Source organism: Nicotiana sylvestris, chromosome 2, assembly GCF_000393655.2.
Source record: "Nicotiana sylvestris chromosome 2, ASM39365v2, whole genome shotgun sequence".
NCBI classification, from domain to species: domain Eukaryota; kingdom Viridiplantae; phylum Streptophyta; class Magnoliopsida; order Solanales; family Solanaceae; genus Nicotiana; species Nicotiana sylvestris.
Genome location: NC_091058.1, coordinates 9,988,145 through 10,060,233, shown reverse-complemented (window position 1 = coordinate 10,060,233; position 72,089 = coordinate 9,988,145). Strand labels below are relative to the sequence as shown.

Sequence of the window (72,089 nt, the reverse complement as noted above, 5' to 3'; positions counted from 1 at the left end):
AAACTCACCCAAGGCCTTCAAGACCTCAACCAAACATGTCAACATATCCCATAACATCATTAAAACTTTTTCCAACCTTTGGAACGTCCAAAACAACATCAAAACATCAAATCATCATCGGATTCAAGCCTAAGAAATTCCAAAACTTCCAAATTTCGCTTTCGATCAAAAAGTCTATCAATCCTCGTCCGAATGACCTGAAATTTTGAACACACGTCACAAATGACACAATGGACCTACTCCAATTTTCGAAGTTCCAGTCCGACCTCGATATCAAAATCTCCCCTACCAACCAGAAAACGCCAAAATTCCAATTTTGCCAATTCAAGCTTAAATCTACCCCGGACATCCAAAATGCATTCCGATCACGCTCCTAAGTTCCAAATCACCTAACGAAGCTATCCGAACTATAAAAACCAAGTTCTGAGATCATTTACTCGCAAATCAACTTCCGCTTGACTTTTCCAATCTTATAATCAACTTAAGAGACTAAGTGTCTCTTTTCTCTTTACAATCATTCCGAACCCGAACCAACCAACCCAACACAACATAAAAGAGATGAACCACATAAAATGAAGCAGAAATAGGGGAAACAGTGCTAAAACTCTCGGAACAACTGATCGGGTCGTTACATTCTCCCCCAATTAAATATACGTTCGTCCTCGACCGTGCCCAGAGTTGTTCCAAAAGCCAACAAATCGTTGTATAACCTTACCATGCACATACTCGGGGGTGATCCCATGTCACCCTATCCCATATAGGTCCGATAACACAACATAACTAAAATTTCACAATCCAACCTTGCCCATTAACCTTAGAACCAAATTTCCACTTCCGAAATTATCTATAAGATCAGAATAAGTCCGAACAAATTATATCAACCATATCCGTACCCAAGATGCAATTACATGATATACCACATAACTCATACACTCGTAGCGATAACTTCTAATCAGAGCAATTGCTCAAAACAACCGAATACCGATAATAAACCTCTTATAAATCAAAGCCTCACTCCAACACTTTTGTATACTGCCAGTGATAAAAGAAACACACAAAAATCATAACCATTCTTCAGATCAACCCGTCATGGAGTTCCCTGTCCTCCGGCAAGGACCACAGAAAATTTCTAAGCCGAAACCCGATATTATCCTTCCAATCTACGGAAATCGAATCTGATAGTATTCACCCTAGGTCCAATGACCTCATCTCATCCAACACGACTACTCTACTGACATGACACATCAACGCAATCTGAAGCCATAACTCGTACAATCCGCGCACCAATAAGCAACAATCCGATCGTACTCAGGTCATGAAAAATGACTCAAATGAGAGAGTTGTACCGCAAGCTCACAAGTACCACCACAACACAATATTGAGAACCCATCACACATCGTAAAACTAGAACACACGAATCTATCCCGAAGGATCATACCTCCACATAACTTCGCTCCAATGTGTGACTTCATCCGAACACTGGTCCACATGACACACCCCAAGTCACTATGCTCAAAATTGCCAACCACACGCAATTTGATGTCTAGAACCAAAAGCAAATCATCATAACCACGACGAAGCAATGCCATAACACCACACGAACCTAATAGGACACAATCGATACGCCATCCACCGAGCAATACCCAATACTCTTCCCACTCAAATCCCACAATTAGACCCCAATAGAACTGCACCATATGCGCCTATAAACAATAAATCATAATGCCTCGCAACACAGAAACGTAACTCATAGATCACCCAAGAACACCAATAAGCTCAATAACAATCGAATCAGCACATCCCTCAACAATAGCAACTTGCTGCAGAACCCACATCCATATAGGCCTACAAATGAACCCCTTATCAAGGAGTTCCTGAAGTTGCTCCTTCAACTCCCTTAATTCTGACGGTGCCATAAGATATGGTGCCCGACACCAAATCAATACTAAAATCAACAACCCTGTCCGACGATATGCCCTGCAGCAGGATACACATTCGGAGAATCCCTCACCGCCAGAACTGAATCAATGGTAGGAGTCACTACACTGACATCCCTCACGAAGGCCAAATAAGAAAGACAACCCATTCCCGACCATCAGCTGGGCCTTCAAAAAAATGAAATCACCCTACTGGGAACATAACCCGTTGAACCTCGCAGCTCAATCCGTGGCATCCTTGGCATAGCCAACACCGCCGACTTAGCGCAATAGTCCAGAATAACACGATGCGGAGACAACCAGTCCATACCCAACACCAAACCAAAATCTAACATACTAAGCAACAAGGGATCCACTCGGATCTCCAAACCCCGATAGTTACCACACATGGCCGATACGTGGGACCCACAACCACAACATAACCTATTTATGAATACTCCCAGTCTCCAAATCCATATAGCACACGAATCACCATATCCGACCCCAATTCCACCGTCTGAATACATACCACACCTCTAATACCCAATCATTCCATGAGGGATACTCCTAAAATTCTTTTATGCCATTAAGCAAACTCGGATATCAGCAGTCGATCAAACAACAGAGTGTTGCAATACTAATGAAGTATCCATAACTCAAACACATCGCCCTTTTTGAAATTTATACCCTCATCAAGCCACACCAATCAGTACTATCATTTCCCTATTCTTCTGAAACTGCCCATGTTTTCTGAGAATTTATGACCCTTCCTTTCAGAACTGAACCGTGACCTTCACATGCAAATTTTGACCCTACACAACATATCATATGTATCATGCCATCATATGATAAATATGAGAACTTCATAACCCCTTCCGAGCCACAAGCAGCTACGTACTCAACTAGCCAAGAACATTTCATTTGATCCCATCTAGAAGAAACTCATTATACATCACATGCTCCTCACGCCCGTAGAAAATATACATCTTTAACCGTGATAGAAACAATCAAGAACTCTCTGAATCCCATTTGCACAAACCCAAACCGTCAGGACTAAATCCTTTTAACTCAACCAAGCTACGCATGTCACTAAAACCCAAGAGAACTATTGCGAAACACCTAAAAAAACTCATTACCTCATAAGCACCCAAAGAACTAATCATATCTTTTGCCATGCCGATCCGACCTACTACCAAGCTACTCCCTCTATCCAAGTTCCTTCTGATTTACCTTCAACTTGATACTTCTTCTCGGTATAACACCACAATCCTCGACCTAGACTCACCACACGAGACCCAAGCATAAAACCATACCGTCTTAAGGTTCATAAGTCGTTGACTACTCTCTCAAACATCCCTAAAAGAACCACATTCGAAATACTTACTCCGAAAAGACTTCCCGCAAATCTAAAGCCATTACCTTCACCTTCCTGATACTGATGTGTAGAATCCATAATGATATAGAAATGAGTCTTGACACCCTCCAATGCAAACCCCCGTTCCTAGCCAAATATACATCCTGAAGATTCCCAATTACTACATGTAGATCTTGAATCTTTCAAAACCATTCCCGGGAGTCATCCACTCTACTTAGGTTTCAATTAGAATAGCAACACCTGTGGAAGTTACCCCACCTTAATGCAACCAAATAGATTCTTGCTCTGTGCACCATACATCCTTTACCAATAACAACTCAAGTCATTCAGTGATTCTCATACACCCATAAAGCATAACATAGCCTTTATTAAAATTTCCTTTACTCGAACCATTCTCGATCTCAACCCCTGCAAGCCACAACTGATTCACTAGCATACCTCAAACTGAAACCAATACAACACATAACCATACCATCAACAAATCAATAGCGGACTCCCCCGCTTGGCTCAAAGCCATAGGTCAAAACACACTGAAATCACAATGCCCATACTCTACTACTGCCATAATACCGTGGTGTGATTAAACTAAATCCTTCATAAGCTTGTGCAACACGAACCCTCTAGTACTTCAAATCATCTACAAATCTCGTATTCATCCTCGTAACAGACAAGCCCACTCTCAAGCGATCCAAATTCAAATTGCAACACATATATTTCCCTGGTAATAAAGATCCTGCTACAAAACAACATAGGGATCACACAACTTTAGAACACTCCGCAGGAGATAACCCACTTGTTTTGCCTCAAACTAACATCTCTTTATACCCTTCCACCATCATAAACATCACGTAATCACTTAATGTTCCTGAGTCTGAACTCATATCGTAACATGAAATCTACTCTACTCCCCAACTAGACAACATGAAAAGATCCTTCAACACGCACACAACTCGGGCTATACATCAAGTCACGATGGAAATCACGCACCAGATAGTTCCTTCTACCTTCAAGTGGCCCCTTCTCACCACATTCAAATCATATGGACACATCTCGCAGTCACGTCATACTCATCACATAGCCATCCAGTCATCACTCCCACTAATAGGGACATTATCGAACATATAAATCCAAAAGCACGCGCTCACATAATCAACACCTATGTGCTCAAGCTACATGCACAACCAGGCCTCAAGTCCTCCAGACTGGCCCAACATCAGTACACAGAGATCACATCTCGCCCCTCGATCAGGGAATCGCAAGCCATCAATGCACATCTGATACTGAGCGTTCATGCGCGCATACGAACGTGTGGAAGGAATTTCAAGAGTTATATTTCAAGTTGAATCAATGACGCACAATAAGAATTCAAGAATGTGGGATTTCCTAAAGGTTCTACAGCCTCCCGAGGATAAGTACAGACGTTTCGTACCAATCCGCGAGATTCTAGTAAACATGATCATGACTCGTGAGACCTATGTAACCTAGGATCTGATACCAACTTGTCACGATCCTAAAACTGATCCGGTCGTGATGGTGCCTATAGTGAAACTAGACCAGCCGACGCAATTCCCGAATCAACCATTATTTAATAAAAGTCATTTTTAAGCCATTAATTAATCAATAATCTCATAATGTAAGTCTAAATAAACAGTGCGGAATAAATACACAAGCCTGACATCGGGGTATCACAAGTCACGAGCATCTACTAAGGTCTGAATATAACGAAAAGTCTGAAAATATACTAAAATTAGTCTAAGGAAGACGAGAAGGAGAAGAGAAGGTCTGCGAACGTCGGGCAGATGCCTTGCTAACTCCGATGACTCTACCACTGAGCAATCAACACCCGCTACCCGGTTCAGAAATACCTAAATCTGCACACAAGGTGCATGGAGTAATGTGAGTACGTCAACTCAGTAAGTAATAAAAGTAAATGAAAGCTGAGCAGTATGAAAACACATAATTCCATGTCATAACATTACAACAATTACAATACACTGCTCAATACAGTACATAAACCATTTTTCTCGTAAAACATCTCAGTTTCAGTAAAACCTTTTCTTTTAAAACATCTTCCAATAGTTCAGACAAGTGATGAAAACATCTTTCCATAGTTTCAAATGAGTGATGAAAACAATGAGAAAAAGGGTAGAAACATAAACAGCCCCTCGGGCAAAACATGTACTATAACCTGCCCCTCGGTCATAAAGTCAACAGAACCAGCCCCTCGGGCTACCTCACAATCACTCGTAATCAGCCCTTCGGGCATCACATGAATCAAGAACCACCCCTCGGGCAAAACATGGATCAAGAACAGCCCCTCGGGCAACAACATGAATCAACAACAGCCCTTCGGGCTATATCACATCACTCACACTGGGTACCCCCGCTCACTGGGGTATTCAGACTCCGGAGGGGCTCCTACAGCCCAAGCGCTATAACAAGCCATCTCGTGGCATAATAAATCAGGCCCTCGGTCTCATAACAACAAGCTACCTCGTGGCATAAATCAATCAGGCACTCAGCCTCACAATATCATGAATCAGTACAACCTGTTGCGGCCTGCAGCCCGATCCCATAATATCCTCACAACACAGTCCCTCAGCCTCACTCAGTCAGAAATCTCTCGAGCCACTCGGGCAACAGTAAAACAGGAAACTCAGCCCAAAATATCATTTAAAGTATCAAAAACGGAGTAAATACGACCGAGTTATGAAATTAGTAAAATACAACATGATTGAGTACAGATAATAAGTCAAAATAGTGAGGAATAATAGTAAAAATCCCCTAAGGGTCCAAAATAGTTAGCACGAGGCCCAAATTGGCATTCAGCCCAAAACATAGTAATAATTTCCAAAACACAATAATATCAAACAGGTTTTAATCAAATACGCGACTTAATAGTCGTACGGGACGGACCAAGTCATAATCCCCCAAGGTGCATGACCCCACGCTCGTCATCTAGCGTGTGCGTCACCTCAAAGTAGCATAACAATGTGAAATCTTGGGTTTTATACCCTCAGGACAACATTTACAATCGTTACTTACCTCAATCCGATCCACACTCTAGCCCGTGATGTCGTTGCCTCTCGAATCGGCCTCCGAATGCTCCATATCTAACAAAAACCATATTTATACCATCAAAATATGCTAAGAGAACAAAGCCCACTCGAAAATAACCAATTTACATCAAAAATCCCGAAATTGGCCAAACTCGACCCCCGGGCCCACGTCTCGAATTTTGAAAAAAATTACAAAATTAGAATCCGTACACTCTCACGAGTTCATATATATCAAATACATCAAAATCCGACCATAAACGACCCCTCAAATCCCAAAATCAAAGTCTTCAATTCCAAGCCCTAATTCCCCAATTTTAGGCTTTAAATCCCATAAATTTCATGTCTAATTAGGTAGAAATCACAATGGAATCGAGTATTGAATCAAAAATCTTACCTCCAAATGTTTCATTCGATTCCCTCTTTAGTCCCTCTCAAAAAACTTCAAATCCGGCCAACAATGGTGGAAATAGACCAAAAATCGCGAAGGCCACTATTTAAACATTCTACCCAGGCAAAAATTCCTTCTTCGCGAACGCGGTCAAAGCTTCGTGTTCGCAAAGCACAAAGTTTCATTGACCAATTAATCCTCTTACGCGAACACGACTTCCATCTCGCGAATGCGAAGCTTCAGCTTCCCAGGCCTTCACGAACGCGAACACGAAGAACAAGCTACCAGGGCCCCAGCTGCTCCAATTACTTTACGCGAACGCGGGACCTATATCGCGTTCGCGATGCACACTCAGCCTTACCCTTCGCGAACGTGGGACCAACATCACGAACGCTAAAGACAATTCTCCTGCCTCACACAATATCTCTTCGCTAACATGTGGACCCTCTCGCGAACGCGAAGAGCAAAACTCTACAACACAGAACACAAGAAATTTGCAACTTTTAAAAAAACAATTTGATTCGTTTAACCACCCGAAACTCACCCGAGGCCCTCGGGACCTCAACCTAACATGCTAACACATCCCATAACATCATTTAAACTTGTTCCAACCTTCGGAACGTCCAAAAAACATCAAAACATCAAATCATCATCGGATTCAATCCTAAGAAATTCCAAAACTTCCAAATTGCTCTTTCCATCAAAAAGTCTATCAAACCTCGTCTGAATGACCCGAAATTGCATACACGTTACTAATGACACAACAGACCTACTCCAAATTCCGAAATTCCATTCCGACCCCGATATCAAAATCTTCCCTACCAACCGGGAAACGCCAAAATTCCAATTTCGCAAATTCAAACCTAAATCTACCCCGGACCTCCATAATACATTCTGATAACGCTCCTAAGTTCCAAAACACCTAACAAATCTATCCGAACCATAAAAACCAAGTTCCGAAATCATTTACTCAGAAGTTAACTTCCGGTTGACTTTTCCAACCTTATAATCAACTTAAAAGACTAAGTGTCTCTTTTATCTCTATAATCATTCCGAACCTGAGCCAACCAACCTAACACAACATAAAAGAGCTGAACCACACAAAATGAAGCAGAAATGGGGAAAACGGAGCTAAAACTCTCGGAACGACCGATCGGATGGTTACAACATGATGAAAATTGCATCAAGAATTGCCTCAATCCGAGCTCCATAGCTCCCAAAATGTAAAATGGCTGAAACCCCCGAAATAGAGTATTTTATAATTTGCCTAGGTATTCCTCATACGCGAACATGGGAAGTCCATCGCGTTCGCGATGAACAAAATATACTGCCACCAGAATTACTCTTCGTGTTTGCGGTACACTCCTTGTGAACGCGACTTAAAGTTGCTCTCAGAACTTCGCGAACGCGGCTTTAACTACGAGAACGCGATGAAGAAGGCCTCCAGCTCGAGCTCCCAGCTCAACCCTAGGCGTCCGCGATCCCTCAAAACACGAATAACACGTTCGACTTGTCGCGAACGCGTTGAAGAAAGTCCCCCATTTCTATAAATCACTACGCAACCGTGGCCATTTCTTCTCGATTGCGAAGAACAACAGAGACATCAAAAACCAGCAACTCCAAGCCAACCCCGAATGATCCGAAACCACCCCGAAACTCACCCGAGCTCCTTGGGACCCCGTCCGAACATACCAACAAGCCTCATAATATAAAAAGGACCTACTTGAGGCCTCAAATAACACATAACAGCATCAAAATGACGAATCACATCTCAAATCGAAATCAATGAACTTTAAACTTTCAATTTCAAAAACTCGCACTGAAACATATCAAATCAACCCGGAATGAACCCAAATTTTGCACACAAGTCTCGAATAACATAACAAAGCTATTCCAATTCTTGGAACCAAAATACGAATCTGATATCCTCAAATTCAACTTCTGGTCAAACTTATGAACTTTCCAAACCTTCAAATTTTTAACTTTCGCTAATTTGTGCCGAAACCTTCTAGAAACATCCAATTGCAAAATCTGGGCATACGTCCGAGTCCAAAATTACCATTCAGGCCTAACGGAACCATCAAAACTCCGCTCTAGGGTCAAATTCACAAAAAGTCAAACTTGGTCAACTCTTCCAACTTAAAGCTTTCAAAGTAAAATTCATTCTTCCAAATCGATTCCGAATAACCAGAAAAAATTAAAATCGATGATTCACATAAGTCATAATACATCATACGATGTTGTTCAAGACTTCAAATAGCTGAACGATATGCAAATACTCAAAACAACCGTTCAGGTCGTTACAATAGACTTCCTCTCAAATGATTTTGCGATGGTTTCCTTAGCTTTATCCATAGCTTCATAAATATATCCCATAGCTGGCTTTTTCTCATTGTCAACTAATCGGCCATTATCTTCAGTAGATAAACAAATTGATTCCAAAATGCAGGCATCAATATAGTATGAGTTGTAACTTTTCCCTGTGGTTTTTTGACCATTTACTATTTGTCACACCTCTTTTTTCCCAAGGGATATGGAGTTTTTCCAATTAAGGTGACATTATTCAAAATGGGATTATTTATTTAATTAGAATCTCCACTTGGAATAATTTTATGGTGTCCCAAGTCACCAGTTTATTTTAAATCCCAAATCGAGGAAATTTGACTCTATTTTAAAGTCTGCGAACACAGAAGACCATGTAAGAAATTCTGTTAACTTGGGAGAAGGTGTTAGGCACTTCCGAGTTTCGTGGTTTTAGCACACTCACTTTAATCATACTTGGCTTAATTAAATTATTTAATTACGTATTTTAGAACCTATGTACATTTTACCTTTTACCGCTTTTAAGGCGTTATGGATTTATCTTTGAAATGAGTCACATGAGTGTAAACCCATTTTATTCGGTGCGTTAAAAATTATGTCACACGTACATGTACATAATTAATAATACTTTATCATTTAAGATTTATTTCGTCCAAAGCTGCACGAACGCATACCTTGATTTATTTTTGGGAACTCGTAATTATGTCACACGAACGTATACATAATCACGATAATTTTATTAATTAAAATCGTGCCTAAAGCATACTACCGTGTTCATGAGTTATTTTCTTTAACTACCTTGACATTAGTGTAAGGTTATGAATTATGAAACTATTTGTTGTGAAAAGGGGTGTAAATTAGTTGTAAAGGTGGGCTAGCTTGTAACTTTGGAGAAGAATGGGTCAGTATGTTATTTACCTTTGGTCTATTTGTTTAGAGGAGAAAAACAAGATCATCACAAATGATATTTTTTATGAAGTGGACCTGACATAATTTCAGCATATTAGGACCCAAAATTATTCAAAAAAGGTCCAAACCAATCCTTATTGTGAAGAACTAATTCTAGTAGCCCATTAAACACTCTAAAACATTCCACTGATTTGCCGATTTAAATCATCTAACAATTTAAAGTATTCATTCAAGAACAGAGGCTACATATATTACAAAATTGATAAACCAATTAAAATAACTTAAATGAAAGCTAAAACATGCTACTCAAATAAATAAAAATCACAAATCATTCAAAAGTCTCACCAAGTTATTATAACAAAGTGAAATAAGAATGAAAAATTGAGAAGCGGACCTTTTATTGATGAACAAAGTCAAAATTTGCAACTCAATCGGACTAAACAGAGCAAAGACCGTCGGACTGGAAAGCTGAAACTACGAATTAGAACCTCGACATAGAAGCCTTACTGGATCTTTGACGGAGTTTGGTCACTCGAATGTTTTTCGCCGGAATGGATGGGTGTTTTACAACTGATTTCAAGACTGTTTAGCATCAGTTTTGGCTGGTTTTTGTGATGTTTATTGTAAAGACCCGTAAAATTCTTAACCAAAACTTGGAATTTCGTGGTGCTGAGTTGGATTCCTGCGTTATTATAGTTCGGTCCTTTTGGATTAAACAATACCTTAAGGACTTAGACGAAAATGTTTCTCAAAAAGAACGCGTTCCTGCGGCCCATTATGCTGCCGCATAATCACTCCACGCACCGCATAATGGCCGCAGAGTGAAACAGAAAGTTGGCCAATTTTAAGGCCAGTTATGCAGCCCAATTGTGCGATCGCACAATTGCTATGCGGGCTGTATGTTGATCGCATATCTTCCTTGAATTTTTGTGAAGGGAAGTTTTGCGGTGCATTATGCGATTGCAGAACAGATATGCGGACCACATATCGGTCGCATAATCAGTTAGAAAACTTAACTTCCTGAGGCTCTTTCTGCGGTCACTTTGCGGACTGCATAACCATTATGTGGTCGCATATGCGACCGTAAACCTATGTCGGGGCACCCACTTTCTTAATTTAAAACTTGACCCCCATTCCGTTAAAACGCCTCCCCTTAGGCCATTTTCGGCATATTTTCTCTGATAATTAGAATAAGAGAGGAGGATCAAAGAGAGGGGAAGGGGTCTCCATCAATTGTTCATCAAATCCTAGCCTAAACATCTTGAATATTAACAAACAAGGCACATAAGTCTCCTTTCCAAGAGGTAAGCTTTTATCACCCAAGCTCTCAATTCTATATTGTAGCTAAAATAGACCATTGGTAAGGTAATTCATGGGGATTAGAGTGGTTACCTTGCATGCATGTGATCCTAATATATGTGGGGGAGTGCTAAAACAAAGATAGGAAAGAATGGGGAATGGGTTGTGGGAATCTTCCACTAAAAAGGGCCATGAGACCCTAACAAACACATAATGTTTGATATAATGCTCAAGTGAGCTAGGGCTATGATCAATTTCCTAATAATGAGTTCAATTGTGCTACATTGTTAAATAGATTGAAGGTGCTAAAGGTTCCGGAACTTGTCGTAAGAATTAGGGAAAGACTCAATTAAGGTATGTATGGCTAACCCTCTTCTTCTTAGAATTGAATTCTTGGTGTCCGAATAATTGGCATAAGTTTCGAGTTGATCATACTAGGTTGATTGCCTTAATATGTTGGGTTGAAAGATTTATGCTCCATAATTGTTCTAAGTGTTTACCCTGAAAGCATGCTATTTGAAAATGTGATTATGTTCTCCAAGCTTTTTCTTTCCTTATGTGCGCATGCCTTATATGATAGCATTTATTGACATGGATGATGACGTTATTTGAACAAATAAAAAAAGGAAGACTTGAATTATAAAATGTGAGTGCGAAGAACTACTTAATAAATGGGGTTGTATGTGCCATGTAATGGAAGATGGAAAGAAATGTGAATTAAATGAATATTTGAATGGCTTAGCCGATCGGGCCGAGATCGGACACCATGTTGTACACATGGTTGCATTTATGTTTAGATTTATGAATATCAACGTGAATTTGGTTATGTCTCACTTGGGATGGCTTAGCCGGTTGGGCCAAGACTGGACTCCGTGTAAAAATACGGTGGCATTATAGATTGTGGCACTTGGCACTAAAGATTATTAACCTAAAGAGATGGAAAAAATGAATCGGAATATGTGATCCTTATTTGGTGTTTCTTTGTAATCATGTGAAGTACTTATTGATTATTATAACTGCCTTCTATTTGTCTCACTGTTCATCCTACTAAGAATTGTGTTTGCCTTACATACTAGTACTATTCGACAGTACTAACGCCCCTTTTGTCGGGGGCGCTACATCTTTGAATGGATGTAGGTGGTTCCATCGCATATAGCGCCGATCGCAGATAGTGGTGCTCTCTTTCTCTCCTCGCAGCAGTCTTGGTGAACCCCCATTTCTTCTGGGGGTTATGTAGTTCTTCTTTTGTATAAATTTTCATATTTTGAGGTATAGCCGAGGCCGGCATTGTCATGTTGGTCTTTTGTATCCTTAGAGGCTCCGTAGACGTTTATGTGGGTCATGTATAGGTGTCGGGGTGGTCATTGGATCATGTTGTATTTTGAAACTCTTCTCCACTAGATTGTCAACTGTATATAATTTTGGGAACTTAACCATGGCATATTGTGTTTAAGTAAAAATGAACTAGCAACGTTTACATATTTGTATAACTGATCTCTCCCTTGTTTAACAAATGGTGATGCATTTCCTTTTCAGATTATGAATTAGTCGGGTAGGAAAGGCTGGATAGGCTTACTCGACCGGGTTCATTCGGTTGTACTCCGATCGCGCTCCCCGAGGTTGGGGCGTGACATTTATGAAGTGTTTTGGAACAAGTTTGAGCTGGAGTATTCGGCTGGGATTTTGGTGGTCTTGTAGAGGTGTTTCCATGTGGTTTATAAACTATTTTTTAAGCTGAATTTGGGACTGTTTGGTACTGTTTTTCAGCGGAGTTTTAGCTAGGTTTGAGAGCTATTTTGCTGCATTTTTAACAGCTGTTCAGCTGTGTTTTGAGGTCGAATTTGAGGTGAAAATGGTTGGTCTTTTAGAACTCTTACATGGCTGGAAATAGAGGAAAAAATATGGTATTTGGAGTGATGTTTTATTGGTTTTATGACTGAGTTTTCATGGTTAGCTTTAGAGCTCTTTAATGGAGGTTTAAAAAAGAAGGTGCGATCGCGTTTTTCCTTCGCTGCTCTTTGTTCTAATGGTGTTAATAGTGAGAAAATCAATGGAATCTTCTGTTTTCTTCTCGTCTGAAACTCCTCCTCCTCTCTCTCTCTCTCTATTTTTGCTCGTCTGTTTCTCTCTGTGTATTTGTGAGTGTGTGTGTTTTAATTGTGTAAGTGAGTGGAAGATATATAGGTGTATGTATAAGGATTAATTGGTGGCCTAGAAAATAAGAGTGTGTATATGCATGTGAGTTTTGAATGAGAGCATGTGAGTTTGTTTGGGAGTGGATAATGGCGAATCTTTGCCACGTGGCCAAATGTGATTGACTCTTTTTTTGTCTTTTTTTTTTTAAAATAATCTAAAATTAAAAATACTACACTAATATTTTAAACTATAAAAAATATAAGAAACTACTAAGAAAAGTTATAAAATTGTCAGTCTTACAAAAATTAGAAGAAAAACATATTTTTTTGTGAATTTTCTTTTCTTTTGCAAATAAAACACAACTATTATCTAAAATATGAATGTGATTTTTAATTTTATCAAATAAACCTACTAAAAAGTGAAATAAAGGCTAAAATATCAAGATTAAACGTAGCAAATATTTACATACTAAAAAGTGATAAAAAATTCAAATATAGTAAAAAATTAGGTGATCACACTATTCACCCAACGCTTAGATGTAATCATGCTTTGCAAGTCAGTCTTTTGATTATACAACCTCTGCAAAGTTAGAAAACTCGTAGCAAATCGAGTACTTTTACATTTCACCAATTCTTTTTTTTTTGTGAAGTCTCTCATCATATTAGTGACTCTTGTATGACCATAGATGAAACCAACAATTGCAATTGCTCTTTTGAGGGTTCTCGTAATGGTTGGAACCTTGCTTATGTCTTCTAGAAAAAGATATATACAATGAGCTGCACAAGGCATTCAGTATATGTGTTTTCTCTTTGTTTGTAGGAGTTGGCCTAAAATTTAAAAAATACTTAAATATATTATATACTATAATATATGAGAGATCAAAACTTGAGCATTCCTAAGTAAATACTTACCAGCCAATATAAAGTTGTTGTCATTATCACTTACAATTTGAGTTATGTTTTGATCTCCAACACGCTCCACATATCTATCAAGTAACGCACATAGTTTCTCTCCATTTTTGACAAATGAGGATGCATCAATGGACTCCATAAATATTGTACCATATGGAGAATTCACCAAAAAATTTATTAATGTTCTTTGCTTCCTATATGTCCATCCATCTGCCACAATGGAACATCCATGTTTTACCCATTCTTCTGTATGTCTATTTAAAAGTTCATTAGTCAAGTATATCTCCTTATTTAGTAATGGAACCCTTAATTCATGATAACTTGGAGGCTTCAAATTGGTTCATACCTTCCAATAGCATCAACTGCCTCCTTAAAGCTTTTCAGACGAGCAACATTGAATAGTATGCCATCATCGTAAAGAAACGAGTAACTTTTTGAATATTCATTGCTCTTGCTTCTTTGTCATATGAATCTTTGATACCTGCCTACCTAAATTGTCCTTGACTTTGCAAATATACATCCACGGGGCCTTTTCCTTTACCCTAACCTAATTTCTTATTAAGACCACCAGAAGGCTTACCCCACTACCTTTTCTTTTAGGAATGATTTCCTGAATTTCATCCTCTTCACCAACATCTTGATAATCAAACTCATCATGTTCAACATAATCTCTAGCATAAATATCTTCCTTACTTTCTTTTCCTTCATGTAAGCTTTCAATTCTTCTCGAACTTCATGAGGGCATTTCATACACTTTGTTGTATTTCTGAAATTCCCAACTAGATGTTGTTTTGCCCCGATTTATTCTACCTGTAGTTGTTTTACAGTAAATATTACAAGTAACTCTCGTGGTATTATTGGGATTGATCAAGTGATTATATTTCCAACTGGGGTCCTTTCGATTACCATGGGGTAAACCTCTGGCATTTTGTTTCTAATATAAATCAAAGATATAAAGTTAAGTTAATTGTTATAGCATAATCAACTTTGGAAGTATGCTAATTATATTTTCTCTGTAAATAGTAAACAATTATTTCAATCTATAATTCTGTAAATTGTAATCTATAATTTGAACTTTGTAGTTTTGTTTTAAATATGTATGTTACCTTAAAATGTTCTTTAATGTACTATTCGTATATTCCCAAAGCAAAAGAAAAAGAAACTTTAATGTAACTCAAGATAATAAGCAGTAAAGTAGATAGCCATGCAAGTATTCAAGTATACTTATTACTCTCTCACAACTTTTTATTTTTCCAATATTGTCTCCCACTAAGTCATTAAGTTGAATATTTTAAAGAGAAGATGACATATACACTACATTATTAATTATGACAAAAGCACAAGTGGGCCATGTAATCATTACAAAATCTTTGCCAATACTATTAAAATAAAACGGATCTATTTAAAGAATAATAAATATTACATGCTTCGGAATTCAGATAAAGAGTACTTCTATCTCTTAAACAGAGACAGAAATATAGAGCACCAATATTTCAAGCAAAGTTTCTGAGTTTAGCTAAGATTTTTTGATTTGCAAAAAAAAAAAAGGAAAGCAGAGTAAGAAGAAGAAGAAGAAAGAAGCAGAAAGAAGAAGATAAGAAACAACGTACCAATAAAACTTGAATATAGATTCCTTCTCACTTCTTGCGTCTTTTTCTAGTGGATTGCATCTCCATTTATAAGACATTGGTGTTTCCTTTTCTTTGGGGATTGGGTTTTGATTTCTGATTTTTTTTAAAGATTCTGATTTTCCTCTTTCTATTTCTAATCTTTTTGGGTTGGGTTTTGATTTTATTTCCTTTTTAAATTAGAATTCTGATTCTCTATTCTGAAAAAGTTACCAATTTTTAAATGTTTTTAAAATCTCGGAAAAAGCCCATGCTTCAAGAGCTTTGCACTTTTCCTGAAACTGTGCTTAAGCGGCGCTTCACTACTTGGGCTTCGCTTGAGATGTGGCGAAGCGGCAAACTGATTTGGAGCCTCACTTGTGGGTTTAAGCGTGCCCGAGGCGCGTCTTTGACAACATTGGTGTTGCCTGTGACACGATTGATGGTGCGTGAATGTGATTTCTTAGGAAAGGTGACAGTTTTCCATTCCGTTTCTAGTGAAAGTCGAGTTGTTGTTGTTTTTAGAGGAATAGGGCAGGGATTTCGTATCAAGAGTAAAAGGTGAGGGTTGTGTAACAAAGTAGCAGTTCTAGGTAGCATGACCAAAACGATCGCATTTGGTGCAAAGTAGGTTGAGGCCTTCATAAAGTAATGTTTGCTTATGGTGGCCTATATGTATATGAGGTTTTCAATGGTTTTCCTAGTGGGACCTCAATACCAATACGTGAGTACCGTCCCCTTGTAGTTGTGAGGTGCAAGTATCTACTTTTAATAGTTGTCCCAATTTTGAGCCTACCCTTTGTAAGATTTCTAAATCGTAGAACTCAGTAGGAAGTTCAGGTAGGCTTACCCATATACTTGAGCAGGTGAGTTGTGTATTGGAGGCAATAAACTTGGGCTCCCACTTGCGTACAGATAGAAAGTGATTTAGTACAAACCGAGGGCCTCCATGAAGAGTTGTATGCGTGTTTTCTTCTCTTTGTAGTTAATGGTATGAAAATGTCTTCATCTTTATCAATAGTAGTACTTTCATCAGAAAGAACAAGGGTAGTGTGGATAGAATGTTGAGCAACAGGGATGGGTGAAAAGGATTTGTTTGAGATCAGAGTCTATAGGAATGTCGCAGGTAGTGCAGACGGGGAAGGGTTGTCTATTTGCATGGTACCAATGTTAGGTGGTTCATTAGAAGAGTTGTGTGAGACATGATCAAAAATTTTAATATATATTTTTATTTTATATTTTAATTAAATAAAAATAAAATATTAATTAAATTCTTTTGTAATAAATATTTGTATTTATTTTTCTCTTTTAAATAATATTGACTCAAAAGTAATTTTTGAAAAGATTGGCCAAACATCATTTGCTTATCAAAAATTTTAAAAAAACACTTTTCAAATGAATTTGTCAAATACAAATTACAACTTTCCAAAAGTATTTTTGAGAAAAACACTTTTCAAAGTTAGCAAATTTTGATAGTTTGGCCAAATGTGCTCTTAATTTTGATAGCAAACACGCTTGTCTCTCTCTTCGATAACGCATGCCTGTCTCTCTAACGGTAACACTGCCATTTCCACCGGCAAATCTCAGCGCCGGCGATTCATCCAGGTGAACCAGGCAAGTTCGACCCTCTCTTTCTCTCTCCCGGGTCTCTCTCTTCCTTTCCCTTTCTTTTAACCCTAGCAGCAGCTAGGCCGGTGACCCACCGACGCAAGCTATCTTCTGCTTTTCCGGCCCAGCCACACCACTCTCCCCTGTGTTTCCCCTTTCTTCAAACCTTGCCTCGGCGTACCTCTAGTTCTCGGACAAGCACTGTTTTCCGGCGACCGTTCCGGTGACAGTCCTTCCCCTTTTCTTGGCCTCGGGGTTTGCTGTGTGTGTTGTAGGTAGCGCTTTTGGTGGCTGTTTGGTGACGGGTGGGAGGTGCACGGACAAGCATAGCGGAGCAGGCCATTTGACAGTCACAAAGGGCTGGACGTCGGGTTCCAAAGCACCCAGGTTATATTTGCGGGAATTGTTGCAGCTACTGTGAGCACGTGCTTTTTGCTTCCACGACAATTATTCCAAAAGAAATCGAAAAATAAAACAAATTGTCTTTGTGTATAATTTTGAGAATTTGCGTGGAATTTTTTGATAGTTATTTGTAGTTTTTGTCTTTGATTGTTTATTTTTATTAATTAAAAATACAAAAAATATGTTGCGTGTAAATTTAGGATCTTATTCTATTATTAGGAATTAATTAAATCGTATTTGGTTTCTAAATGAATGAAAATCACAAAAATATTATTTTTGGTAATTTTGTCATTTTGTTGTTTAAATGGTGTGATTTTGTTTAATTAATGTTTGATCTTGTGTGAGTCAATTAATGTCTTTTTGATATGATTGTAGTTTTACAACTTATTTTAGGATTTTTGGTAGATTAGTATTTAGAAAAGGAATTAAAAGAAGAAAAGAAATGAGTTAAAATTGGACAAATCGGAATCAGACCAGGCCCAAAAAATCAGGCCCAAATCTCACCCCCACCCGATCCAGTCTAGCCGGCCTCGAAGACATGCGAAACGACGTAGGGTAATATTGAAACTGCGTCATTTCTCCATCAAAGATCACAGCCACTCGACCTGGATCAATCCAACTGCTCTCGTATCACAATCGTAACCCACCTCAGCCAATCCGACCCATCACCATCCTCGACCCAGTCCCCACTGAGACCAAAATAACCTCGTTTTATATAAGTGAAGTGATCCAAACCGTTGAACTCATTAGATCTAACGGCGCGGATTCATTCACCCATCACATATATATACTCTCCAACGCACCCCACACCCCCTAAGCTGCCCCCCTCTCTTCGTCTCTCTCAACAAACCAGATGACCCCCAAGAACCCTAGCGCTGCCACCTTACCCCATCGCTTGAAACCCGGCGGCATCGACGCCGTCGGTCACCAGATTAACACCCCTAAACCATCTGACCACCCCCGTTCCAAATATGTTACTCCCTTGTCTCAAATCTTCCCCCATCGTCTCGAATCTTCATTTGAAGATTCGAGCCAAACCTCAACCTATGCCAAACCACCCCAAATCCATACCAGTTACTCCCCTGGCCTCCCTCGTGACCAAACCAAACTTGGTTTGGTTCGAATCTAACCAGAAAACTCCAAGTCCCAAATCAACTGCATGAACACTAGAAATCCAGAACCTGAGGGTTTTGTCCAATTAAACGAAAGGGTTGGGGTCTAATAGACCTTAATCGAGGTATTCTCAGTTAAGAACACTTCGATTAAGTCCGTTCGACCCCAAAAAGAGGTCCGAGTCAGAGTCCAAGATGGGGTCGTCTAACCTTCAATTTCTTAAGGTATTTTCTTTTCCTTGTCAGTTCCATGTTGTTGTTTGTTGATGTTTGTTTATGTGTTTAAATGTCAGTTTGAGTTGTTTTCAATTGTGTCGACTATTCTGTCCATCTTGCCCGGACCTTTTTATTTGGTCGAATTTGCTTCTGCGTGTTTTATTGCGTGTAATTATTGTTTGTGCAATCGAGTCGAATAGGCTCCGTCGATTAGTTAAGTTTTTCGTAAAATCATTGTGTCTATCAGTATGAAATCACCCCCGCGCCTGTTCGAGTTTGATTATTTGTTATCGATTGTATACGTTGTAATATATAGTCTGTTAAATAAGTGTCGTCGAATAGTTTCGCAGTCTTGAATGTTAAAATAACCTGATGACAATTTGATTCATATTGCTTCAATTATGATTGAGTCAATTTGTACCATTTATCTATTAGTCTAGGAACTGTTTTAACTAATGAATTGGATTTAATTCGCTGCTTTAAACTGTTAGTGGAAGTCATGTGTGGACAGATGCTTTTGAATTAATCAATTCATTTAACCATACTTAATTAGAATTAAATATTATTTGAAAATCCACTAATGGCCTGCAGAGAATAACAGACCTTTCAGACTTTAAAAAACTGAAAAGAGTTACATCCGAAAAGGGGTATAAAATGAGTGCTTTTTAAAAATTTAGAATAAGGAAGCATGGGGGGTCAGTTTTTAATTGGTTTTAACAGGCTGGAATGGAGGTCAGTTTGGGTTATAAAAGGGGAAGGGTTCGGGACATTCGAGGGAGGAGAAAAAAAAACTGGAAGTGAATGGAGCTTTTGGAGAGCAAAAGAAAAATACTGCTTGATTGCTTTCTTTTCTTTGAATTTGTTTTCAATCTCCCATTGGAAGTTTAGCTCCTATATCTCTTTTAAAAGACCAGAACATAGTTTCTTTTGTTTTCGAAGGAGAAACCCTATCCAGTACTAGAAGTTTGGAGTCATTGGACTCATTCAAACCTTAGTAGCGAGTCATTCTATTTGTTTCTGTTTCATTTGGGTTTGGCTTGTGGGTGCTGGATTCATTTTGTTGAGCATATTGGTTTGTTTGGAGTCATCTCTGCAACCTTATTTGGTTCTCGAAACCATTCTGAAATTTGGTTTGGCTCGCCTTTGCTGCTTGGAATTTCTGTCACTAATCTCGATTGATTCAGAGTATTATTTTGGGGTCATACTTCGATTTCCTAGGATTTCATTGTGTTGCTGAACCTGTTGTCGCTATACTACCGCTGCTTCTACTGATCTTCATCTTCTTTCCTTGCTTTCCAATATCAGGTACACAACTGATCCACTGGTTCAATGTAAGCTGAAATTTGAAGCATGAATGAAAATGAAGAGTTGAAGTTGTTTTGAATATCTTTTAGTTGTATATTGAACACTAAGCGGTATACATATAATAGTTCATGTCTTCTACTAGAATCATGTAGGTATGGGCCATGTATGACTGAACAATGTTTTGTAGTAGTTTAGTTGTAAACTTCCTCCGTTGTGCGCTTAGTTAAAAATGGATTGATGTTGTAGAAAACAAGTTCTGTTGTTTCAGTATTATTTGTTAAATAGTATATCTAAAAAAAAAGCCTGTTAGGCCTCTTAGACTATTTCTAAAATACTTAATAGTTACCTCATGTAACAAAAAGGTTTGTTTTGAAACTTATAGGAACATTGCTTAATTAGATAGCACGAGTTCACATTTCAGCCCCCTTGTAAATGTCAAACATATATAAAATAAGTCAACTAGGCCCAATTGGAATAAGGATGGCCCAAGCCCAGTTTCATGCCATGCACATTAGGCCTGAGCCCATAACTATCAAACGGACTGCTCTTACTACGTTCATTTTAGTTTTAACGAATCATGTTCGAAACTTAACTATAATAACTCGTAAGTATGTAAATAAAGTAGGACATTTTCTTCATTTATTTTAGAGACAAACAAAAATAGAAAACATAGTCATTATAGGACGACCTTTAAAATAAAATGAGGTGCGCCTCGCCAAATAAATTACAAATCGCGGGGCTCCCAATAAACGTATACAATAATTGATTAGACTTCGGAGTTGGCCGTTTAGCGAATTTTCACGGCCTCTTCCTAAAATAACAATACGTTAGTCTCTTTAGGACGTGCCTTAATTTATCTTACCTTCTTAAATACGGGTGTGCATTTATGTGACCCAAATCTAAATCTCAACGGAGTCGGAACGTATTAATAACCACGGGTGCATTGATTGTGACGTGGTTCGAGATGCGTTTTCACGACGTTGCAATTCCATAAAAAATAAATAATAATAAAAGCGGTTTAAACCTAATAAAAGCACACAGTTATAACATGTATTAAAATCAGATATTTATCCATTACAACAATTTAAGCGACCTGCTAGAACCACAGGATTCGGGGGTGCCTAACACCTTCCCTCGGGTCAACAGAATTCCTTACTTAGAATTTCTGGTTCGCAGACTTCATTTGGAAAGTCGAATATTTTCTTCGAATTGGGATTCAAGATAAACCGGTGACATGGGACACCAAAAGCCAAACCTTTCCCAAGTGGTGACTCTGAATTAAATAAATAATCTCATTTCGAATATTGTCACTTAAATTGGAAAAACTCCCTCACGCATTTATCCTTCGGGGTTGGCACGCAAAAAGGAGGTGTGATAGCTCTGGCGACCCTGCTGTGGAAAGAACCCAGAATCTCTGGTTCAGGGTTCAAGAATGCGAGCTTAGAATAATTGTTATATTTGGCTTTATTATCTGATCTTTATTACATGTTTGGGCATAACGTGCTAAATGTTGCCTTTTACCGCTTTGATATTATCTGAACTGTATATAAACTATGTCGAAACCCTCCTCTTCTCATCTTCGGGGATGTGCTTGCTGGTCGAGACTCCCTAATAACAACTAGGTCGGGAATCCAAATTAGAGTAAGAATTTGAGAAGTAAATGCGGAAGTAATAACAACAAGGAATTGAACAACTAGAATTAAAGAGATGAAAATAAAGGATATGGGAAGAATTCAAGGAAAGAATTCCAAGAACTTCCAAGAACGCAAGTTCTATAGCCTTGACAAGATCAAAGTAACAACGTCTTGATTTATGGAAGAAATCAAACGCCTTTACTTAAAAAGCAAATCAAAACAATAGATTCGGATCTTGACCACTTTACGAGTAACTTGAGACAACAATTAATAACTAGTATTAATCGCCTTCTAAGAATACCACAAAGGAATCAAAGATATCATAAAAGAGAAGTAATCTTACTACCTTGAACTAAGAACTAGTAAAGGTTGAAAGATAAATCTCAAAGCACAAGTAACAAAGGTTCAAAAGAACTCTCAAAGTATGATATACTTAATCAATAAATGTTGTGTCTTATGAATGAGAAGAACTCCTTATTTATAGGAGTTAAAAGCACTTAAAATAATGTAGGGGGTTGCTAAAAAGTCATCTAAATTAGGTAGGGGGCTGCTAGGGGTCACAATAGCCATCAAACTTAGGTAGGTGGCTCCTAAGGGGTAACAAAAGCCATCAAAATTAAGTGGGGGGTGGCCAAATCCTTTTGGGGCAGATTTGGGCCTTAAAACTATTAGTTTGGGCCATTGGTTTGGACTCCAATTGGGCTCCTTTTGAAACACCCCCTTTTGGACCTCTTTTAAGGTCATTTTGAGCCCTATTGATGGACTTCAAGGGCTAATTTGGTGACCCAATCTTCCTCCTCTTGGACTTCAATTTGGACCACCATATAATTGTAAAATTTGGACAATTTATTTCCTTTGGTCTTGAGCTCTTCCTCTACAATTGAAAGCTTCTTTATTTGCCATTGAAGTCTAGCAACCTTAGTTTGCAACTCTTTAGCTTGAGATCTTGTATATGGCCTTGGAGCTTCCAAAACTCTATCCTTGTCCTTGATGCTATCACCTAGCCAATTCACATCCTTTATCCTTGAGCTCTTCCTCCCAATTAATAACTTCTTCATTTGCACTTGAAGTCTAATGATCTTGTTTTGTAATTCTTTAGCTTGAACTCTTATTAAAGGCCATCTTTGAGATTCAAAAGCTTCATCCATGTCCTTGAATAGAGTTGAGCTTCCTAGGATGCTATCATTCCCCTCTTCTTGAAGAAAATTCGTCCTCGAATTTTGACCTTGCAAGAAAAAGAAAACACGCACTAGTAAATGGTATCCACTAATCTGAAAAATGGTAGGAATAAAATAAGATAGTGACAATGTGTCCATTTAACCCAATCAATCCTAATAGGTATAAATACTCCCTTATAAAGCATATGGACATCATCATCCCAATAAAATTTATGTCTACCTAGATTAATACAATAAAAACCTCTCTTAGATGCACCATGCAATGGAACTTGCAATTCGATCTTGTCGGTACGGCAGTCCATGAGTATACATGACAAAGAAATTATAAAAGAGTGACTACACATCCATTTAATATAAGTACCTTTACCACATTTATCAAACAAGATACATTCATGATATAGACTACTAACTACAATTACAAATCTCATGGATTCCTCTACATGAAAGAGTATTTGATCACCAGTATTACAACAATCATGCATATCCTCTTTACTAGAAACAAATACTTTTACAATCTTACAATGAACATGACTTGAAGAATGACTCCCCATCACATAACAAAGATCACATTCTTTAGCACATGAAAACTCATTAGCCACTTGAATAAGATAAGAAGAAATATTTAACTCATTTGCAAGCCTCTTCACAGAAATTCCATGCCTCTTTCCACCAAGTTGGAATAAGTAATCATCTATGTCATACACAATTTCAAAAGGAAGCGAATTACTCTTACACATTAACTTAGATATTATAGTTAATGACTTGATGTGCATCAAAATATCATCATCTACAAAAATTATAAAGTCACCAATATAAGAAATAAGAGTGTAATTCATTACCTCCAAAAATACCTTAGGTGTTCTAGAAAGACCAAGAATGCAAATAAACCAATTATACATACCATACTTGGACTTATTTACCAATGGAACATCATCACCTTGTATTCTTTTATGCAATGGCTCCACCTTAGCAATGCTTTTAGGCAACTCCATGTCATAACCCTGTAAATAAGAATCGAAATAGTCAAAAGGTTTAATAACAAAGAATTTAATCAAGCTTTTGTCTTCCACCATCCAACAAGAATTGATATTGCCGAATTTATGTTGGAATCCAATTGGATCTTTTGCCACCATCTCTTGCGCCTCACCACTCCTTTCAAAAGGTATTTCATCACGTGGCTGCACAAAATCACAAGAACTAAAACAAGAAAGAGTTAATGGGTTAGGAAGTAAAGAAACTTTTTTCTTGCTTACACTCTCTTTGGCTTTTATCGCAAGACTAATGTTTTCCTCACCCTTAGCCTCTTTTCTCTCACTAAAGAGTTCTTTTCCTTCACTCAATCTCTCTTGTTTTTCTCTCTCTACCTCACAGACTTTGTTTCTCTTATTGCTTTCTCTCTTTTCTTTTTTCTCAAGATCATTGTTTACCTCACTTGACATCCCACTCTTTTTACTCAAGACAACCTCTCCTTTTTCCTCTCTTGGAATGTCAACATGCACTCCCTTACTCCTCTCATTCTTTTCTCTCTCGTATTTTTCCATATTCTTTTTAACAATCTTTTCATCTGCACAAATTTGTGAGGGAGTCAAAGGTCCAAGACTGAGTTTCTTCCCATTAACCTCAAAAGAGTATCTATTTTTTTCGATACTATATGAAGCACTTCTATAGATATTCCATGGCCTTCCCAACAAGATATGAAAACGATTCATGGGAATGACATCACACCAAATCACATCCTCATACCTTCCAATAGAGAATGGTAATAACACTCTTTTATCTACCTTTACTCCTTTCAACATGTAGGGATCAATATGTTCAACACAAGGCAAGTTCAATTTCTCAACCATATAAGTGCTAATTAAGTTATAGTTAAATGCTTTGTCAATTCTAAGGGTATAAATTGTAGACATCACTTTAGCTCTTGTTTGAAAAATAACTTTACCATTGTCTTCTTTCCATTCGATATATTGTAATATCGACCTTTCAAGTTGTTGAGTCATAGATCTACTCCTTCCACTGCAACTACCTATTTGAGATATCTTGACATAGATTAAAGGAAATATGTATCTCTCAAATTTGGCTTCTTTGTTTTTTTTTTTCCAAATGTTCTCTCACACACTTTACCCTCTTTTTTTTCTCGAAATGACCTTTGAACAAAATACTTTGTAGATTTATAGTTAAACCAACTCGTATGAAGTTCTTAGTAGTAAAATTCAGATTTTTGGGGAATTAATGAAAGAAAAACCAAATCTTAGAACTATTAGGCTCGGTTGAAACATGACGCGAACAAAAACGAAAGGATTATATGTTTAGATTAGAAAGAGTAAGAAAATCTAGGATCCCCTCTTCTTGTTTCCTTTGTTAATTTTTGGTAACAAATTAGATACAAAAGAAATATCCCGGAGAGCACGCAATTCTATTTTTTTGTTCTAAAAACTAATTTTCGTTTTTTTTTAATTTTTTTTCTTTTCTTTTCTTTGCTCTTAGTATTCAAGAAATCTCAAGACTTACCAAGAACGAAATCTTGATAAAACCGCTCTGATACCACTTGATAACAACTAGGTCGGGAATCCAAATTAGAGTAAGAATTTGAGAAGTAAATGCGGAAGCAATAACAACAAGGAATTGAACAACTAGAATTAAAGAGATGAAAATAAAGGATATGGGAAGAATTCAAGGAAAGAATTCCAAGAACTTCCAAGAACGCAAGTTCTATAGCCTTGACAAGATCAAAGTAACAACGTCTTGATTTATGGAAGAAATCAAACGCCTTTACTTAAAAAGCAAATCAAAACAATAGATTCGGATCTTGACCACTTTACGAGTAACTTGAGACAACAATTAATAACTAGTATTAATCGCCTTCTAAGAATACCACAAAGGAATCAAAGATATCATAAAAGAGAAGTAATCTTACTACCTTGAACTAAGAACTAGTAAAGGTTGAAAGATAAATCTCAAAGCACAAGTAACAAAGGTTCAAAAGAACTCTCAAAGTATGATATACTTAATCAATAAATGTTGTGTCTTATGAATGAGAAGAACTCCTTATTTATAGGAGTTAAAAGCACTTAAAATAATGTAGGGGGTTGCTAAAAAGTCATCTAAATTAGGTAGGGGGCTGCTAGGGGTCACAATAGCCATCAAACTTAGGTAGGTGGCTCCTAAGGGGTAACAAAAGCCATCAAAATTAAGTGGGGGGCGGCCAAATCCTTTTGGGGCAGATTTGGGCCTTAAAACTATTAGTTTGGGCCATTGGTTTGGACTCCAATTGGGCTCCTTTTGAAACACCCCCTTTTGGACCTCTTTTAAGGTCATTTTGAGCCCTATTGGTGGACTTCAAGGGCTGATTTGGTAACCCAATCTTCCTCCTCTTGGACTTCAATTTGGACTACCAAATAATTGTAAAACTTGGACAATTCATCTCCTTTGGGCTTGAGCTCTTCCTCTACAATTAAAAGCTTCTTTATTTGCCATTGAAGTCTAGCAACCTTAGTTTGCAACTCTTTAGCTTGAGATCTTGTATATGGCCTTGGAGCTTCCAAAACTCTATCCTTGTCCTTGATGCTATCACCTAGCCAATTCACATCCTTTATCCTTGAGCTCTTCCTCCCAATTAATAACTTCTTCATTTGCACTTGAAGTCTAATGATCTTGTTTTGTAATTCTTTAGCTTGAACTCTTATTAAAGGCCATCTTTGAGATTCAAAAGCTTCATCCATGTCCTTGAATAGAGTTGAGCTTCCTAGGATGCTGTTAGTGTCAATACCTGAAATAAGAAAGAGGCCGGACAAGTTACAAAGCCGGACGATCTCGCGGGTCCCCGGTACGTAGCCCCCTCCTCGACTCGAGTTGTCCGCTCGGGTACACAGTCTAGAACAAATACCCAGGATAAACCTAGTATAACAAAACCTCATGCCGGATCTCTAGTAGGAACGCTTATTTGCATCATGTTGCATTTGACATAGGGGACTCAACATAGGGGTTGAGTCCGTCTAGGAAAGCAACCTGAAATGAAAAAAGATCATCCTGCTGCATCCTGTTTGTTTTGCACATTTATTTGTTGCAGACTTGCATGTTGACCGGTTTCGGAAAATACTTATTGAACAAAAAATAAATAAAAAAGTAGTTTTAAAACTAAAAAAAAAGGGTTTCCTCCTTTCTAATATCTTTCATACAAAAAAAAAGAAGAAAAAAAATCAATAAAAATCAAAATTTAAAATACAGGTTTCCTTTATTTTGAAGTATTTTCCCCAAAAAATAAAAATAAAAACAGAAAAAAAGAATCAATATATATATATATTCGTTCTTTTAAAGACTTTCTTTCTTTAGAAGACTTTCTTTCGTAAATCTCATAGAATTAAAAATTAAAATCCAAAAATATTTTTATTTTTCTTTAGAAGTACTTTTGTAAATTTAAAAACAAAAAAAGGAAAAAAAAAACTCGAAAATCCAAAATATTTTCTTAAAAGTACCTCTTTCGAAAATTAAGAGGCGACAGCCAAAATCCAAAGCAAATATTTTCTTTCTTATTTAGAAAAGAGAAACAAATGAAAATTCAAACAAAAATATTTTTTTTTTCAAAAAGAAAAAAAAGAGTTAGCTTACTTACTCTATTCACGGTCGCCCGAACTACGCCGGTTTGATTCTCACAGGGTGTGAGATACGTAGGCAACCCTCATCGGGTCCAACCTCCCCTTTTTCAGAAATAGCCAAAATGTCAGAATTTTAATTTCATCATAAATGAGTCGGGGATGCCACTTTTGTCAAAAGTAGCCGACGGTTCTCGAAAGGGACGCGCCGGAAGGCTGACTTTGCATAAACAGCCGCTTTTGGTCATTTTCTGAATTTTGACCAATTTGCCCAACAACCTTAGAATCCTCGTCCTCGAGGCTCTGTGAGGCCGTGCTCCCAATGTCGGGATACTATTTAAAAAAAAGTCATAAATAAATCAAGTGATATTGCTTTGTCAAAAATAGCCAAATGTTCCCGAAAGAGACGGCGGAAGGCTGACTTTGCATAAACGCCCACTTTCGATCATCCTTTAGAGTTTTTGATCAGTTGACCCTCATAGCCTTAAAATCTTCATCCCCGAAGTGCTGAAAGGCCGTGTTTGAAAATCGGATCTTTCTTTCTAAAACATAGTCAAATCATCTTTGAGTCAAATAATCTTTTACTTAAATCACCTTAATAAATGTGCAGGATGAGCACAATGCAAAATAAACACTTTTCGATAATGGCTAAAGTCCCTGTCAAGTTGCGGCTATGATGGATGATCTAGGTAGTGAAGGGCAAGATGAGGTCAAGAAATATCTGAAAAGTCTCACGGGTTTATTGGAAATCCAGCCTCGGGGAGATATCATAAGAGCTTTGGTCACCTACTAGGACCCGGCACACAATGTCTTCCACTTCTCCGATTTTGAACTCACCCCAACTCTGGAGGAAATAGTCGGGTACATCGGAAATGCTGAAGTTCCATTAAGGCAAAAATACCTGGTTGCCCCACGAGCTGTCACTGTGCATCGGTTTCTAGATTCATTAAAGATACCCAGGACGGTCCATAACCGAGATTTGGTCGCAGGTTTTTGTAGTCCGCGCTTCATATACGACAGATACGGTCATGTAGGAGGATTCAACAATCCGGTTAACAAGCTATGCAGCAAAGGTAACCGTCAGAAGTGGGATGAGCATAGACGAGTGGCTTTCATGATAACATTTTTGGGCCTTTTGGTGTTTCCGAGGAAAGACGGAAACATTGATCTGAAAATATCCGGGGTCGTCAGTACTTTGCTCACTTAGAATGAAAGCACTCTCGCGCCTATGGTAGTATCTGATATCTTTCGAGCTCTCACAGCCTGCAAAGCCAGAGGGAATTTTTTCGAGGGGTGTAATTTGCTGCTACAAATATGGATGACTGAACATCTCTGCCACCGTTCCGAGCTTTTGAGTTATGGTTCCTCGAAGAAGACTTGCATAGAAGAGTTTTACACGAGAATCAAGGAGGTCAGTCTACCTGAGGGAGTTACGGCATGGACGTCATTCTTTCGAACCCTCACCACCAGCCAAATACAATGGACACTGGGATGGTTGCCTGTTGATGAGGTCATATATATGCCAACCGCTAGGACCCACTTTCTATTGATGGGGCTTAAGAGCATTCAGCCTTACGCGCCCTATCGAGTTTTGAGACAACTCGGGAGATGCCAGATAGTGCCACACGAGGAAGATATTAGTGCTCAAGCAATTGAGATTAGCCCTGACGGACAATTTCCTGAAGCAAAAGTCCGCCAGATCTGGAATGAATGCCAATGTTTAAAAGCAGACACTTGCGTGCAGGATCGGGCCAAAGGTGAAGTAGCACCAAGGTACCTTGTGTGGTACAGAAGAGAACTTGAGCACAAAAGGCAGGCTAAAAGACCCCATATCCTAAATTTTGCCGAGTCATCACAGGAGCAATGGGATTGGTTAGCAAAAGAAAAAGGCTATCGGTTTGAAATCAGCAAGCTGAAACAACAAATTGAAGGTCTAAAATTTGAGCACAACGTGCAAGTTGCTACTGATCTAGGAGAAAAGAATAGGTTGACCCAGGAAAACGAGACGCTTAGGGCCCAAATCCAGCAGATAAGGATAGCCGCTGATAACCAACAAAGGAGCCGGTCGGATGAGCGACTGATAAAAGGTTTAAAAATGGAAATTGGTGAGTGTCGGATTGAGTCGGAGAATCTTGAGAATACCATAGCAGGACTCGAGACACGCTGGGCAAAATGAACAGAAGAGCGCAAACGGTACCTGCAGCAGTTGAAAAGGGATCATAAGCAAACCATTGCCAATTTGAAGAGAAAGGTGGCCGCTCTTAAGGGCAGAGCGGTTGAGCAAGCCCGAACCTTTGAAGTTGAAAATAGACATTGCTATGATTTACTGGCCCAAATGGAAGTAGAAATTCAGCAGTGGCAGAATCAACATCTCCAGGATTGTCGGGTTTTAAAGGCCCGTAATGATCAAATAGAGCGCCTACTCATAGAAAAGAGGCAAACCAGGGATAAGATTAAGACCATTGATCATGCCATCATTAGGAGGTGTCTACGATGCGAAGATATGACCCGCATTACCTTTGTCTCGGCAGTGATGATTTATGTCAAGAAGACCATGTATGAGCTGGAAAAACTTGAAAGGGACCTCGCACCTAAGCCCGCGGTGAGGCCGAACGATGCCCCGCGGGCACCAATTCTTAAAACATTAATGTATTAATAGGTCGAGTCTGTATTTCCCGTCTTGGCGTCTTTTGTTTGTCTTTTCACATCAAGGTGTATCAGTAGTTGTTGAGTTTGTATTTATTTCAAGTCTGTTATTCTCCCTTTTTCAAAAAAAATATTAGTTTGTAATAGATTGTTTTAGTATTAATAAAAATGTTTCTTTATTTTTACACTTGTTTGTCTTGAACTACGTAATGATCTAATTTGCGCGGCGTCGTGATACGTAGGCAATCCTTATCGGATCCGGTCACGTTTTTTTTCTTCAAATAAAAAAAATATAATAAAAAATAAATAAAGGGGAGCATAAAGAGAAGTCGGAATGACGCATGCCATCGATGCAAACATGTAGAAATTCACTTAACTGTATAGGTGCATCACACCCCAACGTGAGATTACATGTCTGTTATTTGTTTCAAACTAACCATTTACTTGCTGCTAAGTCCAGGTTTTTAGAAAGGTGGTTTGGTTTTGGTGGAGGTCTGGTCTCACATTCATACTTTACGAGGTCGAAAGGGAGTGTTCAGCTGCCGGTCACTAAGTCGAGAGGAAGTATTCACACTTAGTTCACGAGATCAAAGGGAAGTGTAGAGATGTCTTCAGAAATTCCTTTGCCAACAATTCCTGTCTCCGAAGAGAGTTCAATCTCGGCCATCCCAACTTCCGAATCAGCAACTGCTGAAGAAAACAGAATCTTGCGGCTTTGCATGTTGGAAATGTTGGATGACTGGAACAATGGAAAAGAGTCGCCGAGTGTAATCCCTGGATTCCCCGAGCTGTTCTCTAGGACAAGTGGGACTTCCAACGTCCCCATAAGTTATCCAACTACCCCATTCGGGTACCCTACCATTCTGGCCCACTCCGCTGGATCACCCTCTGATTCTTATCCCCGGATGTCAATGACAGATGTGGCTACAAACATATTCACTACATCGCCATGTTCAATCGCGGCACAACCCGCTACACACAGGCCTAATTTTGACTCTTCCTCATTCACATTTCAAGCACCATCCTTCTCGCTGGAACCAACTTGGTTTACCACCAGCACTCACCCTCAGCAGCCTCAATACGAGCTTAGGCCTGGGCAAGACCAAAATCCCAAAGCTCTTGAACAAGATGAAATGGCAAAAAGAATGAGGAGCCTCGAGCAGAGTTTAAAAAATATGCAACGTTTAAGCGGGCAGAAGAGTGTTTCCTATACTGATCTGTGCATGTTCCCTCACGTGCACCTGCCCGTAGGGTTCAAAACACCGAAGCTTGAGAAATATGATGGCATGGAGACCCCATTGCTCACCTCAAAAGGTATTGCAACCAATTGCGTGGGGCTGGCGGCAAATAAAAATTGTTGATGGCATACTTCGGAGAAAGCTTGGTGGGCATAGCCTCGGAGTGGTATATGGATCAGGACATATCTCAATGGCACATTTGGGACGATCTTGCCAGAGATTTTGTAAGGCAGTTTCAGTATAATATTGACATCGCGCCAGACAGGAATTCTTTGTCAAACTTGAAGAAGAAACCCTCAGAAAGCTTCAGAGAATACGCTATTAAATGGCGCGAGCAAGCATCAAGGGTAAAACCTCCCATGGATGAAATAGAAATGGTCACTACTTTCCTCCAGGCTCAAGAATCAGATTACTTCCAAAACATGATGTCGGCCACGGGAAAACCTTTCGTAGAAGTAATTAAGATCGGAGAAATGGTAGAAAATGGGCTAAAACGGATTGAATTCTAATCCAATCTGCTATCAGAGCTACCTCCCAAGCCATTCAGGGTGGGTCTGGAGGAATAGCAAAGGGAAAGAAAAGGGAAGAAACGTTCATGGCATCGTCGGGTACAAGGAGAAACTATACTCCCGGACTCCTTTTCTCAGAGAGGACCCCGCAACACTATTACCCTCACCAACATTTGGCCTATACTCCTCAGCCATACTCGGTCATGAATACTCAGCCTTATGTTCGACCACCGCAATAAGTCAATCGGAGCCAACCTCCACCTCCCAAAAATCAGCCTCCTTACCGAAACCACTATAATCCACAACTACCCCAAAATAGTTTCCGTCCTCAAGAACCACCCAGAAGACAAACTTTTACACCCATTGGTGAACCGTATTCTACCCTATTCCCAAAACTAGTCCAGATGGGTTTCCTGCAACCAGTCCCTCAAACAAGGCACAATCCAGCATCACCTGCTTACAAAGCCGATGTCAGGTGTGCTTATCATTCGGGAGCAGAAGGGCATGATACCAATGATTGTTGGACTTTAAGAAGGGCGGTAGAGAGCTTAATAGAACAAGGAAAGATAGTATTAAGGGACGAGGAGGTCCCAAATGTGACCAACAATCTGTTGCCTGCTCACAATAATGGGCCGTTGATTGGGATGATCTGTGAGGACAAGGAGTTTGATCCTGCCCTAAAAGCTATAATCGCCATTGTCGATGCAGAGAGAAAGCCTAAAGCAGCCCCGAAGCAAGAGAAAGGGGAAAAGAAGATTAATACTGTCAAGGCTGAGCTCGAAAAGAAGGCTGAGACAAAGACAGAGAAGATGGTGCCTTCGAAGAATGAGGTTCTCTATATTCCACGGGGTCGATCAGAGAAGCCACAGAGATTCGAAATAAAAAGGGCAATACCGATGTACGTGTCAAAAGGGGCCTATGTGATCCGGAGGATAATTAAACCACCTCGGCTGAATGAGCCAGTGGTTATCGGACGCGTACCACAGAAGCCAATGACAGACCCGTCTACGGTACTATGGAATTACCAACAAACATTGGTTACATACAAAGGCAAAGAAATCACGGTAGAACTGCCAGAAAATACTTCTGCTGGAAAATATTCAGACACTCAAGAAGTGAACAACGCCACACGGAAGCGCTTCCCACCCAAGAAGCCTGTAAGCGCTGAAGAAGCAGAGGATTTCTTCCAGAAGATGAATATGCCTGACTATGAAGTGGTGGATCAGTTGCGTAAATACCCTGAACAAGTGTCTATGCTATCTTTGCTAATGAGGTCCGTCGAACATCAGAAGATCCTGCTCAAAACCTTGAACGAAGCGTATGTACCGGCTGAGACTTCACTTGAACAACTTGAAAGAATGATGAAAAGGTTCTTTGCGGTTAATCAAGTTTCTTTTAGCAAGAACGATTTGCCTCCGGAGGGAGCAGCTCACAACAAGGCTTTACATCTAACAGTCAAGTGTGAAGACTACTACGTCAAGCGAGTAATGTTGGAAGGGGGTTCGGGTGTTGACATTTGCCCGCTCTCCATGCTGCAAAGAATGGAAATTGGGACCGGAAGGATTCGCCCCAATAATGTTTGTGTAAGAGTTTTTGATGGTATCAATAGGTACACCCTCGGAGAAATAGACCTGATATTGACTATCGGGCCGGTGGAGTTCAAAGTAACCTTCCAGGTACTGGATATGGACACATCTTACAATTTTCTCCTCGGAAGACCTTGGATTCATGCTGCGGGGGTTGTACCCTCCACTCTCCACCAAATGGTGAAGTTTGAAGATGAAGATCGGGAAATTTTGGTCCACGGAGAAGACGAACAGTCTATTTATCGGGACCTATCCACCCCATGTCTTGAAGCAAGAGAAGAGAGTGAGCACACAATTTATCAGGTTTTTGAAGTTGTGTTGGCGGAGCAGTATGAAGAAGGAGCCCTTGTCCCCAACCTTTCTTGTCCAACGCTTCAATCATGGTTGCTAAAGAAATGGTCCGACAGGGATTCAAACCGGGAAAAGGGCTTGGAAAATTGCTGCAAGGAATAACGGAACCTATCACCTTACCTTCCACTAAGAAACTCTTTATGATAGGTTTCCAACCTACTCCAAAAGATGAAGATTGGGCGAAGAAGAGAAAAAATGAGGGATGGAAGTTGCCTCGACCATTTCCATATTTGTACGAAACTTTCGTCAGACCAAGGTACATCGAAAAAGAAGATGACGAGGCCTTTACGGCCGAAGAGATTGAAGAAATATGTGGGCCAATGAGAGAAATGTTTTACGAAACTCATGGTTCAGCTGGGAGAAGGCACAAGCACCGCTGAGGTGCTATACATGGGGCCAAATGCTAAGCTTCAAAATTGGGAGGCCACACCGTTCCCAGTTAGGCAGGTGTCCGGGTAGACCTGTCCTGCCACCTTTCCTGCATCACGAGTTTTCCCAGAGTGTAACTCGGATGTTTTTCTTTAGTTTCCTGTTTTAATTTCCTGAGATATAAACCCTGTTATCTTCCCAATTCCAAGGAATAAAATCAGTATTTCATCATTTTTTCTTTATTCTTTCTGATTTTGCTATTTTTCTTTTATCTTTTCCTTTCAGTTATAATAATGCGGCTTTAAATAATATGACATGCTTGCGGACTTCATGCCCAGATCCAAACGAGCTGTCTAATTGTGAAATAATGAACCAAGAACCGTAATATGACGAAGAAGAGGCTTTTAGGGAAATAAATCGAGAATTGGAACACTTTGAGAATAAACCTAAGCCGAATTTGAATGACACCGAACTGGTTAATTTGGGAACTCCTGAAGAAATCCGAGAAACCAAAATAAGCATTCACACAGATGAGAAAACGCGAGATGCAATAATTCAACTCCTCTTTGAATTTAAAGATGTGTTTGCTTGGTCATACGATGACATGCCAGGATTAGGTGTTGATCTAGTGGTGCAGTTGAAGCAGAGGAAGTTCAAGACTGATATCAGTGATAAGATCAAAGAAGAAATCACAAAGCAGTTGAAAACAGGAGTAATTCGGGTAGTCCAGTATACTACGTGGTTGGCTAATATAGTTTCGGTACCGAAGAAAGATGGGAAAACTCGGGTGTATGTGGATTATCGAAATTTGAATAGGGCAAGTCCCAAAAACAATTTCCCGTTGCCCAACATCCACATCCTTGTTGATAACTGTGCCAAACATGAGATACAGTTTTTCATAGATTGTTACGCTGGATATCATCAGGTGTTGATGGATGAAGAAGATGCCGAGAAAACCGCCTTCACTACACCTTGGGGTACTTACTATTATCGGGTTATGCCATTCGGTTTAAAGAATGTCGGGGCAACTTACATGAGAGCCATGACTGCCATTTTTCATGATATGATGCATCAAGAGATAGAGGTGTATGTAGACGACGTGATAGTCAAGTCCAGGACTCAGGACGATCATGTCCGAGACTTGAGGAAATTCATTAAGAGGCTGAGAAAGTACGACCTGAAGCTGAATCTAGCTAAGTGCGCCTTCGGAGTCCCATCGGGCAAGCTTCTGGGTTTCATAGTAAGCAGGAGAGGTATAGAGTTAGATCCAACAAAGATAAAGTCTATCCGAGATCTACCTCCTCCAAGAATGAAGAAAGACGTGATGAGTCTATTGGGTAGGTTAAACTATATCAGTCAATTCATTGCCCAACTGACTAGAACATGTGAGCCCATATTCAAGCTATTGAGGAAGGATGCAGCAATCAAATGGACGACTGAGTCTCAAGAAGCTTTTGACAAGATCAAATAATATCTTTCAAATCCTCCAGTTTTGGTCCCGCCAGAGCCAGAGAGACCCTTGTTCTTGTATCTGACGGTCTTGGAAAATTCCTTCGGTTGTGTCCTTGAACAACATGACATAACTGGAAAGAAAGAGCAGGCGATCTATTACTTAAGCAAGAAGTTCACCGGTTATGAGGTCAAATACACTTTGTTGGAAAGAACGTGTTGTGCTTTGACATGGGTCGCTCAGAAATTGAGACATTATCTCCAAGCTCATACTACTTACCTCATAACCAGGTTGGATCCTTTGAAGTACATATTCCAGAAACCGATGCCTACTGGGAGATTAGCAAAGTGGCAGATCTTGCTTACTGAATTTGACATAGTCTATGTCACTCGCACGGCGATGAAAGCCCTGGCATTGGCAGATCACTTGGCTGAGAACCCAGTTGATGAGGAATACCAACCATTGAGTACTTATTTTCCATATGAAGAAATAAACACCATAGAAGTAGTCTCGGAAAACGCTCATGCTTGGAAGATGTTCTTTGATGGGGCCGTAAATGCCAAAGGTGTAGGAATTGGGGCAATCTTGATCTCCCCCACTGGTCAACACTATCCGGCTACAGCTAGGCTTCGTTTCTTTTGCACGAACAATACATCTGAATATGAAGCCTGCATCATGGGCATGAATATGGCGATCGATCAAGATGTTGAAGATTTGTTGATTATGGGGGATTCTGATTTGATTATCCGACAAGCCCAGGGTGAATAGGAAACTCGAGATTCAAGTTTATTCCTTACCGGCAGCACGTGGAGGATCTCAGCAAGCGATTCAAATCAATAGAGTTGAGGTATATCCTGCGGTGTCACAATGAACTAGCTGATGCACTTGCCACCTTAGCTTCAATGTTACCTTACCCAGGCAATGCCCACATCGATCCCTTGGAAATCCAAATTAGGGAAAGACATGGTTACTGTAATGTAATCGAGGCAGGACCAAGTACCCAGCCATGGTACCATAATGTTAAGAGGTTCTTGAAGACACAAGAATACCCCGAACATGCTACTGGAGATCAAAAGAGAACTATTAGGCGGCATGCGAGTGGATTCTTTTTGAGCGAAAAGGTATTGTATAAAAGAACCCCGGATCTCAACTTGTTAAGATGTGTTGACGCCGAAGAAGCAGGAAAAATCATGCATGAAGTACACGCTGGAGTGTGTGGACCTCATATGAATGGGTATGTCCTGGCGAAGAAAATCCTTCGAGCTGGGTATTATTGGATAACCATGGAGAAAGACTGTTTCAGTTTCGTCCGGAAATATCATCAGTGCCAGGTACATGGAGATCTGATTCATGCACCTCCAACAGAGCTGCATCCCATGTCTGCACCTTGGCCATTTGTTGCTTGGGGCATGGACATCATTGGGCCAATCGAGCCAAAAGCCTCAAATGGACACAGATTCATATTGGTCGCTATTGATTACTTCACAAAATGGGTCGAAGCTGTCACTCTCAAATCAGTCACTAAGAAAGCCGTGGTGGATTTTGTACATTCAAATCTTATCTGTCGTTTCGGTATTCCTACAACTATCATCACAGATAATGCGGCAAACCTGAATAGTCACTTGATGGAGGATGTATGCGAACATTTCAAAATAACGCATAGGAACTCCACTCCTTATCGGTCCAAAGCCAATGGCGCTGTTGAAGCAGCAAACAAAAACATCAAGAAAATTTTGAGGAAGACGATCCAGAGTTCTAGACAATGGCATGAACATTTACCTTTTGCCTTGCTAAGATATCGCACTACAGTACGCACATCAGTAGGGGCAACCCCATACTTGTTGGTTTATGGGACCGAGGCTATGATACCGCAGAGGTAGAAATTCCTTCGCTCCGGACCATTGTCGAAGCAGAGATTGAAGATAGCGAGTGGGTTAAGACTCGATTGGAGCAGTTGACCTTAATTGATGAAAAACGAATGGCTGCGGTCTGTCACGGGCAGTTGTACCAACAAAGAATGGCCCGTGCTTACAACAAGAAAGTGCAACCTAGGAATTTTGAAGTGGGTCAACTGGTGTTAAGGGCATTCTTCCGTATCACCAGGAAGTGAAAGGAAAATTTGCTCCTAATTGGAAAGGTCCATACATCATCAGGAAGATATTACCAAGGGGAGCGTTATATCTGGGTGATATTGAAGGAAATGATCCTAAAACAGCTGTGAATGCGAATGCGGTCAAAAGGTACTATGTTTGAGTTTACTTCAGTGACGTCTTGGAACATTTGAGATGATGAAGTCTTTTTATTCCCGCTACCCAAACACTATCAACTATTTTTACAAACCTTTGAGCCGGTTACATTTCTTTGGCTACCCTTTTTGGAATCCAAAAAGCACCGTTGAAAAAAAAATGATTTGCTTGAACTACGTCTGACTTGATTCCGAAAGGATATGTAGGCAGCCTCTCTCTGGGGTTCAGTCACACCAAAATAAAAATCCAAATTTCCTCAAAAATGAAACTGGGGCAGATGTGGTAATGGTCCCGCGATAACCCCGTTTTGAATGGTTCCAAAGTTGTAAGTCAATCCAAGTTATTTTTTTATGAGAGAAATAAATGAGAGAGTCTTATTGGTGAAAATCCACACGGGAACCATAAGGCGAGGGTGAGTAGAGAAATTGGAAATGAGAGAGCTTGTTTAGTGAAAACTCGTAAAGAGTGCTATCAGGCGACGGTGAGAAGAGAAATGAGAGAGGTCGACTAGCGAAAACCCGCAAAGGGCGCTGTCGGACGAAAAAATGATTTCACTACAGAAAGTTCTGACAAGGTTCCCTGGTAGGGAAATATAGATCCGTTTTTGGTTCATGAGGAAATGCAAGTTCGTGAGATTCAGGCATCCAGTCCAAAAGGCATGTCATGTCAGTTTAAAGCCAGCATGCACCTCAGATAAGTCCTTCTTTTCCCCGAAAGGGACGCTTCTCTTTTAAATTCATTTCTCCGCTCTTTGTTTACCTTTCATTGAATCCCTTTCGGTCTAACCCTAAATTCCAAATGTGTTAGAAAGAAAAGGTGGCAGGACCGGTTTCACAGAGCTCCATCTAGCAAGAAGTGAAGAAAATACCCAGCCTCAGTGGTGCGTCAGTCCAATCCTGACTGATATTGATGTTGATTACCTCCAAAGAAAGGCATTAAAAAAAATCCCCAATGAGATCTGCCCCAGTAAAAATCCCCAAGCAGAATGAGATGGAAGAACCAAAGCCTTACACGGGCGAATCATCATGAAATCCTGAAATCTGAGTCTTATCAGTTCGGAAGGGGGTCACCTTCGAAGCCAGTCAATGGCAAAGTTTCTCAACAGAAATGAGGTTGGGACCAAGCAATTGGAATGATCAAGGACACCGAACCAACCACCGTTTTCAAACTGACAATTGTTCTTTGTTTGGAAAATTGAAACAGGTGCAATCCAAAGCAACCGGGCAAGAAGAAGGTGCAACAAAAAGGGAAAAGAAATGCACAAGTGCAGAAAACAGCTTTGCAGCAAGGAATCAACCCAAAAGGGAAGTTTCCTCCAAATTCTTTCCTGCATTTTTTACTGAACAAAAAAATAATAATTAAAAAAAACGAAAAGAGAAATAAGAAGAAAATTCCAAAAAAAGGGGGTTAGTTTTGAATCCCCAATATCAACCTATTTTCCATTAGCCAACATTAGGGCTCCAATCCCTGAGTTGAGCAATTTTTTTTTAGCCGACATTAGGGCTCCAATCCCTGAGTTGAGCAATTTTTCTTTAGCCAACATTAGGGCTCCAATCCCTGAGTTGAGCAACTTTCCTTTAGCCGACATTATGGCTCCAATCCCTGAGTTGAGAAATTTTCCGTTAGCCGACATTAGGGCTCCAATCCCTGAGTTGAGCAATTTTCTTTTAGCCAACATTAGGGCTCCAATAACTGAGTTGAGCAATTTTCCTTTAGCCGATATTAGGGCTCCAATCCCTGAGTTGAACGATTTTTCTTTTAGCCGACATTAGGGTTCCAATCCCTGAGTTGAGCAATTTTCCTTTAGCCGACATTAGGGCTTCAATCCCTGAGTTGAGCGATTTTTCTTTTAGCCGACATTAGGGCTCCAATCCCTGAGTTGAGCAATTTTACTTTAGCCGACATTAGGGCTCCAATCCCTGAGTTGAACGATTTTTCTTTTAGCCGACATTAGGGATCCAATCCCTGAGTTGAGCAACTCTCTTTTAGCCGACATTAGGGCTCCAATCCCTGAGTTGAGCGAATTTTCCTTTAGCCGACATTAGGGCTCCAATCCCTAAGTTGAGCGATTTTCTTTTAGCCGACATTAGGGCTCCAATCCCTGAGTTGAGCGATTTTCTTTTAGCCGACATTAGGGCTCCAATCCCTGAGTTGAGCAAGTTTCCTTTAGCCGACATTAGGGATCCAATCTCTGAGTTGAGCAATTTTCCTTTAGCCAACATTAGGGCTCCAATCCCTGAGTTGAGCGATTTTCTTTTAGCCGACATTAGGGCTCCAATCCCTGAGTTGAGCAATTTTTTAGCCGCCATTAGGGCTCCAATCCCTGAGTTGAGCGATTTTTCCTTTAGCCGATATTAGGGCTCCAATCCCTGAGTTGAGCAATTTTTCTTTAGCCGACATTAGGGCTCCAATCCCTGAGTTGAGCAATTTTTCCTTTAGCCGACATTAGGGCTCCTATCCCTGAGTTGAGCAATTTTCTTTTAGCCGTCATTAGGGTTCCAATACCTGAGTTGAGCAAGTTTCCTTTAGCCGACATTAGGGCTCCAATCCCTAAGTTGAGCGATTTTCCTTTAGCCGACATTAGGGCTCCAATCCCTGAGTTGAACGATTTTTGTTAGCCAACATTAGGGCTCCAATCCCTGAGTTGCGCATTTTAGACTTGAGGTTTCCAATCCCCTCATCAATTCTGTAGATTTTTATGGCAAGTAACTCACAATTTTTCCTAGTGAAACTGGGGCAAAAAAAAATTCCGTTCGTTTGTTTGTTTTGTTGTCTGAGCAGGTTTGACCTCGAGGCAAGGGATCGAGATGACCTACGGAGTGAGTCCCAATCCAGAATAAAGAAAGGAAGAAAAGAACAAAAAGAAGATGTTCCCAAATATTGGAGCAATAAAGTGCAGATCGCTCAAAATCTGATCGAAGTCACGAGCTCCGTCAATCCCGCTTCAAAAATAAACAAGCGCCTACAACTTGTGAGCATCAAGATTCAGATCGAAGTCTACAAGCAGAATCAGCTAAGACTCAAGATCAATTTGCGAAAGAATTATAGATAGGAATCTTGTAACTAGTAGTTGATAGGCATAACTAGCTTAGTTTTAATTCTCCTTTGGTGTAATAAGGAGGTCGGTAAAGCAGTAGTAACAGCATGCAACAACAGAAACAGCAGCATTGCAGTTCCATGGTAGTCCCGGCTACCAAAACTTCCCGAACTACATTGACCTGATTCCTGTTTAGCCCAGGATATGTAGGAAACCTTTGAAGCAAAGGTTCGGTCAAATCTTTCTAAAAAAAATAAAAACAATGCTTCACACAGAGTATTCCAACGGGCAAAAATCGCTCGTATCCGCTCACTTTATCTTTGCAAGAAAACTCTTCGTGTTTTCGGACAAAGAGGGGCAGTTGTGAGCACGTGATTTTTGCTTCCACGATAATTACTCTAAAAGAAATCGAAAAATAAAATAAATTGTCTTTATGTATAATTTTGAGGATTTTCATGGCATTTTTTTTATAGTTATTTGTAGTTTTTGTCTTTGATTGTTTATTTTTATTAATTAAAAATACAAAAAATATGTTGCATGTAAATTTAGGATCTTATTCTACTATTAGGAATTAATTAAATCGTATTTGGTTTTTAAATGAATGAAAATCACAAAAATATTATTTTTGGTAATTTTGTCATTTTGTTGTTTAATGGTGTGATTTTGTTTAATTAATGTTTGATCTTGTGTGAGTCAATTAATGTCTTTTTGATATGATTGTAGTTTTACAACTTATTTTAGGATTTTTGGTAGATTAGTATTTAGAAAAGGAATTAAAAGAAGAAAAGAAATGAGTTAAAATTGGACAAATCGAAATCGGACCAGGCCCAAAAAATCAGGCCCAAATCTCACCCCCACCCGGTCCAGTCTAGCCGGCCTCGAAGACATGCGAAACGACGTAGTGTAATATTGAAACTGCGTCGTTTCGCCATCAAAGATCACAGCCACTCGACCTGGATCAATCCAACGGCTCTCGTCTCACAATCCTAACCCACCTCAGCCAACCCGACCCATTACCATCCTCGACCCAGTCCCCACTGAGACCAAAACGACCCCGTTTTATATAAGTGAAGTGATCCAAACCGTTGATCTCATTAGATCTAACGGCTTGGATTCATTCACCCATCACATATATATACTCTCCAACGCACCCTACACCCCCCTAAGCTGCCCCCCTCTCTTCGTCTCTCTCAATAAACCAGACGACCCCCAAGAACCCTAGCGTCACCACCTTACCCCATCGCCTGAAACCCGGTGGCATCAACGCTGCCGGTTACCAGATTAACACCCATAAACCATCTGACCACCCCCGTTCCAAATATGTTACTCTCTTGTCTCAAATCTTCCCCCATCGTCTCGAATCTTCATTTGAAGATTCGAGCCAAACATCAACCTATGCCAAACCACCCCAAATCCATACCAGTTACTCCCCTGACCTCCCTCATGACCAAACCAAGCTTGGTTTGGTTCGAATCTAACCAGAAAACTCCAAGACCCAAATCAACTGCATGAACACTAGAAATACAGAACCTAAGGCTTTTGTCCAATTAAACAAAAGGGTTGGGGTCTAATAGACCTTAATCAAGGTGTTCTCAGTTAATAACACTTCGATTAAAGTTCGTTCGACCCCAAAAAGTGGTCCGAGTCAGAGTCCAAGACGGGGTCGTCTAACCTTCAATTTCTTAAGGTATTTTCTTTTCCTTGTCAGTTCCATGTTGTTGTTTGTTGATGTTTGTTTATGTGTTTAAATGTCAGTTTGAGTTGTTTTCAATTGTGTCGACTATTCTGTCCATCTCGCTCGGACCTTTTTATTTGGTCGAATTTGCTTCTGCGTGTTTTATTGCGTGTAATTACAGTTTGTGCAATCGAGTCGAATAGGCTCCGTCGATTAGTTAAGTTTTTCGTAAAATCATTGTGTCTATCAGTATGAAATCACCCCCGCGCCTGTTCGAGTTCGATTATTTGTTATCGATTGTATACGTTGTAATATATAGTCTGTTAAATAAGTGTCGTCGATTAGTTTCGCAGTCTTGAATGTTAAAATAACCTGATGACAATTTGATTCATATTGCTTCAATTCTGATTGAGTCAATCTGTACCATTTATCTATTAGTCTAGGAACTGTTTTAACTAATGAATTGGATTTAATTCACTACTTTAAACTGTTAGTGGAAGCCATGTGTGGACAGATGCTTTTGAATTAATCAATTCATTTAACCATGCTTGATTTGAATTAAATATTATTTGAACATCCACTAATGGCCTGCAGAGAATAACAGGCATTTCAGACTTTAAAAAACTGAAAAGAGTTACATCCGAAAAGGGGTATAAAATGAGTGCTTTTTAAAAATTTAGAATAAGGAAGCATGGGGGGTCAGTTTTTAATTGGTTTTAACATGCTGGAATGGAGGTCAATTTGGGTTATAAAAGGGGAAGGGTTTAGGACATTCGAGGGAGGAGAAAAAAACTAGAAGTGAAGGGAGCTTTTGGAGAGCAAAAGAAAAATACTGCTTGATTGCTTTCTTTTTTTGAATTTGTTTTCAATCTCCCATTGGAAGTTTAGCTCCTATATCTCTTTTAAAAGACCAGAACATAGTTTCTTTTGTTTTCGAAGGAGAAACCCTGTCCAGTACTAGAAGTTTGGAGTCATTGGACTCATTCAAACCTTAGTAGCGAGTCATTCTATTTGTTTCTGTTTCATTTGGGTATGGCTTGTGGGTGCTGGATTCATTTTGTTGAGCATATTGGTTTGTTTGGAGTCATCTCTGCAACCTTATTTGGTTCTCGAAACCATTCTAAAATTTGGTTTGGCTCGCCTCTGCTGCTTGGAATTTCTGTCACTAATCTTGATTGATTCAGAGTATTCTTTTGGGGTCATACTTCGATTTCCTAGGATTTCACTGTGTTGCTGAACCTGTTGTCGCTATACTACTGCTGCTTCTACTGATCTTCATCTTCTTTCCTTGCTTTCCAATATCAGGTACACAACTGATCCACTGGTTCAATGTAAGCTGAAATTTGAAGCATGAATGAAAATGAAGAGTTGAAGTTGTTTTGAATATCTTTTAGTTGTATATTGAACACTAAGAGGTATACAAATAATAGTTTATGTCTTCTACTAGAATCATGTAGGTATGGGCCATGTATAACTGAACAATGTTTTGTAGTAGTTTAGTTGTAAACTTCCTCCGTTGTGCGCTTAGTTAAAAATGGATTGATGTTGTAGAAAACATGTTCTGTTGTTTCAGTATTATTTGTTAAATAGTATATCTCAAAAAAAAGCCTGTTAGGCCCCTTAGACTATTTCTAAAATACTTAATAGTTACCTCATGTAACAAAAAGGTTTGTTTTGAAACTTATAGGAACATTGCTTAATTAGATAGCACGGGTTCACATTTCAGCCCCCTTGTAAATGTCAAAGATATATAAAATAAGTCAACTAGGCCCAATTGGAATAAGGATGGCCCAGGTCTAGTTTCACGCCATGCACATTAGGCCTGGGCCCATAACTGTCAAACGGACTACTCTTACTACGTTCATTTTGGATTTAACGAATCATGTTCGAAACTTAACTATAATAACTCGTAAGTATGTAAATAAAGTAGGACCTTTTCTTCATTTATTTTAGAGATAAACAAAAATAGAAAACATAGTCATTATAGGACGACCTTTAAAATAAAATGAGGTGCGCCTCGCCAAATAAATTACAAATCGTGGGGCCCTCAATAAACGTATACAATAATTGATTAGACTTCGGAGTTGTCCGTTTAGCGAATTTTCACGGCCTCTTCCTAAAATAACAATACGTTAGTCTCTTTAGGACGTGCCTTAATTTATCTTACCTTCTTAAATACGGGTGTGCATTTATGTGACCCAAATCCAAATCTCAACGGAGTCGGAGCGTATTAACAACCACGGGTGCATTGATTGTGACGTGGTTCGAGATGCGTTTTCACGACGTTGCAATTCCATAAAAAATAAATAATAATAATAAAAGCGGTTTAAACCTAATAAAAGCACACAAGTTATAACATGTATTAAAATCAGATATTTAGCCATTAAAACAATTTAAGCGACCGTGCTAGAACCACGGGATTCGGGGGTGCCTAACACTTTCCCTCGGGTCAACAGAATTCCTTACTTAGAATTTCTGGTTCGCAGACTTCATTTGGAAAGTCGAATATTTTCCTCGAATTGGAATTCAAGATAAACCGGTGACTTGGGACACCAAAAGCCAAACCTTTCCCAAGTGGCAACTCTAAATTAAATAAATAATCCCATTTCGAATATTGTCACTTAAATTGGAAAAACTCCCTCACGTATTTATCCGTCGGGGTAGGCGCGCAAAAAGGAGGTGTGACAGCTACCCAAGCAAGCACGAGGCATACGGGCGAGTAGAGCGGAGCATCTCCGGGTGCATCAAGTCATATTTCCAGGTTCTTTCTATCGGGAGTTGGTACCTCCGGTTTTCTTGTCTCTTTCTCTGTGTTAGATAATTTGTGGCTATCTAGTTAGCACCATTTTAAGCATATTTTTAGTATACTTGTAGTTGCAACCGGCTATTTTCTGGTTTGGGCCCGGGTTAGTGCCTTCCGAAGTCTGTCGTAGGTATAGTGGCCGTGGTGTGGGATGGTAGAGTAAGGTCATGTCCTCGAGGGGTGCCGGGGGTGAGAAGTTGGGTGGGGAGGGGGTCAGGGGTTGGGACGAGAGGAAAGGAGGGTAAGGAAAAAAAGGGAGTCTATAGATTGAGGATCGAGTCGTGGAACATAGGCACGCTGACAGGTAAGTCTATTGAGTTGGCAAAGATTCTCCAGAAGAGAAAGGTTAATATAGCTTGTGTCCAGGAGACTAGGTGGGCAGGGTCAAAGGAGAGGAATGCAGACGGGTATAAGTTGTGGTACTCTGGAGTCGTGAGGAGTAAGAATGAAGTGGGTATCTTAGTGGATAGGGATCTTAGAGGGTCTGTGGTTGAGGTTAGGCGAGTGAATAATAGGCTAATGTTTATTAAGTTGGTCATTGGTGAGTGCACCCTCAATGTAGTTAGCGCTTACGTGCCGCAAACGGGCTTGGATGAGGAGGTTAAGAGGCGCTTTTGGGAGGGTCTGGATGAGATTGTGCGTAGTATTCCTCTTACTAAAAGGTTATTTATTGGAGGGGATTTTAGTGGCCATATCGGGGCGGCTGCTGGTAGTTATGGTGAGGTGCATGGTGACTTTGGCCTTGGGGATAGTAACAGAGGAGGTACTTCGCTGTTAGATTTCGCTAAGGCTTTCGAGCTGGTGATTGCGAACTCAACTTTTCCGAAGAGAGAGGAGTATCTGGTTACTTTCTGAAGTTCGGCGGTGAAGACTCAGATCGATTACCTTCTCCTCAGAAGGTGTGATAGAGGGTTGTGCAAGGATTGCAAGGTTATCCCGGGAGAGACCCTCACGACTCAGCATAGGCTCTTAGTGATGGACATCGGCATTATGATGAAGAGGAAGAAGAGGTATGCTCGTGGCCGACCAAGGATTAGATGGGGAGCTTTAACCAAGGATAAAACCCAAGAATTGGAGGGGCGGTTATCTGCTATGGGATCTTGGAGGAGTAGTGGATACGCGAGCACTATGTGGTCAACTACGGCGAACTATGTGAGGAAGGCGGTGAGAGAGGTGCTAGGTGTATCGAAGGGTTTTCCTGGCATGCACCAAGGAGACTGGTGGTGGAATGACATAGTTTAAGATAAAGTGGAGGCGAAGAAGGTAGCGTACGCGAAGTTGGCAGGGAGCTCGAGCGAGGAGAAGAGGAGAATGAATAGAGAGAGGTACAAAGTGGCTAGGAAGGAGGTGAAGCTGGCGGTCACGGAGGCTAAGAATGCAGTGTTTAGCCGTATATATGAGGAATTAGGGGAGAAATAAGGGGATATGAAGTTGTTTCGGCTGGCTAAAACGAGGGAGAGGAAGGCCTAGGATCTGGACCAAGTGAAGTGCATCAAAGATAAGGATGGTAGAGTATTGGTGGGAGATCCCTAGATTAAGAAGAGATGGCAGACGTACTTCTATGGTCTTCTAAATGAGGAGGGGGACCGAGATACAGCGCTAGGGGACTTGGGGCATTTGGAGAGTCTCCGAGATTTTAGGTATTGCAGGCGTATTAGGTCGATGAGGTCGTGGTGGCTTTGCGTAAGATGAGTAGGGGTAGAGCGACCGGGGACAGATAAAATTCCAGTTGAGTTTTGGAAGTATGTGGGTAGGGCAGGATTGGAATGGCTGACTGGGTTGTTCAATGTAATTTTTAGGACGAAAAGGATGCCAGAGGAATGGAGGTCGAATACAGTGGTACCGTTGTACGAGAACAAAGGTGATACCCAGTGTTGTAACAATTATAGGGGTATCAAGTTACTTAGTCATACCATGAAAGTTTGGGAGAGGGTGGTGGAGGTGAGGGTGAGGAAGACGACGTCTATATCCGACAATCAGGTTGGGTTCATGTTGGGCCGCTCCACTATGGAAGCTATCCACCTTGTTAGGAGGTTGGTGGAATAGTATAGGGATAAGAAGAAGGGTCTGCATATGGTGTTTATTGACTTGGAGAAAGCGTATGATAAGGTTCCTAGGGAGGTGCTCTGGAGATGTATTGAGGCAAAGGGCGTGTCGGTAGCCTACATAAGAGCGATCAAGGATATGTATGATGGAGCTAAGACTAAGGTTAGGACTGTGGGAGGCGACTTGGAGCATTTTCCGGTTGTTATGGGGTTACACCAAGGCTCTGCGCTTAGGCCATTCTTATTTGCCTTGGTGATGGATGCTTTGACACATCATATTCAAGGGGAGGTGCCATGGTGTATGCTATTTGCTGATGACATTGTTCTAATTGACGACACGACGACATGTGTTAACGAGAGATTGGAGGTTTGGAGACAGACTCTCGAGTCTAAGGGTTTCAAATTAAGTAGGTCTAAGACAGAGTACCTGGAGTGCAAGTTTAGCACTGAGTCAAGGGATGTAGGCGGGGACGTGAGGCTTGGGTCACAGGTCATCCCCAAGAGAGATAGCTTCAAGTACCTTGGGTCGGTGATTCAAGGGGACGGAGAGATCGACGAGGACGTCACTCACCGCATAGGGGCGGGCTGGATGAAATGGAGGCTTGCATCTGGAGTCTTGTGTGACAAGAAAGTTCCACCGATACTCAAAGGTAAGTTTTATAGAGTTGTGGTTAGACCGGCAATGTTGTATAGGGCAGAGTGTTGGCCGGTTAAGAACTCTCATATCCAGAGGTTGAAAGTAGCAGAGATGCAGATGCTGAGGTGGATGTGCGGGCACACTAGGTTAGAAAAGATCAGGAATGAAGATATTCGGAGAAAGGTGGGCGTCGCCCCTGTGGATGACAAGATGCGGGAAGCGAGGCTCAGATGGTTCGGGCACGTACAGAGGAGAAGCATCGATGCTCCGGTGAAGAGGTGTGAGCGGTTGGCCGTGGTGGGCACGAGAAGAGGTAGAGGCAGACCTAAGAAGTACTGGGGAGAGGTGATCAGGCAGGACATGGTTCGTCTACAGATTTCCGAGGACATGGCCCTTGATAGGAAGGCCTGAAGGACTAGCATTAGAGTTGTAGGATAGGGGTAGTGGAGCTTTCCTTACTGCATGCCGGAGGTGAGGCGGGGTTGGATTAGGGTTGATCTTAGATGGTTTGCAGTTTATGTTGAACCCACACTATTCTTGTTGTTTATCTTAGATTCCTTAGACTCTGGTTACTGTTATTGCAAGTCATTCATCTTTTGATTTTTATGATTCTGTTACTATAATGGTTTTTACTGGAGTTACTAATGAATTCTCTTTTCTTTTCTTGTTTTCCTTGCTTTTCTTTATTTCCGTCGTTATGAGCCGATGGTCTATCGGAAACAGCCTCTCTGTCCTACCGGAGCAGGGGTAAGGTTTGCGTACACATTACCCTCCCCAGACTTCACTATGTGGGATTTTACTGGGTAGTTGTTGTTGTTGTTGTGCTCTTAATTGAAATAAACTTTCCCTCGTCTCATTTTATTTGATGTAATTGTTAGAGAATAATCCTTAATTATTACCTCTTAAAAGACAAACTCAACTAGCTGATCGACCAGCTCCAATCCAGGAGCTAATATGTCAATGAATTTAATCGATTGGCACAATATGTTCTTTTTTACAAAAATAAAAATTGGAATTGAATATAAAGATGACAAATCCAGTCAAACAGTTTTTTCCCCTTCAAATTAGATACTCGTATCTTCTTTTGTGGTATTAAGTAATGTTTTATATAGTAAAAAAAATATTTTTATTTTCTTTGGCAAGACGTCTTTTTAGTGTTATTAGTGACCTTAGGTTGTTTGAAAAAATATTTTTAATAAATAGGTGATATTCATCACTTGTAGAAAGAAATAATTTTCTTTAAATACTTCAACTTTGACACCCTATCACTTGTTGTCATATCTATCTATAACTATAAGTAAAAGAAAAAGTAATCTCATTCATGTGACATCATTCTAGTATGCCACTTGGCATTTTAAGACTTTGCTCCAACTAATTACGAACTAAAAGTTTATTTGGGAGAAAAAGGTCCTACAAGATGCCGGTAGAAATTTCAGAACATTTTATTTTTTAAGAATGAAATGGTTTTACATGTAAAAAACGTTTAATCTACAATATTATTTAAAAACTTTTTATCTTCCACGTGCCCTAAATTATCTATGCAAAATAATGATAGTCAGAGTGTCCTCAACCATCTAAACCACGATTGAAACTGATGTTTGAAATCCACTACTCGGTAACAACTGCTCAAAACTGCAACTTATATTTCTTTCACTGATACACGATACTTCAATTCTAATCTTCCTACTACTATCAAGAATTCAAGAAAACATACGGCTTATGCAAAGAATGGCTACTCACAGCGATTTCATCAAGGATATAATAATTTCAAAAATGCAATGAAAGTTGAAAATTCGGATTGTCCGTATGTGGGAAGTACCAGATCGTTATAATTCACACACTACATTCCCCATTGAATTGGTTCTACAAGATAAAAAAGTCTTTAAAATATTTTATTTTATTACTAATTAGTTTTGCTATATGTTTCTTAAGTTTTAAATTTGAATTTGTATCTTTGTATATTTGAGTTATTTATTCGTTCAAGTTTACTCGATAAAAGTACTATTAGTATAAATTAAGTTTTAAACCTGGAATAGCATCTCCGTTTATGTGATTTACTAAGTCGTCCAACTCTAATGTTGAAAAGTAAAAATTTTGGAGTTGTTGCTCTATTTGTTTGACTTACTAATTCGTTAAACTCTATTATTGATAAATAGTATTAGTATAAATTTGTAACGATCCAACCGTTCGTTTTGAGCATTTGCGTTCCGTTCAGCTATTCGAAATCTTGAGTAACTTCATATGATGTATTATGAATTGTGTGACTCGACGGTTTTGGTTTTCAGGTGATTCGGGATTGATTTAGAAAAATGATTCTCAATTAGGAAGCTTTAAGTTGGAAGAGTTGACCAAGTTTGATTTTTGTATATTTGACCTCGGATCGGAGTTTTGATGGTTCCGTTAGATCCAAATGGTAATTTTGGACTTGGCGTGTGTCCGGATTTGCATTTAGATTTTTCTAGAAGATTTCGGTACCATTTGGCGAAAGTTGGCAATTTAAAGGTTTGGAATGTACATAAATTTGATCGGGAGTTGACCTTGATGATATCGGGTTCGAATTGTGGCTTTCGGAAATTGGAATAGCTTCGTTATATCATATGTGATTCGTGTGCAAAATTTGAAGTCATTACAAGTTGATTTGATATGGTTTGGAACGAGTTTTGGAAGTTGAAAGTTCAAAAGTTCATTAAATTTGATTTGAGGTGAGATTCGTGTTTGATGTTGTTATGTAGTATTTAAGGCCTCGAAAAGTCCGTATTATGTTTTGGAACTTATTGGTATGTTTGGACAGGGTCCCGAGAAGCTTGGATGAGTTTCAAATATGTTTAAATTGTGTTGCACTTGTTTTCTTACCGATAGAAATTATCATAAAAAATTGTTCTCATAGTATATCATCCCCCACCTCCATGCTTTTAAACCCGATCAAGTGAGTACTAGAAAACTAAAAATATTTTCAGTTTACAAGGACGACTATACTAAGATTCCGGTTATACAAAGACACCATAGTTATTGCGAAATTAGCTACCCAAAAAAATACATTGTGCTCTGTATTTTATTTGGCTTATCATAAAGCATAGGGGACTCTGTTGTAAGAAGTTTAAACTAGAGAGGAAATCGTGTAATATTTACAAATTGGAGAGGATGTCGGCACGTATCCGTAATCTGCGGAAGAAAAAGACGCGGAGTCGATGGAACGACGCCGTTTCGTTCACATATCGAAGTATGCTAATTACAGCCCAAGATATAGGGAGAGATCTGCTACTTACAAAATATCAGATCTAAGATTTTGAAAAGAATGCAATTTTGAAGCTATCAGAAAATCCCAAACAACAACCATGTCTTACTACCCAAAAGGCTACCACGGGGAAGATGACGACGGAGCTGAATTCGACGAGTACGATCCAACTCCGTACGGCGGTGGATACGACATCGCTTTGACTTACGGTCGTCCGCTTCCACCCTCTGATGAAACCTGTTATCAGACTTCTTCAGCTTCTGATGAATTCGACTATGATCGTCCTCAGTACTCTTCTTATGCTGAGCCTTCTGCTTATGGTGAGGAGGCTCTTGAGACTGAGTACCAAAGCTATTCTAGGCCCAAACCTCGGCCCACTCCTTCTTATCATCGCCCATCTGAGGAAGAAGGCGAAGCTTATGAGCAGCCTCAGGCCGATTATGGGTTTCAGCCTGGGATGAATCGTCCTGGCGGTGGATATGGTGGGGAAAGTGAATACGGATCCGGGTATGGGAGAAAGACCGAGTATGAAGAACCCAAACCGGAATATGTAGAACCCGCTTCCGAATACGGATCTGGGTATGGGCGAAAGAGTGAGTATGAAGAGCCCAAACCAGAATATGGATCCGGGTATGGGCGAAAGAGCGAATATGAAGAGCCCACATCAGAATACGGATCTGGATATGGGAGAAAGAGTGAGTATGAAGAACCCGCTCCAGAGTACGGTTCGGGATACAGGAGGAAGAGTGAATATGAGGAGCCAAGATCGGAATACGGGTCGGGTTATGAGCGTAGGACCGAGTCCGAAGAGTATGGATCTGGTGGATATGGAAGGAAGCCCAGCTACGGGCAGGAGGAAGAGGGGGAGAGGAGGCCCAGTTATGGGCGTTCAAGCTACCAGACTGAGGAGGGAGAAGGGTACGAGAGGCCTCGCTATGGAAGGTCTGAGGAGGACTACAGGAAGCCTAGCTATGAGAGGCGTGGTGATGACGACGACGAGGGCTATGGTCGCAAGAAATATGTGAGTATTCTCTTCTTTGTTTTGATTGAATTTTTATCTCTTGCTCTGAATCCTTGAAGTTTCTCTATTAGTAATTCCCTGGCTTTTGAATAGCAGCTTATTAGAGAGTTTATATCTATTGTTTCATTGAGATGTTTCAGTCTGTCCAATAGAACAACTAGAGATTAATAGAACAATTTCAATGGGTTGTGTACAGATTTGAGAACACTGGATAAATATTAATTTAAGCTTCAGCTGTGTGTACTTATTTGATGAGGCTCTTGAATGTGCACCCAATGTAGCTATTAGCCTACTACCCGACGTCTCATTTTATTACCTTAGATGAACAAGGGAGGCATGATACTGTGTCAAGAAACATATAGGCAATCCTTTGATTTTATAGAAACCGCTGCTTGTTAAATGAGTAGTTCTTCACTTTGCCCACATTTTGGTGCGAGGAAGATATTATCATATAGATGCCTGACTTAGCTCATTGTAAGTAGCTCCATGTTGTGTGCATTCACTCTTAATCTACACCTTTGTCAAAAGAAAAGGAAGAAAAAGATTGTGGTTAGCCTTCAAGCGTTTAATGGACTAAGCACGCAATGGTCGCCTAATGATTCTAACAAGAGCATTTTAAAACATGCAAGAATGCCACATTTAGGGTTCAAACTTGTGACCTAAAACAACTCTTTTATCACCTTTGCCACTGCTCTAAAAGCTTGTCTTACATCAAAGGTATTCAAAATCTTTTATATTACTCCTATATACAAGAGATTTGTTTTTACCCAATTTGCAAAGCATAATTGTCCAGCGAAGAGGCTTCAATTAAACTCCCTTCATTATATTACATATTTCATTAAAAAGGAATAAAATTAACCCCCTTAATTATATATGTAGCTTCGTCACTGCAGGCATGTATTCACCATATTATAAAGTTTGTGATTGTCAAGGATGTGCACTATGCAAAATCCGCACGCATGTTAATTGTATGATGAATTGCATGAGGCACTGTGCTTTAAGCTTGTCTGATGGAGTTTGTTTTGATGTTAAGGTTTGACCTCATTTGAACTCTTCTCTGATCCATCTAATCTAATCTGTATGAATGGCAGGGTGATGACAACTCCGATGATGACGAGGAGAAGAAACATCACCACAAGCACCACCACCGCAAACACTATGATGATTGAGCAGTGTGCTTTAATCATCTGAACCAGATTTATGCCATACTAAGAACTATTACAAAATAAAAGTTGGCAAGTTTGAGATACATTTTGTTTGTGAATGTTTGCTATGATGGCTGGACTGTCCAGTTATTTATGTGATGTATTTTGATCTTCTGCAAATCCCAGACATTTGTCAGGGTTAGTATGCCATGAATGTGTGAACTTTATGATCATGATGACTCTTTATATCTATCCCTAGTTCTTATCATACTCATAAATTTCAAAAATTGATGATGACAACTTTGCAAATTCATTCGGCTGGAATGAATGAATGTACTTTTGTAATTTACTCATGGTTTGTGATTGACTTGGGTATCCCTATATGCTAGCATCTCTCTATTGAGAGTGCAGAGATCTTCTGATTGGTGCTGCACGTCATGTAGCATATTTGCTACTATGACCGGAATTGTTAATTTATCTTCTTTTCTTTCCTCTTTCCTTTCTTGAATAGAAAGTACGGAAAAGGGTTAAAAATGCCCCTAAACAATTGGAAAAGGTTTAAAAATACCTTTCATCTACCTATTGGGCTAAATATAATCCTTCACCTACCATTTTGGTTCACTTATGCCTTTTAACCATTAGATTAATGCTAAATTAAAAGTAATTATAATTATTTAAATTTTACGTGGCTACTTCTTATCGGGTAAAACTAAACCATCTAACTCATTAGAAAGACACGTCCATATCTACCAACTTTTCAAATACTCTGACCAGAACAAAAAGTTAAACTAAGAAAAAGAGGTGCCGCTTCTATCAAACTCCTTGGAACAAAAGCTCAATGGAAGTTGCAGCGAACATATAGAAGCAAATTTACTACGTAATTTTCTTTTTCTTGTTATGGCATCAAATTCAAACACGATAGACACAAAATGTATATATTGAAGATGAGTTTAATTTAATCATTTTCACATAACGAAAAGATCTCAAAGTGATTGTTTGGAAGATACCATAAATCGTTGGACTACCTCTAGTTTTCCGTCCCACATTATTGACAAGAAAATCATGCTCATTCATGCTAGGCTTTTCTTGTTTGTTTAATTTGTTCATGAACCTTTATTGGATGATAATGCTATACATGAGATTAATCAAGAAAATGAACACATGTAAATCCATGATGGAAGTGGGACTTTTTTTTTTTATTTGAACTTTTATTCGGGTCAGGTTAGTGTTTGGGGAGGGTTAGTCCGAAAAATGGTAGATGTGGGTGGGTCTTTCTGATAAGTTAGATATTTTAATTTCGACCAATAAGAAGTTGTCACGTGGAATTTAAATAATTATTTTTAAAATTCAGTATTGATCTAACGGTCAAAGGGCATAAGTAAACCAAAAAGGTGGATGAATGTGCATTTTTAACCCCAGTAGGTGATTGGAGGATATTTTTAGACCCTTTTTAATAATTACGGGACATTTTTGGCCCATCTCCGTAGAAAATATATACTTTACTCAAAAGCTATCGTAGCGATTGGCCACTTGGGCTTACGACTATGTTGTAGTTAATGTGAATAGAGAAATTGGAGCATTTTCCCTAGTTGGCTACAAATGTTTTTCGGTAGTCCCACTTAATGACAATTCTCAAAACCCGGTGTTATACCGAGTATAACCAATTCTCCGATGATAAACTAGGGAGAAATTCAAAATATAGCCTGATTTACAACTGGTCGTTTAAAAATAGTCCAGTTTAAAAAGTAATCGGATTTTAGCCACTTTTCATGTAAAGATAAATTTGAGCGAAAACACTGTTCAAAACCCGGAAAATACGCCAGTATATTATATTGGAGTTCCAGCATAAGTATGCTTGAACTCCAGCATATTATACTGGAGTTCCAGGATAAGTATGTTGGAACTCCAGCATAATATGATGGAGTTCCAGCATAAGTACACTAGATCTCCAGTATAATATACTGGATTTCCAGCAAGTATAATTGTCTAGTATAATATACTAGAGTTTGAAGCACCGGTGCTCCAATATATTATACTGGAGTCAGCAAAGTATATCGGTCCCACATAATATGCTGGAGTTCATACACAGGTGCACCGAACTCCAGTATATTATGCTGGACCGGTCTCTGTTGCAGCAAAATAGTGGCTATTTTTCATTGACTTCGTAAACACTGGCTATTTTTGAATGATCAGTCCGAAAACTGACGATACCGTGCTATTTTTACGATAAACTACTAAATTTCAAGTAAACAAGTGTCGGCTATATGATATTTCATTTCGTTTCATTTATAAGCAAAATAAGTATTAGACGGTTTTTATATTTACTATTGGCATATAAAATTTCTATTAGGAACAAAAGACTCCAAAGAAATATTGGACTTTAAGGCAAACATAGTAACGTGACTAAAAAATTTATCTCAATGGTATTGCCGGTATTTATTTTTTTCAATTCTCTGGTGATAACATTGAGGAAAATAGTTGGAACTTTCTAATAGAATTGAGGTGAGAATTGCATAGAGCAGCACGATTTGTTAATGGACTTAAATGATAACCTTGCAGAAAGCAATAACTATAACTCTAGCTATTTATCCATTTTTCTAAGCGCTGGACATGGGTGACTCAATGGATCTCGTGGCCTAAATCAACCTTTAAATTTATTTTACAAATTTGTACATTAACAAAAAATTTACTTTCTAAACAACAAAATAATTACTTAAGACAAAAATAGCGAATTTCAAAAAAAAAAAAAAAAAAAGAATAAAGTGGTGAATTATCGGATGTTGAAGTTCGAAACTCAAAGTGAAAATTTTGATTTGGCTATCATCACGAACAAGAAAAAGAAATGAACGCACATAACGTAATAGTTTAAGTTCTGAGTATTGACAGTGTCAAAACTATTTACACTTTCTAATCAATTTAAACGATAATTTTAGTTTATTCTATTAAGTAGCACTCATTGATAAATATCTAAATTAAATTGTAACACAATATAATATGTTGAATTACACTAAAAAGAAATATGTGTATGAATACTTTTGTGTTCATACAGTTTCATAGAAGATTGTAAAAGAAATTCATTATGTTGTCGATGTATTTACTTAATTCCAATATAAAAAGGATAAAACTAATATTAAAGAGAGAAGCAACTATACTAATTAACTGGTGAAGAAAATTATCATAATTTATGAACTTATTGGTATAAAATAACCTCAACTAAACAAATAAAAAACATATTGTTTTACTTTTATTTATAATAATTATTTAAATAAATTATACAATAAAAAAATAATAAAAATTTAAAGCAAATTTGGGGCCTTTAAATTATGGGTGCCAAAGACAATGACTTCACTGACCTAGCCTTAGAGCCGCCCCTGGCGCTGGGCATAAAACATGTTTTCCCTCATAGCTAAGAAGCAGTAATAGATGTCACAGATTTGTTCCGAAAAAATGTATTTAAACATGTATTTTGATACGAAAAAATGACTAAATTTTGATTAATTTTAAAAATATAACTCATTTTTAATTAATATTATTTTCTATTTTATACAAATTTTTGGCCACAACATCGGATTTTCAATCAAACTCGATTGATTGGGTTAGTGCTGACCTGTTTTCATTTCATTTTCCATCGTAATAAAGAGAAATTTGGACACACTTCCGACTCAGGAGCTGCAACTTTGGGGTCCTTAAAATTTAATTTTTGTCATAATCATCATTGTTCGTAGATCTAGTTGACCGCACACTATTTGGTTAGGAAACTCATCCACTTGATGAAGAATTGATTAATAATATGTGAGTTTTCTCGCCAAAAAAAAAAATTAAAATAAAGTTTATATAAACTTTGCCCTTTTACCCTTTAGAAGACGAAAAATTATCTATTCCGCTTTTCCTTTAGTCGTACCAATAGATACAAATTCTTTAATTGAGTAGCCATGAGTTCGCACGTCTATGTTTCCACGTTTATTAGGTATGGCCGTACGACATTAATGGTAAAAATAGCACGGGCTAGGCTGTTTTTGGACTAGTTATTTAAAAATAGTCAGCGTTTGTAAAGTCATTGAAAAATAGCCACTATTTTGCTGCAGCACAGAAAGTTCCAGTATAATGTACTGGAGATCGGTGCACCTGTATATGAACTTCTAGCATATTATGCTGGAACTCCAACACGTGGAAAATTTCAGAATAATATACTGGAGATTGTAGCACGTATGTATGAACTTCCAGCATATTATGCTGGACAAGTATATTATACTGGAACGTCATTATATTATACTAGAAGTTCAGTATATTACACTGGAGTATTTTTCGGATTTTGAATAACATTTTCGTTCAGATTTATCCTTACATGAAAAGTAATTAAATTCCGATTACTTTTAAAATTGTGGCTACGTTTGAAATGGCTATTTTTGAACTTCTCCCCATTTAATGTGAACAAACAGCTCAACAAAAATAGAAAAAGAAAACCTACCACATAAAAACTTTTTTTAAAAGGTAGTGTAGTTTATTAGCTGTATAATGTAATTATAGTTTTCGTACGGCGTTAGTTATACCAAACAAAAATAAATAAATAAAGTATGAACGATGCAAGCTCTTCACTTTATACAATTTTCTTCAAGAACACAAGATTTGAATAGAAAATTCTTTTCTCTGAAGATTTGAATAGAAATGAACCCTATAAATACATGTAAACCAAATCAAACGCCAATTACGCGTTTGGTTTGTTGCTTTGTTCTTTTCTTCAGTATCATTCTTATTGTAAAGTAGGCCACTAAAACCATGACCTTAAACGAAGGATATTATTTGTTTATAACCTCTCTCTCTCGTATGAAGCATTAAAAGGAATACTTTTCGAGGGTGGCTATAGTTCTTTCAATCCAGTTGATTTTTTTTTACTGACGTTGAAATATTCACAAAAGAGAAAAAGGAAAAAGGAAAAAGGAAAAAGGAAAATGGGAATAGATCTTGGGTCATTTTATGACAATAGAGGCATGACGTTAGTGACAGCTTTTATGCAGAGGGTTCAATGCAACCAACTATTTTCGACACTACTTAATGAAAAGTCACCAAGATTTATACAGTATTAAATATTAAAAGTAAAATAAGCTTAGTGTTAGTATTTTAAGGGGTGGTTTGGTAGGGTATAAGAATAGTGCAAAATAAGGTGTATCAGAAATGCCGAGATTAGTAATGCATGGGTTAGTAATGCAAACATTAGTTATGCAGATATTATTTCTTATCTATTATTTGGTGTGATGCATTAAAAATTATAATGCATTGCATAATTTTTTTTTAAAAAAATAGATGTTTACAAAAATGTCCTCCATAGTCTCTAGCTTTAAGGGACTTTAAGGACAATTTTGTATTTAACTGTATGAGTCCAAATTTGACCAACCACGACCAACGACGTGTACGACAAACGACAGGGTCTCTTTGAGTCTGCGTCCCAAGGGAGACGACCTTAAGACAAAGAAGAAACTGTACAACCCTTGTAATAGTGGAAACCCATTAGGGGACATTAGGAATATTCCGTCGAATATTCCTTGTATTTTGTCTTTTACAATTTAGAAGAGTTTCTCTCTTAGTATAAAAGGGGAACAAGTACCTTGTAACAGGGGAGGGGGATTTTAGAGAGATTATTATTCTTGAGTGAAAAGAAACTTAACGACTGTCTTCTCTTTATTTGTTATTCTTTCTAGAAATTATTATATTCAGCTAAGATTTACCCCTTCATCTTTGATTGATTTGTTCAAAAAAGTTTTAATATCTTTTGAGTCAAATAATTTGGCGCCGTCTGTGGGGATTTCTATAGCTGGAATCATAGTTTTCACCTAGATTCTTGAAGGAAATAATCACCTTTCTCCAGCTCCATAAAAGACAACGATGGCGGGAAAGGGAGAAGCGAGGCTAAAAGCAAGAGAGAGTGTCAAAAATAACCTCCTGAATTCCCACAACGAGGCCAGTGGAGAAGACAACGAAAATGCAACACCAAGTGTTACACCTGAGGGTGAGATTTCACCTCCTCCGCACGGGGATCTAATGACCTTGCGCGAGAGAGGAACCTCAACATCCTCAGTAGGAGAAGCACCACCAGCAGTCAAAAGGCTACTACAAGAATAGTTAACAAGCACCTTGAGCAACATGCTCGAGAAACCCATTCAGGGAGGTGTCAAAGACGCGCCACCCATAGAAATCGCAGCTGCTGCCGATGAGCCAACCGCTACATGAATAGGAAACACCCGCACTATTACTGATGCAGGTGACGATGCACTTATGGTCATCTTAAAGAAAATGAAAGAGATGGAGAATGAGAACAAAACACTCCGCGACCAGATGAAGGAACATCAGGAAAGGGTCGATAAAATACCAGGCGGTCCGAAGCTGTCGAACAACCATATAGTGAAGGGGCAGCTACCCATTATATTCCAAAGACCTTCAAAATGCCGCCATATTTAAAAATATACGATGGCACCATGGACCCGGAAGATCACCTAATCCATTACGTTACCGCAGTAAAAGGTAACGATTTATCAAAGGAACAGGTGCCGTCTGTACTGCTGAAAAAGTTCGGTGAAACTCTGACAGGGGGAGTGCTGATGTGGTATTCCCAACTACCAGCACGATTGATATCCACGTTCGAAGAGATGGCAGACAAGTTCGTCAACGCGCACGCTGGAGCGAAAAAGGTAGAAGCTAGGGTCAAAGATATCTTCGCCGTCTGGCAAACAATGGGCGAGGGAATTCGGGATTTCCAAAGTTGTCAGAAGGGATGACAGTAGCAGCCTTTCAAAATGGGCTAAACAGAAACGGGTCAAAAGCAACCAAAAAGCTACTTAGTAGACTCATGAAGTACCACCCTACCACGTGGGAGGAGATCCACAATGCCTATTGCGCCGAAGTGAGGGCAGACGAGGATGACCTGAATGGCCCACTTCAGCGATTAACGTCAGTCCAGACCGAGACAAGGAGAGATCTCCGCCACGACGGGCGAAGAGATCATCTACTACGTTTCAATCGAGAAAGACACCAACCTTACATCCGAACAACCAATCCTCCACCTCCACGACATGCGGATGTCGCGCCTCGACTTACCGCACCCTCCCAAAATGAAAGAGGTATGCCTTCACTACTATCTGCTCATAATTTTTGTGTTTTCCCCTCAAAAATAGTGTACGCATTGGAGAAGCTCGGTACGAAGGTGCAATGGCTGCAAAAGATGAAGTCGGACCCAAGCACAAAGAGGTCAAACTTCCTGTGTGAGTTCCACCAGGAAAGAGGACATAAAACCGAGGACTGCATAGGTCTGCGACAGGAAGTAGTAAGAATGCTAAATCAGGGATACCTAAAAGAACTATTGAGTGACAGTGGATGAGCCAACGTCACTCGAGGGCGCGATCGACCTCAAGGACCTCCAAAGCCACCGTCACCAGCTCGTACTATACAAATGATCATTGGCGGTGACGACATGGTAATCAACTATGTGAAATTCACCACCACACATAAACTCAAACGGGCAGTCGCCCACGAACGATATGATGACCTCGAAGATAGTATCATCTTCGATAAGTCAGATACCGACGGTTTGTCTTTCCCTCACTATGATGCTTTGGTTATAACTTTACGCATTGCAGATACCGATGTAAAAAGAATACTGGTGGATGATGGAAGCGGCGCGTGTATTGTTCACCCGCGAGTTCTCATACAAATAAGGCTCGATGATAAAATAATACCGTGTTACATAACACTAACGGGTTTTAATAATGGAGTAGAGCGGACATCTGGAGAAATAGTGCTACATGTCCTGGCAGGAGGGGTTACCCTGGAAATGACATTCTACGTCATGAACCAGGAAACGGCCTACAATGCCATCATAGGACGACCATGGATACACGTCATGCGAGTCGTCCCTTCAAGCTTCTATCAAGTAATCAAATTTCCCACCCCATATGGGATATTCAGCATCCGGGGTGAGCCACGTACCGCTCAAGAAAGCTACCGGATCACCCAAGATTGCACACACACCAAACAACTAAAAGGGGCAAGTGCGGAAGCATAGCAATCAGCCATGTCGGGAACCAAACCCGACGTACAAATAGAGGCCATCAAAGGCTCGGACATCGTAGAAGCTTGCAAGGCAACCATAGAAGATCTCGATCCCATCCACTTGGATAACATCAATAGCACAAAAAGGCTTATGTTGGACACAACCTCTCGAGCTAGGTAAGTATCGTGAGTTTTTAACTAACAACGCCGATTTGTTTGCTTTTTCCCACTTAGATATGCCAGGATCCCAAGGGATAATGCCACACACAGGCTGAATGTCGATCCACTTTATCCGCCGGTACGATAAATAAAAAGAAAGTTCAATGCCGCAATCAATGAGGCGGTCAGTAAGGAGGTTGATAAATTACTCGCCAATGGTTCCATCAGAGAATCGAAATATCCCCAATGGGTCGCCAATGTGGTCATGGTCAAAAGAAGAACGGGAAATGTCGAATGTGTGTTGACTTTACCGATCAAAATAAAGCATGCCTGAAGGACCCTTTTCCACTACCTCACATCGACCAACTTATCGATGAAACAGCGGGGCACGAACTGCTGAGTTTCTTGGACGCCTACTCCGGCTATAACCAAATCATGATGGCTGAAGAAGATAAAAAAAAGACCACTTTCATCACTCATCAAGGAACGTACTGCTATAAAGTGATGTCGTTCGGGCTCAAGAACGCATGGGCCACGTATCAAAGGTTGGTCACCAAAATGTTCAAAGAACAACTCGGTAAGACCATGGAGGTTTATATTGATGACATGCTAGTGAAGTCGACAAAGAAAGAGGATCACATCGGTCATCTGAAGGAAGCCTTTGAGATATTAAGGCAGTACAGGATGAAACTGAATCCTGAAAAGTGTGCCTTCGGCGTAACTTCAGCAAAGTCCCTCAGTTTCCTAGTGTCACAAAGGGGAATTGAGGTCGACCCTTATCAAATCAGGGCCATCGATGCAATACCAGAAATACTGACCAGCAAAAATCAGGTGCAGAAATTAACGGGGTGAATAACCGCCCTATCAAGGTTCATTTCACGATCCTTGGATAAATGTCACAAATTCTTCAATGTGCTAAGGAAAGACCGCGTGCTGCAATGGAATGAAGAATGCATCGACGCCCTGAGAAAACTGAAAATGTATCTATCCTCACCACCACTACTCGTCAAAGCAGACCCGGGTGAATGTCTACTTGTGTATCTAGCAGTTTTTGAAGTTGCGGTAAGCACAGTCTTGGTCTGTGAAAATAAAGGTACGCAATCTCCGATTTACTATATCATTAAAACCTTAATCGATGCCAAAACAATGTGCCCTCACCTTGAAAAACTAGCTCTGGCATTGGTCGTAGCTTCACAGAAGCTTAGACGGTACTTTCAATATCACCCCATATAGGTGGTGACAACCTTCCCCCTAAGAGGTATCCTACACAAACCCGAACTATTGGGTATACTAGCCAAGTGGGCCATAGAACTGAGCGAGCATGACATAACGTACTAACCGCGAACTGCCATTAAGTCGCAGGTGCTCACCGACTTCGTCACTGATTTCAGCACTAAAATATTGCCTGAGGTAGAACAGGAAGCACTCTGCACTTTCACACATACTAACCTTGGGTCCTCTAAACCGACGGTGCCTCTAATGCCTCGGGATCGGGACTGGGACTCGTCCTCAAAGTCCCTACAGGCAAAGTAATTCTCCAGTCCATACAATGCCCCAAGATGACTAACAACGAGGCCGAGTATGAAGTTGTAATTGCAGGTTTGAAGTTAGCCCTCAAATATAGTGCTCGACGACTCGTCCTCAATTGTGATTCCCAACTCGTGGTGAACCAAGTCATAGGGACTTTCCAAACCAAAGAGCAGAGACTACAAAAGTATCAGTCAGAAATCCAAAAACTACTGCCAGAATTTAATGAATGACGCCTCGACCAAATACCCAGGGGATAGAATATCGAAGCAGATGGCCTCGCCAAACTAGCTGCGGCCACAAAAAATATCAACAAGGAAAACGTGGTCACCCTCCTCCATTCCGCAATAGACCACGTCGAGGTACATTCAACAAACTTAACTCAGTACTGGCGTAACCGCCTCGTAGCATATTTGCAGGATGGAACGCTCCCGCAAGATTAAAAAGAAGCCAAAAAACTCCGGGTACAGGCAGCCCGACACAACCTTGTAAACGGTGATCTCTACAAAAGAACGTTCGGCGGCCCCTAGGAAAATGTCTTGGGCCAAATAAAACATGGCGAGTACTGGAAGAAGTACACAAAGGGCACTGCAGCGCCCACATGGGAAACCGCGCCCTCGTCTGATGCCTCATCCGCGCCGGGTACTACTGGCCCACCATGAAAAAAGAAGTTGCGGACTATGTCAGGAGATGTGTACAATGTCAAAAGTACGCCCCTATAATACATCAAGCAGGGTAACTCCTTCATTCCGTCACTTCGCCATGGCCATTCATAAAGTGGGGAATAGAAATAGTCGGCCCCCTCCCAGCAGGATGAGGTAAGGTGTGCTTCCTTTTAGTTTTAACTGATTACTTTTCTAAATGGGTGGAAGCAAGTTCATACACTCAGATACGTGAGTAGGAGGTCATCGCATTCATATGGAAAAACATAATATGTTGTTTTGGCATCCCCAAAGAAATCAGCTGCGAGAACGGACCTCGGTTCGTCGGAAAGAGAACGACTGAGTTTTTCGAAAAATGGCATATCAAACGAACACTCTCTATGCCATATCACCCTGCCGCCAATGGTCAAGCTGAATCTTCCAATAAAGTAATACAAAATATATTGAAAAAGAAGCTTGAGGATGCTAAAGGGCTATAGCCTGAACTACTACCGAAAGTATTATGGGCATACCGCACTACGCCAAAAACTAGCACAAGAGAAACACCATATTCACTGGTCTACGGGACTGACACAGTTATACCCGTCGAGGTCGGAGAACCCAGTTTGAGATACTCCAACGAGAGCGGTCCAAGCAACGACGAAAGTAGGCTACAAGATCTGGATGAAGTCGAAGAACGGAGAGGCATGGACCATATAAGAATGGTAGCCCAGAAGCAGCAAGTAGAAAGATACTACAACAAGAGAGCCAAGGTGCGACCGCTCAAAGTCGGAGACTACGTCCTCAAAGCTAAAACACAAGCATCGAAAGACCCTAATGAGGGAAAATTGGGAACGAACTGGGACGGATCATACAAAATCATAGTTGCAGCAAATAAAGGAGCATTCCAGTTAGAGAAAATGGGGGGAAAACTACTCCAAAACAACTGGAATGTCGCCCATCTCAAGTACTTCCACTTCTAAAAGAAGGCATCACCTAAGTCATACTCTTTTTCCCTCAACCGGGTTTTGTCCCAATTGGGTTTTCCTGGGGAGGTTTTTAACGAGGCAGCAAGGGAAACGCCTCAAGGATCGAAGTGTTGTTCATTAAATCGACCCGACGACATAATCTCCGGAGCGAAGTAATGAAGGGACTGGATATAGATAATCGAATCTCCATTGTATGTGCAGAGTCGACATGTGATTCTCACATGAATTTAATCAAATATCCATCGTATGTGCAGAGTCAACATGTGATTCTCACAAAAATTTAATCAAACCTCCATTACATGAACAAAGTCGACATGTCTTCCTATGGGAATACGATCAAATCTCCAACAAGAAACGGCCAAGGCCATCGACGATAATATGAGTTCGACCTCGTTCGAACTATGACGGGATCCTACTTCGACGACAGTTCGAACAACATCCCAATGGCCTAGGCCATCGACGATAATATGAGTTCGACCTCATTTGAACTACGACGGGATCTTACTTCGATGACAGTTCAAAGCAAAATCCCAATGGTCAAGGCCATTAACGATAATATGAGTTCGACCTCGTTCGAACTACGATGGGATCATACTTTGACGACAGTTCGAAGCAACATCCCAATGGACAAGGCCATTGATGATAATATGAGTTCGACCTCGTTCGAACTACGACGGGATCCTACTTTGACGACAGTTCGAAGCAACATCCTAATGTCCAAGGCCATCGATGATAATATGAGTTCGACCTTATTCAAACTACGACGGGATTCTACTTCGACGATAGTTCGAAGCAATATCCCAATGGCCAAGGCCATCGACGATAATGTGAGTTCGACCTCATTCGAACTACAACAGGATCCTACTTCGATGATAGTTTGAAGCAACATCCCAATGGCCACAACCATCGACGATAATATGAGTTCGACCTCATTCGAACTATGACAGGATCCTACTTTGACTATAGTTCGAAGCAACATCCCAGTTGCCAAGGCCATTGACGATAATATGAGTTCGACCTCGTTCGAACTACGACGAGATCCTACTTCGACGATAGTTCGAAGCAACATCCTAATGGCAAAGGCCATCGACGATAATATGAGTTCGACCTCATTCGAATTATGACAGGATCCTACTTTAACGACAGTTCAAAGCAACATCCCAATGTCCAAGGCCATCAACGATAACATGGGTTCGATAAATGCAAGAAAGAACAAATTGACAAAATAAATTTTACATTACATCAAAACATTATTTACACTTGCCCTTACAAACGGGCTCAAGTATGCCCCCGCAAAAACCCCAAAACAAAAACAAGTATAAACAAAGATTACACATCATCCCCAGTGGGGTAAGCATCTTCGTACCACGAATCCAAAGCAAGGCGGTTCGCATCATCAGAGTTGATATCATCCCCATCAGGTGTAAGGGGGTCGTACCCACATACCTTACGAGCTACACGAGCTTCGGTGTGCACGGCCTGAAGCTCCGCCTCAATAGCCCTACCTTCGGCGTAAAAAGCCTTATACATATCAAGTCGAGCCTTCGTAAGGACCCACAACTCATATAAACGATGGGGCACAACCGGATCAGCTGAGGCACGAGACGTAGAAGGCTAAGAACGTCGACTTTCATCCTCCGCCCTCAGCAAGGCCATTTGTCCATTTAACACAGCCAGCTCCGCCTCCAGTTCTTTGACATACCTCTCGAGCGCTGCAACCTTACGACCAGAGGTCTCCCTCTCTTCAGTCAGCTCCGATTTGCAAACGCGGAGGGAATTCTCCAAAGATGCGGTTCCAGAAATAGCTGCCGCCAAAGCTCAGCTCGCCCTTAAGCCCCTCTACCTCTGATGCCTTTGCATTTAACTCGGCGGTCAAACCGGCCAACTTTGCCTACATGTCGGCATTTTTGGCCATCACCCCCTAGTCAACTCAAGTTCGTCGTCCTTCACCTTGAGTGAAGCCTCGAGCTCACTATTGTGAGAAACAGCCTTCATGAGCTCCTCATCCCGCTCCTTCAACTCTTCTATCTTACGCTCCAGTTGGTCCTCCCGCTATTTGAGCCCCTCACGAAACAACTGAAACTCAGGGTCCTGATGATAAATATTGGCCATCGCACGGTGCTTAGCACGATACTGTTGACATTTGGACAACATCTTCTCATAAAGGCCCATCCTTTTTCTCTCCTTACGCTCTCGCTCAATCTCCATGACGAAGGTCTGACAAAAAAGGGGAGAAGTTAGAAACAAAATGCAGAACAACGATCACCACACAAACCCAATAACGAAAAGGGGAGGAGAGACACCCACCTGTAAATCCATACAGGCTATCTTCCGAGACAACTCTACGTCGCTTATCGCCCTAAGCACCTCGTTCTCAAGGGCATCACATAAAGGAGCTTGAGCAGACGCCATTTGCTCGCAGTTCAGAAGCAAGTTGTAGCCCCTCAAAACGACTATGTGACGATCAGACCCTTCCGTTCTGACCTCCATATGAGTATGGCGACCCACGAACTCATTGACATCCTTTGGGTCGACATCCGAGCCTAAGTCGTCACCCTCCAACATTAGATGATGCACCGCCCTCAGCCGAGCGCACCGAGCCGGCTCTTGGGTAAGATCCTTCCACTTGGGGAGACCTCCCCGACAAGATGGCATCAGCCATAAAAGTGGGCACGGGTGCCATCTGCGACGTCCTACTTCTGTCAGCATCCATGGCCATGCCCTTCCGAAGCTACATCCTTCTCCTTTTTCTCGATAGCGGCTCATACCCCTTAGAAGACTCGTCCAAAGGATGCGAAACCGGTACTGAAGAAGCCTCATCCCTCACGACCATGATTCGAGAGGGACCTTCTAATTGAAAAATTGAGGATGGCCCTCTCGGACAGACTCACTCAAAACAAATTGCACGTCTGCGACAGTAACGACCTGTCGAAATGCAGGGACTGTCGCCCTCCGCCTGGAAGCCCCACGACCTGTCATCACGAAGGGTTGTATTAATAAACAAGGTCGTACGGACAACGAAGTGGTCAGGAAAGTATTTACTAGAAGAGACTCTAGGGCCGTAACGCTTCACGAAGGCGAACCAATCATGAGTCTCTACTGCATGAGGTAACAGACGGGCTACCCAACCCTTGATATCCTCAATAGGGCAAGGCGGATGTCCTAGAGCTGCGAACAGGAAACAAACAAACTTTAAAATGAATACAGATGAAGGAACAATAAAGTGAGCGGTGACACTTACGAGTCTCATTCCATCTCTCCGGGAATCTGGCGGAATCAGAAACGACATGTTCAGTTTTGACATAGAAGTATTTGTGCCAAAACTTGCGACTTGCCCGGTCATCTATTCCGACCACCAGCCCTTTCGTGCCGCGAAGCCTCAAATGCACCATGGTACCCCTGTGGAAGCCGGGCGTGAACAGGTGCAAAAGGTGGTGGACAGAGACGTTACACTCCGCCAACTCTACATACTTGGTCAGCAGTAGAAGTACCTTGAGCGTATATGGCAAAAGTTGTGTTGGACAAACTTGGTAGAACCTGCAGAATTCTTCCGCTAAGGGGAAACGAGAAAGAGTATAACCGATCATAAAAGGGTACTCATAGAAGCGCAGTACCTAGGTCTGTGGACATCCACGTAATCTCTCCCCGTCGGAACCATTTCTACATGAGCAGGAATGCCATACTTTACATGAAGAGCATCAATATGAACTTGCTCTGTCTCAGAAAATACGGGGTCCGGAGTAGGAGGGGGATCTTTGAGGAAGTCACTCCAGGATGAGGGATGCCTCGGTAGTAACTCCTCCACTGTAGGAAGGATGTCACCCTCTTCTACCACCGTATCTTCACCGCCAGAAGGGGCGTCATGGACAACGGGGTGGCTTCTAGAATCTCTTCATGAGAATGACGAGGCCTCGACATAATATCGTTAAAAGGAATGTTAACACAAAAGGAAGAAGGAAGAAGAAGCTTCGAAAGAAGAACGTAAGAAGAAACAGAAGGATATGAGAGCAAATTAGAAAGAGTGAAAGAAGTTATCAAGAGTGAAATGGCCAAAGGTTTTTGAAAAATCAAACCCCTCACCTATTTATAGGGTTGAGTAGTGCCAGAATCGAGGCGGCAAGTCACAAATCAGCACAAGAATCGAAGCATCAAGCCATCAATTCCTACCTTGAAAACCTGCATGATGATGACGCACGTGAAGCTGACATCATTTCCCGGTAAAGTGTATCACTCGATGTCTTGCCGAACACGTTGATCGTCCCTCGTTGGCCACGTCGTAACGTTTCAACGGATCAAATTTCTCCATAAGAACACATGAAGTCCGCTCATCGAGGACGCACCCGCTTGCAACCCCAACAAGCGGGGGGACTAACTGTATGGGTCTAAATTTGACCGACCATGACAAGTACGACAAACGACAGGGTCTCTTTGAGTTGGCGTCCCGAGAGAGACGACCTTGTAAGCACGTGATTTTTGCTTCACGGACAATCACTCCAAAACAAATCAAAAAAATAAATGACAAATGACCTCGCTGTACATTATTTCGATTTTACGTTACATGTGCTGGTAGTCATTTGTGGTTATGTCCATTTTTCATTTAATCTTATCAAACGAAATACAAAATATGTATGTCATGGTAATTAAACCGTAATTCGGTCATTAAAAGAAAAATTCACAAAAAATATATATGCATCTTTTAGGTGGTGATTTAACCTATTTAAATATTTTAATGTGTGTGTGATAATTGTGTTAAAGTGTAAGATTAATGGTTGTTTTAATTTCATTTCTTATTAGAAAACAAAAGCAAAGAGTAGGGAAAATCGGTTTGGGCCAAGAAATGAAACAAAAATAGGCCCAAGACCAGGACACAGATCCAGTCCGAACACAGGCTGCCCGGACACGTCCCAAACGACGTCGTATCAGCGCCTCAATCTGAGCCGTTGATTCATGGCAATCAAACGGTCCAATGCAGCCCCTGCTAAGTCGAAACGACGTCGTTTCAGGGACAGTTAATCTGAGCCATTCATCTATATTGATCCAATGGCCTTTGTTTTCCCTCATGACCCGACCCATTCCCATTTAAACCGACCCCTTACTTAACCAAACGGTACCGTATTGTTAAGCTTCCCCAAATCCTGGCCATCAACTGTAATCGATCCAACGGTCAGGATTGAACCACCCTCCCCCATATATAAACCTAACCTAACACCCCACACCCCAAGCCACACCCCCCTCCTCGGCCACTATTCACCATCGTCCCAGGATCCCTTTCCTCTCAAACCCTAGCAGCCTAGGTTTCCCACCATAAGCCTGGCAACCACAGTTCCGATGACCACCAAAATAACACCCCCGATGCACCCAACCACCCTGAACACGAATCTGTTAACCGTTCACCTCGAATCACCCCGTAGCTTCTCGAATCGTCAATTGAAGATTCGAGCAAAAACCAGATCTACACTGACTGACCCCAAACTCACACCACAGCCCCTCCTGACCTCCCTCACCCCCTGAATGACTTTGGTTTCGTTCAAATTTGACTGGAACTAAACAGATCCTAAATCGAACCTCAAAAACCCTAGGATTCAGGTCTATGGGTTCTGTCCGAATCAGCAACAGGATCAGGGTCCAATAGACTTTTGCCGAGGTGTTCTCAGTTGAGAACACTTCGATTAAAGTCCATTCGACCCCAAATTATCTAGTTCGAGTCCAAGCTTTTTCAGTCTTAGTTTCATTTCCCTGAGGTATTTTTCCTTTTTTCTTTCGTCCTCCTAAATTCTATCCATCGTTCATGTTCTGGTTTGTTTTGTGTCTGTCCATGTCTGTGAGTTTTGAGTTAAATGTTTAGTTTGTTTTACAGTTTTGATGATTGTTTGTTGTATATTATAGTTCGTATAGTCGTCTAAATAGGTGTCGTCACCTAAATTCCAATTAAAAGATTAGAGAATCAGGAGTTGAATTTCAGTATTGATTACTATGACTGTTTCTGTTTGGTATTACTTGTATCAGCATGACCAACCCGTACCCTTTAATTGGCACCCTTGTTTGATTGAATTGGAATCATTGGCTGAATTTAGGCTGAAAATTGATTGTTAGCTATGGAAAACTAACAGATCCACCTGAAGTGAGCATTGAGTTTCAGTTAGGTAATTAGTAGTCAGTAATTAGCTAAAATCAGAAGGATTTATATACTAACTGTTAGGAGTTAGGGCAATACAGTAATATGCAAAGGTTTAGGGGTAGTCTTGGCATAAGACAGGGTCTGATTAGGGATTTAATTTAAGAATATGTCAAGTGGTAATTAAAATACCATTAGCCTAATAACAGTGGGGAACAAAGCATAAGAGTATGGGGGTCAAATGAATACTTTAATGCACCCATAACTCTTGATTAGAGCAATAGGACAGGCATGGGGAGCAGATGCCATTCACTTCAAGAAAGTGCACTTAGGCATGGGGAGTTAAGGGGTATGGGCAGGTTACAACCTGGGGGAGATCCGGGCAGTATGACTGACCTACATTGGCTTATAAATAGAGTTATTTTTAGTTAAGAAAGGGGGACATTTTTTAGTCTTGAGAGAAAGAAAGAAACATAAAGAAATTTTCAGAATATTGTAACCAAACACTGTCTGAAAACTGCTTAGGAGTTCAAGTTGGCCAAGCTGTCTTTGCTAATTGTTGTTGGTTATTTGCCGAGCTGTTTGTGATTGTTGAACTGCTGGTGCTGTTATATTGAATACTCTGGTTTTCTGTTGGTTCATCATTCTGTTTCTGG

General features: G+C 40.2%; 4 protein-coding genes across 4 annotated transcripts; 3 read left to right on the top strand and 1 right to left on the bottom strand.

Annotated features, from left to right (window-relative positions):
• Positions 1-22,670: 22,670 nt before the first annotated feature.
• LOC138886298 (uncharacterized) lies at positions 22,671-25,934 on the bottom strand. Its single transcript, XM_070167383.1, has 2 exons — positions 24,315-25,934; positions 22,671-23,424 (listed from the first exon to the last, which is right to left on the bottom strand). The coding sequence occupies exons 1-2, from the start codon at positions 25,375-25,377 to the stop codon at positions 22,952-22,954; spliced, it is 1,536 nt and encodes a 511-aa protein (XP_070023484.1). The 5' UTR covers positions 25,378-25,934; the 3' UTR covers positions 22,671-22,951.
• A 6,832-nt stretch (positions 25,935-32,766) lies between these two features.
• LOC138882351 (uncharacterized) lies at positions 32,767-34,401 on the top strand. The gene has a single exon (XM_070163036.1). It carries the CDS (start codon positions 32,767-32,769, stop codon positions 34,399-34,401), a length of 1,635 nt encoding a protein of 544 aa, XP_070019137.1.
• A 3,000-nt stretch (positions 34,402-37,401) lies between these two features.
• Positions 37,402-46,734, top strand: LOC104230622 (uncharacterized). Its single transcript, XM_070163035.1, has 4 exons — positions 37,402-37,449; positions 38,222-38,358; positions 39,568-39,628; positions 46,216-46,734. Exons 1-4 carry the CDS (start codon positions 37,402-37,404, stop codon positions 46,732-46,734), a joined length of 765 nt encoding a protein of 254 aa, XP_070019136.1.
• A 5,003-nt stretch (positions 46,735-51,737) lies between these two features.
• Positions 51,738-54,214, top strand: LOC104230621 (uncharacterized protein At5g39570). Its single transcript, XM_009783478.2, has 2 exons — positions 51,738-52,817; positions 53,909-54,214. Exons 1-2 carry the CDS (start codon positions 51,897-51,899, stop codon positions 53,984-53,986), a joined length of 999 nt encoding a protein of 332 aa, XP_009781780.1. The 5' UTR covers positions 51,738-51,896; the 3' UTR covers positions 53,987-54,214.
• The last annotated feature ends 17,875 nt before the right edge of the window (positions 54,215-72,089 follow it).

Coding starts and splice junctions, on each gene's coding strand:
- LOC138886298 (XM_070167383.1), bottom strand. CDS start 25,377: ATGACTCAACAACTTGAAAGGTCGATATTACAATATATCGAATGGAAA. Junction 23,425..24,314: donor ATTGCATAAAAGAATACAAG/GTGATGATGTTC, acceptor TTTTCTTGCAAG/GTCAAAATTCGAGGACGAAT.
- LOC138882351 (XM_070163036.1), top strand. CDS start 32,767: ATGGGTTTCCTGCAACCAGTCCCTCAAACAAGGCACAATCCAGCATCA.
- LOC104230622 (XM_070163035.1), top strand. CDS start 37,402: ATGGAGAAAGACTGTTTCAGTTTCGTCCGGAAATATCATCAGTGCCAG. Junction 38,359..39,567: donor AATGCGAATGCGGTCAAAAG/GTACTATGTTTG, acceptor AAATTGAAACAG/GTGCAATCCAAAGCAACCGG. Junction 39,629..46,215: donor AAGGGAAAAGAAATGCACAA/GTGCAGAAAACA, acceptor AAGATTCTCCAG/AAGAGAAAGGTTAATATAGC.
- LOC104230621 (XM_009783478.2), top strand. CDS start 51,897: ATGTCTTACTACCCAAAAGGCTACCACGGGGAAGATGACGACGGAGCT. Junction 52,818..53,908: donor GCTATGGTCGCAAGAAATAT/GTGAGTATTCTC, acceptor TATGAATGGCAG/GGTGATGACAACTCCGATGA.